The sequence below is a fragment of the Perognathus longimembris genome, chromosome 11 (assembly GCF_023159225.1).
Source record: "Perognathus longimembris pacificus isolate PPM17 chromosome 11, ASM2315922v1, whole genome shotgun sequence".
In the NCBI taxonomy this organism is placed as follows: Eukaryota; Metazoa; Chordata; class Mammalia; order Rodentia; family Heteromyidae; genus Perognathus; species Perognathus longimembris.
Window position 1 is genome coordinate 61,195,447 of NC_063171.1, and position 69,188 is coordinate 61,264,634.

General features: G+C 54.6%; 2 protein-coding genes across 3 annotated transcripts; one reads left to right on the top strand and one right to left on the bottom strand.

Annotated features, from left to right (window-relative positions):
* Positions 1 to 978: 978 nt before the first annotated feature.
* Positions 979 to 30,905, bottom strand: Igfn1 (immunoglobulin like and fibronectin type III domain containing 1). The gene is made up of 24 exons (XM_048357658.1): positions 30,829 to 30,905; positions 28,757 to 28,808; positions 28,129 to 28,251; positions 26,648 to 26,787; positions 25,250 to 25,349; positions 23,901 to 23,945; positions 23,644 to 23,689; positions 22,769 to 22,946; positions 21,547 to 21,660; positions 19,515 to 19,683; positions 17,908 to 18,180; positions 13,078 to 17,343; positions 12,468 to 12,592; positions 11,469 to 11,610; positions 10,834 to 11,133; positions 10,218 to 10,517; positions 9,546 to 9,719; positions 8,203 to 8,331; positions 7,731 to 8,033; positions 6,874 to 6,962; positions 5,319 to 5,514; positions 3,312 to 3,614; positions 2,123 to 2,449; positions 979 to 1,329 (listed from the first exon to the last, which is right to left on the bottom strand). Exons 2-24 carry the CDS (start codon positions 28,761 to 28,763, stop codon positions 1,316 to 1,318), a joined length of 7,863 nt encoding a protein of 2,620 aa, XP_048213615.1. The 5' UTR covers positions 28,764 to 28,808; positions 30,829 to 30,905; the 3' UTR covers positions 979 to 1,315.
* Positions 30,906 to 51,755: 20,850 nt separating this feature from the next.
* Positions 51,756 to 66,502, top strand: Tmem9 (transmembrane protein 9). Of its 2 annotated transcripts, none has more exons than XM_048357410.1 (6): positions 51,756 to 51,797; positions 52,260 to 52,362; positions 53,396 to 53,487; positions 57,406 to 57,514; positions 58,881 to 59,012; positions 66,163 to 66,502. In XM_048357410.1, exons 2-6 carry the CDS (start codon positions 52,297 to 52,299, stop codon positions 66,313 to 66,315), a joined length of 552 nt encoding a protein of 183 aa, XP_048213367.1. In that variant the 5' UTR covers positions 51,756 to 51,797; positions 52,260 to 52,296; the 3' UTR covers positions 66,316 to 66,502. The 2 variants fall into 2 exon arrangements, with proteins under 2 accessions (XP_048213367.1, XP_048213369.1); XM_048357412.1 differs by lacking the exon at positions 51,756 to 51,797 and adding an exon at positions 51,861 to 51,950.
* The last annotated feature ends 2,686 nt before the right edge of the window (positions 66,503 to 69,188 follow it).

Sequence of the window (69,188 nt, forward strand, 5' to 3'; positions counted from 1 at the left end):
CCACAGCCACGGGGTCCAAAGCCACCCTCCAGTGTGTTGGAGAGCTGGACCACCCTGGCCCCCGCCTGCCAAACAGCAGTGAGGGGGAAGGGGAAAGCGGCGGGAGGGCTTGAGGCATGGCTTAGGTTGCAGGGCACCAGCTCATGAGTGAAAATGTCGGACACCGAGCTCAAGACCTGGTCTGGGACCGAAACAAAACAAAATAAAAAGAAAGAGCCAGCAGTGCCACGACACGGAGGGATGCTCGGTCCTCCGAAGTGGAGGTGCGGCTCGAGCAGTAGAGGGCCAGCCTTGAGCAGAAAAGCCAAGCGAGAGCGCAATGCTCCAGTGCTAGCACACCCGCGTAAAGAGGAAGAAAGGACAAAGGAAACAGGCGGTGCTGGGTCCTCACAGCCGCTTTTTCTAGAGGAAGTCCAAGTTAGGGGCTGAAGGAGGCGGAAGGTGCGGGGTGGAGGCTAGTGGGTCCCACAGAGGTGCTGTTAGGAAAGAGGCCTCCGTCCCCCTGTGATGTGGGGTGTGGGCTCCGATGAATCCGGGCCCTGGGGAGGGACAGATGCAGGGCAGTCCTAAGCAACCACCCCTGTCTGTTGTGGTCCCCCCCTTATCTAACATGGGGGGGGGAAGCAGGTGATACAGCCATGGGCTTTTGCAGGCCACAGGCATGTGGGGTCATGGGCTGGGAGGCAAAGGTCCTCTCTGCCACACAGACATTCTGACTGTTCCCTCCTTGCAATCAGCTTTACGAACCTGGCCTACAGGAATGCCCTGCTCTGACCCTAGTCCTTCCTGAGCCATCCCCACACCAGGAGCCCCGTGGTATAAAGCTTTGGCTTTGGGGGTTTTCCTCCGACGTGGCAACACTCCGACTCATCTGCACAGCTTTTGCTTCCTTAGTCTGATTATTTTAATGAAGACGTTCAATGAGCATCCCCTCCCCCCTCCCACACTCCATGCCTTCAGTGACCCCCTCCTCCCCCAGGTCCTCCGATCTCCCTTCCTCTCCTTCCTGCGGCCACAGCAGGCCCAGCTGCTCCCACCAAGGGCCTGGCCTAGGAAAAACAGGAGCTGGCTTCCGTCTTCAGAGCTGGAGAAGCCCTGTCCACTGGGGCCCAGCCATCCTGTTGAGTGACTCCGCTCAGAACCGATTGTTCCACCTCTGCGGCCCTCCTGGTCATTCCTCCCCGGAAGCCCCCCTTCTCCCGAGGGAGCGTGGCCTCCATCCTTCAGAACCGGCTCCCCGGGCCAGCGTGGCTTCCAAGTAAAGCTTCAGAGATGCATCCAGTGGCCAGACAGGGCCATCCCAGGGAAGGCAGGGCTAGGAGCTGGATTCTGCAACAGTAGGATATTCCGGTTGGTCTGGAAGGGGCCGCTGCCCCTCCCACACCTGGCCCACGGTCAAGGTAATGCTGCGCGGGGCTGAGCAGGTCTGGGGGCTCTGCAGCCGCGGGCAGGACAACCTTCCCGAGCCACCGACTATTCTGTGAAGTTGGGTGACGTCCTTCGCTGGCCCCTTGGGCAGCCACACATCCTAGCCCAGTGCTGAAGGGCACAGAGGTCAAATCGGAGGAACTCAAACGGTTTAGGGGCTACTTTTTATTTCTAACGATTCAAAAGGTAAGGTGTTCCAAGTATAACTAGGGTAACATGTTTTCTTATGAACATATCTTATTTGCCTTCCTGAAAGGAAGATGGCCAGTGAGAGTCAGCCCCTGGAAGGAGGTAAGCCATGAAGACCAGCCTCTGGAAGGAGGCGGCCAAGGCGAGCTGGCTTCTCCGGCACTCGGCCTCCATCTGGGCGGATACCCAGGCGCGTTCGTAGCAGACGCAGAGAGGAAGCCCGTCATCGCTCATGCCAAGGAATGCTCAAGGCCACGCGTGGGCACTTAGTGGGCAGGGCTCCTGTCATTCTAGTCCCGATGCCTCATTTTCCAAACAGGTAAAGCGCAAAGTCCCGGGAGGGGCTGCGATGGCCGGGTTAAACCGCAGCGTTCACACAGAATCCGGGAGAGGAGCTTGGTCTCCCGGGCCCCTAGGCCGTTCACGCCGGGAAGGCTTCCCCGGGGCAGGCCGGCGGCTGCCCCTCGGGCCCTCCCTCCCTTCCCCCGCCCCCGGCCGGCCTCACCTGTGACGATGAGGGTGGCGGTGCTGACGGCCCGGCCCAACGGGTTCTCGGCCACCGCCTTGTACCTGCCGCTGTCCTCGGGGGAGACGCTGGGGATGACCAGCGAGCACACGCCCAGCAGGTCCATGCTGTACAGGGCGGGGCTGCCGGCCAGGCTCTGGTCGTCCTTGAACCAGGTGACGCGAGGCCGGGGCGACCCCCGCACGGCGCAGGTCATGCGGCACTCGCAGCCCGGAGGCAGCAGGTGGGGCCGCAGGCCCACCAGGAACTGGGGCTTCTGCTTCAAGTCGGGCTCACGGTAGCTCGGCGCCTTCGCTGCGAACCTGTCTGTGGTGGAAATCGGAGGAAGAGGGGAGGGTGCGAAAGTAAGAGAAAAAGATCTAGAAAGTTCAGAGTGTGGATGGGAGGCTGGGTGCTGTTGTTGTTTTCTGATTCGTTGGAGGTAAGGGTCTTAAAGAGTTTTCTCCCCCCGGCTGGCTTCAAGCCAAGATCCTCAGATCTCAGCATCCTGAGGAGCGAGGGTTATGGGTATGAGCCCTGGGCGCCCGACTTGCCATTTCCATCCATTATCTGCACGTTTGGATTCATCGTTCTATCCCTTTCCTATCTTTAGTTTGACAACAAGCTAACGTGCGTTGGCCGTGGACAAACACACCGAGAATCCGGAAGAGCACGAATGGAAACCAGCCGCCATCTTGCCTTCCTTGAGATGACGGCGGCTCACCTTCTGCTAGAGGGCCTTGCGGCTATGAAATCACTCCCGCTGACGTTATAATCTGCCTCTTCCCCCCCCCCCACCCCACCCCCCGGGTATTTCTTTCGTGGTTCGCATCTTCTTGATTATAAAATATACTTCGCTTATTTCAGAGACACTTCGATTCGCCTTATGCCCACCCCTCCCTGCTCATGAGAATCCACCCGAAGGTGTTTCAGGCACCCGGACGCCCACAATTTGATTCGTTCTCCCCATGGAGGCCAGCGCGCCGAGGACATCGTCAGTACAGGTGGGTATCAGGCGGGAGAGGGTAGATCCGCTTTGCCTCTGGCTGAGCCTGAAGGTGCTTATCACCATCTCTGCCTCCCTCAGATCCTGATTGACTCCCCCCACTCCACACCTCCCACCAGAGTAGAGCTTCAGAGTAGAGCACAGCCCGCTCAGCCCTTCCCTTCGACCTAGGGAGACCTTTACCTCGCTGCTGCCGGGAGATGCACCAGGGCTGGCTGGTGTCTGAGGGTAGGCTGGCCCCCAGGTCATTCTTGGCTATCACTCGGAAGTGGTACTCGTGACCCGGAAGGACTCCCAGGAGGGTGAAGTGGTTGGTGTGGACCCGGTCAGCCACCTCTCGCCAGGCCCCGTGGCTGGAGGAGCGCACCAGCACTGTGTAGTGCAAGGGGATGTCCCGGGCCTCATCCGGAGAGGGCTCCCACTGGACGGTCACCGTCCCAGGCACGTTCTCCTGCAGGTAGATGGGCCCGGGGGCCTGAGGACATGCTGGAAGAGAGAGGACTGTTGGACCCACACTGCAGGGACCCCAAGATGGTTGCTGTGGTGGTCTTCCACCAAGCCCCTGAGTCTTCTGGGGGTCCTGGGGAATATCGCCTTGCCCAACAGGTAAACAGAGGTAGAAGGGGCTCTGTCAGGTCCACAGTTATCTCTAGAACATGGAAAACCTCTCCTCTCCCCCAACCTACCCTCTTCTTTTTGAGACAAGGCCTCACTATGTATTCTAGGCCGGCCTAGACTGGGAGATCCTCCTGCCTTGGTTTCCTGTGTGCTGAGATTACAGGCAGGTGCCACAAGACTGGTTCCAAAAGAATACTTTCAAATTCAGTTTAATGTTTAGATAAAATGACCCAGGACATAGACAAAGGTAGAAGCATTCACAAAATCAGGACACGGGGAGACAGACACACACACACACACACACACACACACACACACACACACACACAGCCCCCCTGTTCTGCTTCATTATTTCTGAAAATCTAGGGACTCTTCCTGGGCAGGAGTCCCAGCAGGAATCTCCTTAGAGATAGAACAGGGGTCACCTGGAGCTGCAATGTGGCTGCTTTTAGTTATTAACTCCAAATGAGCAATAACTGGGGTCTGGGAGGCAGTACAGCAATCTCTAGATCCCTTGGGTCAAAAGAACAAAGAAGGGGCTGGGAATATGGCCTAGTGGCAAGAGTGCTTGCCTCGTATACATGAGGCCCTGGGTTTGATTCCTCAGCACCACATATACAGAAAATGGCCAGAAGGGGCGCTGTGGCTCAAGTGGCAGAGTGCTAGCCTTGAGCAAAAAAGAAGCCAGGGACAGTGCTCAGGCCCTGAGTTCACGACCTAGGACTGGCCAAAAAAATAAATAAATAAAAAGAACAAAGAAAACCCTTCTCCTTCCTTTTGCCTTCTTCCCATTTGTCAAGTACAAAGGAAGGGGTTCAGTGTGGTCACCTTATACAAGGCTATAGAACAGCAGGCAGCCTGGGGGGGGAATTGAGGCCCAGACGACTAAAGGGGGGTGGCAGGGTAAGCTGATAAACCAAGACCTATGTGCTCGACAACAAAACGGGGCAGGGGGCTTCAAAAGGATTAGCCAGGCACCCATGGCTCCCATCTGTCATCCTCACTACTCAGGAGGCTGAGATCTGAGGATCAAAACCAGTTCAAAGCCAGCCTGGGAAGGAAGGAAAGTGCATGAGACTTTTATCTCCAATTAGCCACCCCTCAAAAGCTGGAATTGGAGCTGTGGCTTAAGTGGTAGAGCACTAGCCTTGAGCAAAACAAGCTCCAGGAGCGAAAAAGAATGGATGAAAAGGTAAGACAAAAGAACGAGGAAACAGGAGTGAGGCACTAAAGGTCTGGTGCTCTAACCTTATCAGACACAGAAAGCAGCCTTGCCCATCACAAAGCCATCTTAGGCCGAATACTCTCTTTCTCCGCCATCTTTTTTTCCCCCCCTAATAAACATTCATCTTTGCTATGTTTGCCTGGATTCTTCTCTGGCTGGACACAAAGACTCAGGTCAGTTTAGCTGCCCTCAAGGTCTAGTCATGGATTCAGGGCCTGGGTTTGGAAGTCGGGGGTGAAGCATCGAGAGGTATGGTCGCAGAGACTCAGACCCGGTAGCACGACCTGCGTCCAGGCCAGACGCGCCCTGCGTGCCGCGGCGTGAGCCCCGAGCCACGCCCGCCTCACCTGCCACCCGGATGAGGACGCTATACACAGCCTCCTTCCCCTGAAGGCCCCGCAGCACCACGGTGTATCGGCCGCCGTCGGAGGGGCTGGCTGCGGGGATCAGAAGCCGGGTGAGGCCGTCCTCGCTCGTGGTCACGCTTCTTTTGGGTAAGGGCAGGCCGTCCTTCAGCCAGGTCACCTCCGGCATGGGGGAAGCCTGGGAAACAAGAAGGACGAGTTGAGGGAAGGACGTCTTGTGGGAGTCGTGGCATTTAGGCGGGACCCGAGGGAGACATGATGAGAAGGAACATTCTAGAGGGGGAGTTCTCCGAGCAGAAACACAGATGTGTGCTTGCAGCTCCACAGACCCGGAAAGGGACACTCAACGTCACACCCATGCAGACATCTGGATTGTGTTCTGTGAGCAAGGAGCTGCTGCTGTACAGCGTGGAGCAGGCCCACACAGTCAGGTGTGCGTTCACCCGGAGCTGCTCGTGGGAGTGAGAAGGGATCTGTAGGGAGGGAGCCACTCCTCATCTTAGTACCCAAGGCTAGGAAGGAGGTGACTTGGGAAACCCTGAAGCAGATACATGGGTGGGGGGGGCGGGGGGACTGGCCTAGGACTGGAGCAAACCAGATGGGTCTGGAGAGGCCGGTCTCTCTGCTAGGTGACCACGCGTCCTGCTCCCTGTGGGACCCTCAATACTGGACAATCTGGGTAAGGTAGCCTATGGGGATGTTCTGAGGACTAAAGAGTTCGCTATACACGGAAAGCAGAGGGACTCCACCATCCTAAACAGTTCAATGTCATTATCATTGTCGGTCGATGGGCTAAGAACTAAGATCATATAATGTAGAGTAAGACAGGCGTGGGTCTGCCCCTGTTCCTGCCACTATGATCTTTCACCCAGGTAATAATAATAATGACGATAATAATAATAACAACAGCAATATATCGAGTGCTTTCCACATGCCAGGCTCTTTGTATATTTATGCTCTCCGTGAGTTAAAGCCTCAGATCGTCAGGACGGCATTTTGAGATAAGTTACTATCCGTATCCTCATGTGAGAGATGAGGAAGTTGAAGCACAGAGAGGTTAAGGCATTTGTTTAAATTCCAACAGCTGGTGAATGACGACATCAGAATTTTAACCCAGACCGTTTGTGCTTTTAACGGCCATGCGACTGTTACACCCTGTGCAGAGTTAGGTGGTACTGATGTTCACTGAAGATTAAATTCACGTCGTGTACTTGCACAAAAGTGCATTCCGAAGTAAAAAAGAATGACGGGTACTGAAGGCCTCCTGAATTCCCAGACGAAGGAATGCAGATAGAAAAACCGTCCCAAGTTGAAGGTGTCGTATCCAGACCCACCACTAGAGGGATCTGTAGACCCTGTACTGGGAACAAAATGGCTGGCCACTCGGGGGAGGCCCTGGGCCTCACTCGCCTCAGGCCTGATTTCCAACACAAACCAGGCCAATGGGCTAGGGAGGATGGACAGAGAACCCCTAGGGCTGTCTTACTCCCTCGTCTCCTTGGGGTTCCCCTCCCCACCCCCACTCAGGTATACTCACTTCGAAAGAAACAGGAACTCGAATGGTGTCCCCGACTCTGACGGTCAGTGAGTCCTTTGTGCCAGCATCCATGAGGAACCTGGGGCAGGCTGGAACACACAAGGTGGCTTGCCACCTGCCTTCATAGTTGGGCACAAGCCCTGGGGTGACCCACGGGGCAGAGAAAGCCTGGGTGTGTGGAACTGACACTCCACGGGAAGACCAGGAGCTGGTAGGGACGGAAGAGCAGAAGGCCGGGAGAGGAGAGGAGGACACCGCAGGGGAAGGCTAGGGGGACAGACAGCTCGGCTCTTCTGCTCTGCAGACGGCATGACCGGAAGTCTGAGACAGGAAGTGACTTGGCCTGGACACACACCAAATTATGGACAGAGCCAGGGCAAGATTCTAAGATTCTGGATTTGTGCTTTCTCATACTAGTCTCATATTTTTCACTCTGACCACTGGAATCAGTGGGATTGACACAGGCATCTTAGGTCAAAGACAGATCCGCTGCATTAAGAGATGAAGGCCCAAAGGTCAGCACAACCGACCTTTTGATAATAGGGTAGCACCTGAACAAGAACCATGGAGTGGAGCAACACCTAGGCTTTCTAGTCTCCTGCTTTACCCTGGTTCTGCCTCATACCAACACTGCCTTGAGTAAAGTGCCTTTGGATCTCAGTTTTCCTTCTACATGAATTGGGGATAAAATGTTTAATCTTGTGGGATTGTTTTAAGTTTCGTGAGAGAAGAGTTCTAGCTCAGTGCCCGGCCCCACAGGAGAGACTCTGTTACACAAGAGAAGGGGATTCTAACTACAGGCGGCCGCTCAGAGACCGCGCTCAGGAAGGCGCTGGGAAACAGCAGTAGTCACTCACCCGTAACGAGCGTGGTGTGCACCGATGCGTCCAGGCCCGCGGGCTGGCTGCGGCCCCCCTCATTCACTGCCGTCACCCGCACAAAGTAGCTCTCTTGGGGGCGGAGCCCCTTGGCCGTGAAGGTGGGGCCCGGCACGGTGCCCTCGTGGCACGGGCTCCACTGGAGACTGTCGGAGACACACAGCTCCACCTCGTAGCCCTGAGCTCGGTCTCCGTCCGCAGTGTCCGGCCCCACCCAGCTCAGGGTGACGCTGGTGCTGGACGTGTCTGTGACCTGGAGAGCCCGCACGGGCCCTGGTGGCCCTGAACGAGCACAAGGAGAACGTCAGAAATGGCGGCCGCCTCTCCGGAGACGGTCCAACCCTTCCTTGTCTCCCATCTTCTGACCGGTTCCTCCAGAACTGACCCTAACCCGCATGCCCACTACCCATCCCACCGCACCCCGATCCCTGGTGGGGGGGGCCCCACTCACGCATGGGGTCCCGAGCAAACACAGCATCCGACGGGGGCCCAGGCTCTCCCCGGCCCGAGGGAGCCACGGCTGTGACCCGGAACTCATACTGGCAGCCCTGCCGCAGCTCGGTCACTGTGCACTTCCTTTCTGGGAAGGGGATACCCCATATTAGGGACCAGGGATGGGGAGATGGCTCAGTGCCTCTGAGGTCAGGAGAAGACCAATCCTGGCGTCCTAGGACATGCTTCCTACATCTAACCAGCCAGGTGACGGTTCTCTCTCCAAGGTAAGGCGAGCACTGTTTTCAGGGCTGTGTAGCTCTGCCACTAAAGGGCTGGGGGAGGTCTTAGGTTACGTATAATGTCTTACTCTCTCTGCAGACTCTCTAAATGCCAGAGTTTGAAGGATATCCTTCGTTCCTCTCCTCACAGCCGAGGCCAGGAGCCGGGTCTCCGCCTGCTCTGAGCCCTCCTCTGGCTGCGTGGCTCACACAGAGCACAGAATGGAAAGGGTTATACTCGGGGCTCCTCAGCACCCACTCAATCCTTTGGCTTTTCCAAGTTCTTCTTTATCTTAGAAAGCAGCTAGTTTTTAGGGGTCTGGGGACCCCTCCTTTTTACTTTATGGATAAGGAAACTGAGATCTAGAATAGAAGTACACAGCCCAAAGCCAAGGCCAGGATAGAGCTTAATGACCTCTTCCTGGGCCCATGACTTCTAAGCCAATGTTCCTTAGCCTCTGCTCTACTGATGTTTTTGCCAGATCATTCCTTGTTGTTGTTGTCATTGGGTTTGGCAGGATCTAGTGCATAGTAGGATGTTCAATGGCCTCCCTGGTCCCTTTGCACTACATTCCAGGGGCCTCTAATTAATTAAAAATGGCTCTGGCTGGGTGCTGGTGGCTCACACCTGTAATCCTAGCTACTCAGGAGGGTGAGCGCTGAGGATCATGATTTGAAGCCAACCTAGGAAGAAAAGTCTGTGAGACTCTTTTGTTTTCCTTTGGCCAGTCCTGGGGCTTGAACTCAGGGCCTGGGCACTGTCCCTGAGCTTCTTTTGCTTAAGGCTAGCTAGGCAATTACTCTACCACTAAGCCACATCCCCAGCCTATGTGAGAGTCTTATCTCTAATTAATCACCTGAAAAAAGTCAGACGCGGAGGTATGGCTCAAGTGATAGTGCATCAGGCAAAGCTAAGGACAGTGCCGTGGCCCCGAGTTCAAGTTCCAGAGCCAGTACCAAAAACAAAAATAGCTAAGCGTTGCTCAAGGCCCCTCTTGCTGAGCATCTGGGGCAGACACCCGAAACCCACTGCACTAAACCAATCAGGATTGAAAATGCGCCCCCCCCCAGGCCTGCTCACCGGGCGCCGGCTGGTCGTTCACGGCTGTCCAGGTGCTGCTTCCCTTCTTGCGCTTCTCAACCAGGTAGCCCAGGATGTGGGCGCTGCCAGGGCCCCGAGGAGCCGCCCACGAGAGAGTGACGCATTGGCTGGAGGCCGACAGGATGGCTGGGGTGGAGGGGGGCCCCGGCCGAGCTGGGAGGAGAGAAGGTGCCGGTCGGTCGGCCAGAGGCCGAGGCCGAGTTATGGGGAGGCCTCTGGGGACAGGGCCACTCCCCGTGCTTTCCTCGAGTGTCTGGACTGAGCTAGCCCTTCTCTGGGACACCATTCTGACTCTGTGGCGGGGGGGGGGGGGGGGGGGGAGGGGGGGCGGGACACAAAGAAGGCGCTTTAGCTTGTGAGTCTGAAGCCAGTCCCTGAGGCCCCTTAGCTGAACCCCGGGCATCCGGTATCTGCTGGGGAGATCCTGACTTCCACCACGGCCCGCAGAGAAGCCGCTGTGTGCCAGTGCGGCCCTGAGGCTCCAGGGCGCCAGCGCTCTCGGGTCTGGACCTGGATGCTGGCTTCCGTGTGGGGCTTAGGCAGAGTCTCGGCCTGGCTCAAGGAGGGGCTCAATCTCAGCCTCGGGGGCGGGGGGGTGGGGAGCCCACAGGTGTCCGCTACCCCCGGCCCTGCCCCTGCGGTGCTGCTCACCGTCGGGAGCCACCAGCACGTCCTCAGACTCCAGGGCCTCCCCGGGCCCCTCTGCGGTCACCGCCCGCACTCGGAACCTGTACTTCCCGCCCTGCTCCACGCGGGCGTCGGTGAAGGAGGTGCCGTCCCCGGGGAGCTCGGCCACCGTCAGCCAGGCGCTCCTCCCAGCCTGCCGCCTCTCCACCACGTAGCGATCCACCGCGCGGCCCCCGTCGTCGCGGGGCGGCCGCCAGCAGACGTGGACCCCGGCCCCCCGGTGATGCTGCACCTCCAGGGGCCCCTGTGGGGGCTGAGGCTTGTCTGGAACCCAGGGAGGAGAGAGAGGGGTCAGAGAAGTGAGGGGGAGCACGCACACGCACGCACGCACGCACGCACGCGCACACACACACACACGCCTGCCCGCCCGCCCCCTGGGGAATGGTCTAGCCCAGGCCTAGCCTCCCCCTCCCCGCCCCGGGCTGGAACCGGCGCCTGCTCCAGATGTGGGCAACCCTATCCTGCTCGGTCCCATGAAAGCCGGGTGAGGGGTACACCCTGCCACCCCAGGAACCTCCCCCGGGCCGGGTGCGTTAGGGCTCACGGAAGCACAACCGAGCCCTCTCCCCGGGGCTGGCACCTGTGACCCGCAGGATGAACTCCGCCTGCGCGGAGCCGCCCTGGCTGCTCAGCGTCACGCCGTACTGGCCGCCGTCCGTCCTGCCCGCGCTGGGGATGCACAGCCGGGCGAAGCCCTCCCCCAGGGCCACCCGGGCTCCCCGCCCGCCCACGCCCGGCAGCTCGGCCCCGTCCTTCCTCCACACCGCCTGGACGGGCAGGCGGCTCTGGAAAGGGATCTTGACAGCCACCGGCTTCCCAGCCTTGACGACCAGGGGCTCCCTCAGCTTCTCTGCCGCGTCCCGCGCAATGGTGGGAGGGTCTGGAAAAGAAGGGGCGCGGGAAGGTCAACACGGATGGGGCCCAAAGTGCAAAGAGGAGCCCAGAGAAAGAAGGTTGGGCAAAGGATGTGAAGTCCTCCCCCTCCCCCCCCCCCCCCACTGCCCACCTCCTGGTGCTAGAAAGAGGAATGGGCTTGTCTGCAGCAGGAGGGACCAGGGTTATACCTCACCCAAGACTTCCTGGCAAGGGAGGAAGGAAATAGCTGCTGGGGGTGGGGGCGGGGGGCAGCTGGGTTGCACCCTTAAATCATCTCAGGGCTGTAGAATTGGAGTCGGTCATCTGGTGCAGAGACTTGGGGACAGGACTGGGCCTCACCCTGGACAGTCAGGGTGGCCTCGCTCTGTTCACCACCGGCTACGAAGGTGTAGCTCCCGGCCTGGCTTCCCTGCACGTGGGCAAGGAGGAGTCTGTGCACGAGCCCATCTTGCTCAAAGATGACCCCATCCTGGGCAGTGAGCTGGAGACAAGGTCCACGGAAGACGAGGTCAGTCCCCCGCCAACCCCGCCGCCCTGCTCCCGCTGGCCAGCAACCCCTCCACTCGGCCAACAGCTGTCTGAACTGAATGTTCAGGTGTTGCCTGCGTTCATCTGTCCGTGCCCACCCCTCCTTCGGCGGTCACAACGCTGTAAGGGCGGGGCTCTTAGCAGGAACCACGATGCACCCAAGGACCTGGGGGGGGGGGGTCTGTAGCCAGAGCTGGCTGACGTCACAGGGTTGCCTGTCTCCTGAGGTGACAACTGTAACCGGATAGACGCCTGGGCAGACCTGAGTCAGCCCACTGAGTCACAGTGAGCTGCCTTTGCAGGAAGCAGGTATGGGCGTAGTAGGGGCATTTTGTATAGTAGAAGAACAGGGCTGTGTCATGGGAGACGTAAGCAGGATATACATTCATTTAAAAGTCTTCATTTTAAGCTGGGTGTCGGTGGCTCGTGCCTATAAATCCTAGCTACCCAGGAGCCTGAGATCTGAGGATCTCATTTTTAAGCCAGTCTGGGCAGGAAAGTCTGTTGGCACTCCAAATAACCACCAAAAAGCCAGAAGTGGAGTTGTGGCTAAATTGGTAGAACATCAGAAGTGGTACAAAATAATGCACTGCTGCTGCTGCTGCTGCTGCTGGTAATAGTGATGATAAAAAGCCTTCGTTTTAAACATACCGACATGGTAGCTATCTAAACCTCTTCCAGAGAGGTACACTAGTAAGATAACGAATAATCTGTCTTGCAAAGCCTCTGCCCAGGCCTTATTCTCTGCTCTGCCTCTGTCTTCCAACCCACACCCCACAATGGCTGGCAGAAGATGAGAGGGGCCAGTACCTGGACTCCGTCCTTAAACCAGGAGCCGGGTCCCAGATCACGGGTGAGGGTACAGGAGAGGGTGGCAGCCTCCCCCTGCCGTACCTCAGTGTCAGCCAGGCCCTGAGAGAAGTGGCTCATGGGGCCTGCAGAGACACAGAAGAAATGCCCAGGGCCCAGCCTTCCAACCCCCCCCCCCCGAGCTGCAGTGCACCCTGGGAAGTCACCATGGTCGTCCTGGGCTCAGCCAGTGACGAAGCTCTCGTTTGTCTCAGCAGGTCCTAGGCTGAGGCAGAGATCTGGGCTGTACAGTAGATAGAGATCACACCCGAGCCCCACAGATGGGGATCTGGGTCGCCCACAGAGAGTCAAGCCAACACGATGGTACTTGGACCTGGGGTTTCAGGACCAAGTACCCAGCAGACCTCCGAGCCTCATGTAGCCTGAATCCCACCAGCACAAGGGGGAAGAGGTTCTGCCCGAACTTGGGAGAGATGCTTCCGGGGCACTGGCAGGGCCAAACGTCAGGACTGGAAGCGGAATTAGAATTGACCCAGGAAGTACTGCCCCCCACTCCCCGGCCCCACCCTGGCTCTACCCGTACAGAGCCAGCCCCAATAGGAATACCTACCTCGGGCCTGCATGGAGGAACTGCCAGTGCTGCTCTTGTATCTGGATCTGGGGCTCTGGGCGGCATCCTTCCCCTTGCCATAGACATCGTATCTGTCTTCTTCAGCACCTCTCCTGCTGTCAAGATGTCTGTGGGCTCCCCGGTTCCCATCTTCACCCCACGTGTGCCTCAGGTGACCTCCATCCTCACTGACTGTCGAGCACTCTGCCCCAGTCTTAGCCCTTGACTGTGCCTGGCACCACCTGTTCCTGTAGGGGCCAGGCCGCCTGCCCGACCTGCCAGGCTCTTCGGGCGCCAGCCCTCCAGACTCCTTCGGTGCCCTGGGACCTGTGCCGTCCTCAGCCTCCCAGGCGCCTTGCTCTCTGAGGGGCTTCTGTTCTCCTTCCTGTCCTTTGTTCATGCGAGAGCCTGAGCCTTGAATTCCTCCTGGTCGGCCTCCAGAGCCTTTCCTACCAAATGGACTGTCCCTGCCTTTCCAGGTGCCCTGTGATCCTGACTCCCTAGGCTCTGGGGTGAGGCCAGCCCCCCACTCACCGGAATTCCCCTTGCCCAGAACACCTGAAGCCTCAGAACCTCCAGTCCTCCCTCTGCCAGAGCCTGGGCCTTGACATCCATCAGCAGCCCCATGACCTGCATCTCCTCCACCCCCTGAGCCCCTGGGACCCTCACTGGCTCCCCTGAAGGTGGGAACATTCTTCTGCAGAGAACCAGAAGCCTGCGAGCCTGAGAGCTGGTTCTCAGCACCGGTGCTGCCTTGCCCAAAGCCCTGGTCCTCCCAGCCTGGGGCCCAAGCCTGGCTTAGCCCTTGTACCTCCGTGGGCCCCGGTATTGACTTGCTGCTACCTCCAGGAAGAGAGCCGCTGTCCACAATCTGACTTGCCCCGGATGCACTTGCAGGACCTGCCCCCATCCTCCTGTCTCCCAGCAGTGAGTCCCCAGCGTCCCGAGGTGCCGCTCCCCGCTGGCTAGCAACACTACCCCTGCGTGTCGGCCCTGCTTCCTTCAAGTTCCATTCATGTCCAGACTCGGGAGCAGCTCCCCCTGCCCATGCCTCACCCTGTGCTGTGCCCCTACTGTCAAGAAGGCTGGATGACCCCAGAGTTCCTGCCCGACCTCCAGAGCTGCCCTCTCCCCTGCTTATCCTACTGTCTGTAGGAGCCCCTGGGATCCCAGGACCCATGGAACTCACAGCCCCCAAAGCTTCACGGATCTCTGAGGCTCCATAGCCCTCGCGGCCGCTCTTAGAGCCCCACGCCGGGCCCCCGGGGCTGTCCCTGTGTGCTGGGCCGTCTGTGACACTCAGCATCCCAGCTGCCCCAGAGCCCAGCCCAGCTCCACTCCCTGCTGCAAGCCCCGTTCCCCTGCTCTTCTCTGGACCACCTTGGGGGCTCGTGGTGCCCACCGAGGCTGCCCAGTATCCAGACCCGGGCTCCAGGGTCTTGCGGTCTCTGGGTTCAGCCTCAGGCTTCATTCTGGCCAGTGGGCTGGGTCCTCCGATCTTCCCTGAGCCATCTCCGTGGTGTGTTTCACCTTCTGTTCCCCAACGTCGTCCGGATCCTCCTTCATGACCAAACTCACTCTCTGACCCTCTTCCCCCAGTTTCACCGATGATGCCATCCTTAACACCTCCCTCATCCCATGACAAAATTCCCCCAGAATGCCCCAAGCTACCCCTAGAGCCCGCCTCACTCCCAACTGGAACTGCCCCGGAAGTCCCAATACCGTTCCTCTGACCTGCCTCACCCGTCAACGCCATTCCTCCCAGGCCTTCGGGGCCGTTGCTAATGCCCGCCTCACCCTCTGGACCTGTTCTCCCAGGCCCCAGATTCCTGGGCCCTCCTCCATAAAGCCTTCTGTCCCCAGGCCCCTTGGGCTCTGGGACTTCAGCTCCATCCCGATAACACATCCCTTCACCAGCCCCGTGAGCCCACTTGCTTTCCGATCCAGCCCCAGCATAAGGAGCTGGCGTGCCAGGGGGTCTGGAATTATCCCCATACACAGTTCCAGCCTCAGAAGCCCGGGCGCCGCGGAGCTCAGACTCGCGCCCCTCACTCCCCTGGCCCCTTCCCCTCGGAGAACCTGCCTCCGTGGCTCCTGGGCTTCCGGTGCCATCTTCACCGCCCCCTTCGCCAAAGGCCTCCAGAGCCCCACAACCTCTGGTTTGAGCCGAAGGCTTTATTCTTCCAGAGGCCCCTGGTTCTGTCTCCACCTGTCCCTGCCCAGCCATTTCCGCCATTCCTGAGGCCTTGAGACCCTCTCTACCTACAGACCCCCCTGTCCCAGGGCTCCCCAAGTTAGCACCAGGATGGAGCCCTGTCCCGGGACCTGCTTGTCTCTGGCCTCTGGATGCATCCCATGTCTGGGCTACTTCCACGGGCCTTCCCTCAGGGCCCCCCTCAACCCCTGCAACTCTCCCAGACCCCCTTGCTACAGAACTATAGAGACTTTTGCCTCTGGACCACCTTTCCCCAGGAACCCCTGAATCATGCCTATAAGCACTCCCCTCCTCAGACCCTCCTGCTCCTGCAGGTGCCCCAGAGGAGACTCTACAACCTGTGCCATGACCAGGCTCTGCTTCTCCCAGCAGCACGGCGCTGTCACCGTAAGTGGCCCCATTGCCAGGACCTGTTCCCCTAGAAGAGCCTGAGCCATCTCCATGTGTAGATTCCACTCCACCCAGCCCTCCTAAACCATGCTGATAGCCGATCTCATCGCTGAACCCTTCTCCTCTGGAGCTCCCCGCCCCGTTCCCGAAACCCAGTCCAGACCCATCTGCCCCTGGAGCTCTTATTCCTTCCGTGTCTCCTAGTGTCCCTTCAGATCTCTGAGTACCCAGGCCTGAAGACCTGACTAGCCCACAGCCTCTGGCTTCCCGTTCCTGACCGGAGTCCATAACAGCACCCACCTGGGCCCCGTCGATACTCTCTTCCTCACCAGAGGATCCCAACATTCTGGTCCCAGTGTGGGTCCCGGTCTTCCTGAGGCTGGACCACGCGTCATCCTGAGAACCTGTGCCTTCAGACTCTACTCTGCTGGGCTCCCCTTGTCCCTTCTGCTCTGCTGCCCAGCCCTGGGGAGACCGGAGGCTTTGGGAGCCATCCCCTGTCCTGCCCAAGGCCCCAGCTATGTCCTGGCCATCTTTCCCCTGGACCCCTTGCCGGCCATCTTCCCATTCCCTGGGATCTCCTGGGCCTCCGGTGCCAGTTTTATAACTCCCTTCTCTGCCTACAGTCTCAGGGCCATGCTGATCTGCCCCCCGCAGGGAGCCCTGACCCGTGACCTCAGGACCTCTGCTCCCCCAAAGTTTTCTGTTTCCAAATGTCTGTCCTGGATGCTCCCCTAACTCCCAGTAGCCCCTGGCTTTTCCATGACTGGCACCTCTACCTCCTTGAGAGCCCCAGGACTCAGGGCTCATGCCTGCCCGGGAGCTGGAATCTCCTCCAAGAAGCTCGGGAGTGTAAGGAGGCCCTAACCCACTGCCATCTCCAGCTCCCCCCAAGCCGGTCATACTCCCACACCCTTCCCTCGCGGTTCCTCTGCCCCTTGCCATTCTCAGACCATCCTCTCCTTCCATCTCCTTCGCGTGGTTGTCCTGGAACATCTCCTTCCCCTCCCCTTTCAGCCAGCTCCCCTCAGGATCAGACTGGGATTCCCACAGAGCCCTCTTTCCTATTCCAGGTTGTTCCTGGCCACGTCTGCCCAGTTGGCTGACATTGCCCTTTCGGGGTTCCTTCCCTTCCATGCTGTTCCCCAGTTCTCCGGCCTGAGAGTGATCGGAGCCAGCTTCCCAGCCTCCTGCTGCCATTCCCTGGCTTCTGTCCCCATTTCTGTCTCTGCCATGACCTTGAAGTTGCCCTTCCATGAAGCCCGATTCTCTCTCTGATTCTAAGCCTTCTTCCTGTCGATGGGGCCTCTCTGGAAGGCTTCTACCCCAGTCCCTCTCTCCATGAGGGGGATTGTTCCCCCTGCCTCCTGCTTCTAGAAAGCCCTTTCCCTCCAGCCCAAGTCCCCAGGTTGTGTCAGTTCCCCTTTCGTTCCCCATCAAGGGGCGGCCATGCCTGTCAAAGCCATCTCTGTCTGGGTTCACTGTGAGCTGGAGTCCAGAGGCCAGGCCAGTCCCCTCAAGGGAGTCCTCCATGGAACCCTGCTCTCTGAGTTTTCTTTCCATGCCACTAATATCCCCAGAGGCTTCTGCTGGTGTCTGAGCAGCTTGTGTCTGGAGCTGGTGGTCAGCACGTGGGGTCTGAGGGTCTTTATCTGTCCCAGCTTCAGTGAGGTGTTATCCATGTCCACATGGGAGAGCATCACCCCCAGAGAGAAACAAGAGAAAGACCACAACCTTTGTTCAGTCATGTCAAAGCACCAGCCTGACCCGCTGTCCCCTCAGAAGAGAAGCAAGCTGATCGACTGGGAAGGGCACCGGCATGTCCCACCAGATTAATGGAAGAATCTCACACAGACATGCCACAGGAGACTGAACAGACATGGACAGAGAATAGCTAGCTAGCTACTCAGAAGGCTGAGATCTGAGGATCGCAGTTCAAAGCCAGCCCAAGCCAGAAAGCCCGTGAGATTCATATGTCCAACTAAACAACAACAAAAAGCCAGAAACAGAGTTGTGGCTCAAGTGGTAGAGTGCTAGCCTTGAGTAAAAAAAGGTAGGGGATAGTGCTCAGGCCCCGAGTTCAAGTTCCACCTCCACCCCTCACAAAAGAAGCAACCCCAGGAGCCTTCCTCATCCTTCCTGAGTGAAGAGAATCATTCAAAAACAAGCCACTGGCCAAAGGAAACCCATTTCCCCAGTCCTGAGGCAGAGCTGTGGTAACTCACCTTCCACCACCAGCCAGGCACTGGAGGTGTGGAGCCCAGTACCCAGTGAATAGAGGCCCCTGTCTGAGAAACGCACGCCTCTCACCACCAGCCGGTGGGTCAGCCCGTCGGGGGACACAGACACTTCGTAGTTGTCACTGAGTTTCAACGGCCGATGCTGGAAATGCCAGGTAGCGTTGGGGCAGGGGTTGGAGAGAGTACACTCAAAAACGGCATCTCCCCGCTCCTCACAGCGGGCCTCGGCCAGCGGGACCACCACTCTGGGGGGAATGGCTGCCGGGGAAGCAAGAATGGGGGCGTCAGCCTAGAAGCACCAGAGACACCTGCTATAATAGTTCTAGAGTTGGGACACCCAGGTGTGGACCCGCATGCTACAAACTGCCCGTATCTCCTCCCCAGGGGTTCAGTGACGCCACCTATAAAATGGGGGGATACAGCTAGGTTGTGATCACCGAGGTTTTCGGCGGTATACTGTGATAATCCTGAACCCCAAAGTCGTGTCTGGGGCTAGGGTGGGCATGGAAAGGAACCGGTACGCTGACAGTGTTTTATGTATGCGACCTACGGATCCCTATAACCGCCTCCTAATGACTTCTTATGAGTAAGGAAACTGAGGCTTAAAAATTAAATGACTTGTCCCAGTCTGGTACCCACCTGGCAGTCCAGGCACCTAATGGAGGGATCAAAGCCCAGGTGTCCTGCCCAGGATTCACACCTGGCTCTTGCTGATCACAGAGCTGCTACTCCTCGGCCCACTTCATGCTGTTTCCAGGCTTCCTGGGTATGCCAGGCCTGCCAGATATCTATCCTCACGTTTTGGGTTTTTTTCCCCCTAGTTTCACACTTGCTAGGCGGGCATTCTGCTGCCGAGTCATGCCTCCAGCCTTTTCTGTGTGCTGGTTATGTTTGAGATAGGGTCTCACTTCCTGCCTGGGCTTTGATTGTCTGTTCCATTTCCTGTTGTAGGTGGGATGGCAGGTGTACCATCCCAGGCTGGTCTGGAATGCAATTCTACTGAGGCCAGGTGGCGAGGATGGCAGGTGCATGCCATTGTGTCCACTTAGGGCTTCAGAGGGGGTCTTGAGAGCTTTCCTCTTCAGGCTGATCTTAGTTCTCCTGATCTCAATAGCTAGCATTGCATGCACGAGCCACTGATGCCCAGGTCAGCCGTGACCTTTACCATCGGAGTATGTGAACCTTCCTCCCCCAGGCCTCTCCCTGTCCTTCCTCCCCTCGAGCTGTCAGGTGCTCTGTGGGGGATGTGCACACAGGTCTCCTTGGACTATGAGGCAGAGTACCATAGGGAGAAAGGGCGGCTTCCGGGGTGGGGGTGGGGCCTCACCCAGGTGGGGAATGTCACTCGGGACGTGTGGGGTGAGAACATGTGTCAGACACCAATACTGGGTCCCATCTGAAAATCATTTGCTGTGGCCAAAGGGCTGGGTGTGGGGATGTGACGCATGTCCGTATCTAGGGCTTTACGTAGCAGTGGAAACGAATAAAAGACAGAACCCGGGGCGCGTCCCTCTCCCCAGTTCTCTCTATCGCCCCCACTGCAGCACAGGGACGGGCCCCATTCCTAACTTCCCCCCAACTTTGGCACTCACCGTGGGCCTCGAGCTCAGTGGAGAAGACCACGGCTTCCTCCACCAGGACCTGGTACAGCCCGGCATCCTCGGGCCGCAGGTCCTGGATCTGGAATTGGTAGCGTTTCCCCAGCCGCCGCAGACAGTGCCTGGTCTGATTGTCAAAGCCGTAGGGGATCATCTCGCCATCCTGAGGCCGGGAAACGAAGCGATCTGCTTCACCTGGTTCCCCTGCGTCCCCAGACCTTCCTGCCCCAGCCCTATTCTGATTACAACCAGTAACCATCCCCAGAAAGGGCGTGGGGGAGACAGGATGGAGATCGGGGCCTGAAGGATGTGAGTGGGAACACGTGCTCAGAAATAGCCATGCAACTTAGCCACGGGGAGGAAGAGCTGTGTGAAGCAGAGGTATCCAGCTCCAGCGGGGAAAAGAGGTGCATACAGTGCAACCCTAAAAGCTGCGTGAGGAAGCAGGGGTGACAACTATGTTCAGGAGACTTGTCCATTCACCGAGTGAGACATTCAGCCAATCGCTTTACGACTCCATACCCAGTACTTTAACCATGCACTTGCTCTGACTAAGTCCTACATTGCTTTGCTACTGACTGGATATTAATAACAATTGCTACTAGTTAGCAGATGTTCTCTAGGTGCCAGACACTGCTTATAGGAGCTTAAGACAGTATCAGTAAATACAACACAGATTCCTGCCCTCAGGGAGCTAAGACTGTTATGCCAAGTCGCGAAACGACCACCAAGACGGCCACCGACACTCAGACGTTCCAAAATGCAAAAGCAAGGCAAGACTTTATTCAGGCGAGCGGCAACTCGGGCCTTGTCCTACCCACCGACACAGCGGAGGTTAGGAGGGAGCCCCGAGCTGCGATTGCACAGGGCTTATAAAGGCAAAACACAAAGTTACAGCTATCAGGTGTTGAAGCAAGACGAAAAACAAAGTTATAGCAATCAGGTGTTCAAGCAAGCAAGATTAGGACACGGGTACAAATCTGATTGGCTCAGGGCTCGAGGCATTCTGGGGGCAGTTAGAGTTAAGCATTCCCAGCGGTTAGAGTTCTAGACCGGCTGGGCCCTAATAAGCTTGCCCTGGGTTTGCTCATAGTTTAAACAGACAACAAAACAGGGGCTGCCTGAAAATGGGGTTTACTTTAACTCTTCTTTCCCTCCTTCAAGACCCTACTGGGGAGACAGAAGAATAATGAGCATCATAGGCAAGTGAATAACTTATGTTATTTGCTCACAGTAGAACTAGGCAAAACAGGGGGGAAGAGTGTAATGGCTCAGGGTGGAGTTGGGGAACACACCCACACCACACAGGATGCCCAGGAGAAGCATTAATGCAGGTGAGACAAGTACCCAGGGTCTTGGGGAAACACTTGCCAGGCACAGGGAAGAGCTGCTATGATAGGAGGAGGCCGGGCGGGAGGAACAGAGGAACAGTAGTGAGGACAGGGGAAGGAGGAGCGGGAGGGAGGAGCGGGAGGGAGGACAAAGATCCGGAGAAAGGCAGAATGTCCCATCTGGGACTTCAGCATGCTGAGACAGCACTTCTGTTAACACCCCCCTTCCCCCCCACTTTCAAGTGAGGAAACCGAGACTAGGTGTCTTTTCTCAGGTTTGACAGCAGAGATGGAGAAAGGAGGAGTGTGGCCACAGGTCTAGTGGTGTTCTCTGCTTTGCGGTCCACAACCCCACCCATCTGTCTGATCCCCTATGGTCCACGGGTAATTGCTCCTGAAGCCCATGTGGATACAGACTATCTCCATCTGGGAGCCCCGACGGGAAGGGCTGTGCTTTCTCTGAACTTCCTGCCTCCCCCATGCGCTGGTAGTGTATCCAGTCGACAGAGTCACAGGCCTGGCTGGAGAGCCCGGGGGCTCCATGAGCGGCAACGGCTCCAGCCGGGAACTCCTCAGAGCTCACCACCTGTGTGCTCCAGCTGCCCTCTCCGGTGACCCCACGGACCCCATCAGCGCCCCTCTAGAGTCCCCGGCCTCCCTGCTCTACCTCCTGCCCATGGCTCTCGCAGCCTCACCTTGTACAAATAAATCTTGCTCTGAAGATCCTTGAGATCCAGCTCCAGGTCGAATGTGGCAACTCCCTCCTTGGTGACCCTGATGTGCCTTAAGTTGGAGACAGCACTGACGTACTGGAGGGCAGACAAACCATCGGAAGGGCTCTCAGAGGTCTCTCTTTGGCACATTACAAATCTGTACCCATCCACATTACCCCGGCCCAGAAAATATTTGTCTCTTTCACAGAAGGAAGAGGTAAGCCCTTCAAGGAAGGAAATTCTCCAAGATAAGAGATCAGGTCAGGAAGGCAGCCAAAAGGATCCTGGGTGAGCAGGTGCTCTGAGAACACACTGGGGCTTTCCTGAATTCATCTCTTCTTCCAGTCAACGGGTCTTCATTAAATCCCTACAGGCAAAGCTCTGTGCTACAGCCTACGTCAAAGCAGCCTACGTCAAAGAAACTGGGGGGAGAAAAGACCTTAGATGGATGAAATGCTACTTTCAAGATAATGAAATGAACTATCTTCCCATTTCCAGAAGAAAAATTAGGCTTATCATTAAGCTAGACATAGGAAAGGACTTCCCCCATGTAGTTTATCAGATGCTGGAATCACAGCGCTAATGGCCACTGAAAATTCCCTCCCTTGAAATCCTTTGGGTACGGGCTGGGGATATGGCCTAGTGGCAAGAGAGCTTGCCTCGTATACATGAGGACCTGGGTTCAATTCCCCAGCACCACATATACGGAAAAGGGCCAGAAGTGGTGCTGTGGCTCAAGTGGCAGAGTGCTAGCCTTGAGCAAAAGGAAGCCAGGGACCGTGCTCAGGCCCTGAGTTCAAGGCCCAGGACTGGCAAAAAAAAAAAAAAAAAAAAAAAGAAATCCTTTGGGTAAAGGCAGGTCCTTCACATCTGGTGATGAACAAGGAGGTCCTTGCTGTGCGTCTATATATAATTGGCTAAGTGCTATACGTATACCCTATCATTCATCTTCTCAATAACCATCTAAGGTAGATGTGACTATACTTCCCATTTTACAGATGAGGGAACCATACAGCAGAGGCCCTAACTGTGTCCAGTCCTAAAGTCTGGTTAAGTATCAGACTCAGGTTTCTCAGCCCAGTGCCGGCTCAGAAGCCTGGGTCCTCACTAAGGACCACATAGAGAAAAGCTCTGCATAATATGGGGTTTCCCAAGGCCCAGCTCCTGTGCCTGAGGTACACGGGGCAAGGGCAGAGTGAGGTACCTGCGCCATCTTGTCCTCTTGTTCCTTCTTCATCTCCTGGAGCTTACGCAGCATGCCCCGGAAGTCAACAATGCCGTACTTCATGCAGATCTTCTCATAGTCCTTCCGGTCTGCAGTCATCAGAAGCTGCCATACCTGAGCTGACTCCATCTTTTTCTCGGGGGCTGGAGGTGGGGCCCTTAAGAGCACAGCTAACAGGTCAAAGGCCAGAGGAGCCCCAGGTATTGACTTCCTGGCCTTGGTACTCTGAGTGGTCCAGGGAAGCTGCATCCAGAGGACGCAGGGACTGAGATCTTTGGAACTGACTACTGTCTGGGCCCAGAGATGGGAGACCTATCCCTTACCGCTTCATTGCAGCTTTCAGGGATACTCTGTCCCTAATGACCTATTGTTAGTTTCTGATGGTTTTGGGTAGTGTTGGAATTGGGGTTTGAATTGTTCTATTGCTTTAAATCATTTTCCTTTTCTTAAAATCACTCTCCAGCTGGGCACGGGTGGCTCACGCCTATAATCTTAGCTATTCAGGAGGCTGAGATCTGAGGATTATGCAGGAAAGTCCATGAGACTCTTATCTCCAACTCACCACCAAAAAAGCCGAAGTGGAGCTGTGGCTCAAGTAGTATAGCCAGCTCATTTTGCAAATGAAATCCGGACCCAGGGTAGAGAGAAGACTAACACAGCTTTTGAGTGGCTGTGTTGGGCCCAGAATTCCCAGGTACGTACCCTTTCCCATCCTCCTCTCTGCTTTCGGCCATCTAGCTCCCTGCTTAAGTTAGAGGTGGAAGTAGAGGCTGAGCCCAGCAGCTGTAGGAGTTGGGGTTAGGGAGTGAGACCATGATGCTTTCAAAATCTCCTGTGGGCAGGTCCAGACTCACCTCTTTTTCAGCATCTTCCGGAAGTCCACCAACTCCTTTCTGAGATCTAGAAAAGAAGGATTGAAGCCCCAGTCCCCGGAGGGATGGCTAAGGCATAGATAGCTCCATTGCATGGTCCAAAGTGGACAACCAAGCTTTTGAAAGCAACTCTTGCAGTCTGGTGATGCCCACCAAGATGTGTGGCCGATTGGCAAGCACCAGGTGAAGAAGACCCTATCCCACAAGGGCCCACGGGGATTTCTGACAAACCCACCTACCTTCCTGGGGTTCCTTTTGCCTCTTCCGGTTCTTCCGAAAACCAACTGGACCATCCGGGGAAGAAAAGTATAAGTTGATGTGGACAGACAGGGAAAAAGGCGACACGTTGGTAGTCTTCCTGAGAAGTCTACTGAATTCCAAAGCCCTCACCTTCCCCCATGGCTCCTCTAAGGTAAGGCAACAGCCCAGCAAGGAGCAAAGAACAGGGTAGAGGTCTGGCTATCAGGAGATTTGGTACCCTGAGTGCCATTGCGTAAGTGGGAAGCCCATTCACAGGTACAACGGGCCCTGAAGTTGACATGAATCAGTTGAGCAGCCACCGAAAACTGAACAGCGTCTCAAGAGAAGCTGTTCTTCCCATGCACCTGAGAACTGCCATTTCAGTGCCAAATATGTCAGGCATGGCTGTTTGACTACTGCTTCTGCAGTAGTTCCTAATCCTCTTCAGTATCTGATTCTGCTGGAGAGGCTAGAAAGCCTGAACACTTGCCTTCACCGTTTCCCTTGCAACGAGTGGGGGACATGTCCCAAAGTTCTGGCCAATGAGATATAAGCAAAAGCTTTCCTAGGAGTTTCTGGGAAAACTTTCACGACCCTGAAAGAGGGACAAATATCCTTGGGGCCAACTTCTTTCCCCTTCTTTCTTCCTTGAACACGGGTTAAATTTGGACCTACAGCAGGCATCTATGACCATGAAGTGACCAGCCAGGGAGACAGAGAGAATCCAGCTCTCCAAGACAGCCCTGAGCCCAGAACTCCAATCTCAGGACCTCTTACTATGTAAAGTAAATACCTTTATTTTGGGGGCTACTCTTAGTAGGACCTTTTCTTTTCTTTTAGGTCCAAGACTGGGACTCGAACTTGGTACTTGATTGTTTTATTCATTGGCTGGCGCTCTACCAACTAAACCATGCTTCCAGCCTCTTAGTAAGATGTGTTTTCTGTTACTTATAAGCAAACAATTGTAAGCCTAACCGAGAGATAAGATTTGCTTCTTTCAAGTGGTATCTGTCTACTTTCTGATCATTACCAGCTAACAATGAACTCTGTGCAAATCAATCAAAATATGTCTGGAGATCAAATCTGGTCTTCATGCTGCCTATTTGTTACCTCTGATGTATATTAGTGGAGAAACTAAGACCCAGAGAGAAGAGGAAGCTAGTCAGCAGAAGATCCAGGACTGAAACCCAGCTTCTAGCTTCTGGCCTTGTCCAGAGTATCTGCCAAAGGTGGGCTTTTATAATCACATGCAGATTGCATAGGTGAGTGGATGGTCCTCCACCCCTCTGGAGTCAGAGGTCTCTGCTCCCTCCCCTGTGCCATGCAGAGACGCAGGGGACGCACGCACCTTCGATGACGGTGAGCCTGACTGAGCACACGGCTTCTCCATACATGTTCAGCGCGGTGCAGCGGTACAGGTCTGTGTCCTCTCCGGTCAGCTTGTTGATCTGCGGGGAGAACAAGGGCAGGGGGCAGGGCTAGCACCTCCTTGTCCTCCATGGACTGGACATGGCTGTGTGTTGGGAGTAGGGGGGTGACGAGGGCTAGCACACTGTCCTTGTTCTCATGGAGCTCCTTACCAGGTAACACAGACACCCAAACAAAAATCTGGATCTGGACAGAAAGCAGATGTCCGTCCCTTCAGAGGCAATGCGGATTGGCAGAAAGGGCTCCTTTGGGGAATCAGCTCGATCCGGGACTGAAAACAATCTGCAGTGCATTACTAGCTGGGGGGCCTTGAGCGAGTTATCTAGCCTCTCTGAACTTCAGTGTGTTCACTTGTAAGATGGGGATAATAATATCTCAAAGAGTAGTGAATGGTCAGGATTAAACCATATGATCCTTATTAATTAATTAGATCATATTAATTAACCCATATGAATTAGGCAATAGTACATATTTCCTGGTTCCATGGTTCCTGGTTCCTATGAACATTAACCAAGATTGGTTTGAAGAGCGGATGCCCTTGACTTTCAATAGGGATGTGTCCCAGTAAACCTACTCTAAGTTGGAAACACCCAGCCAACCTACTGAACACCATAGCTTAGCTTTCATTGTGCTCAGAACACATCAGCCTAAGGGCTGGGCAAATCTTCTAACACAGAACTCATTCTGTAATGCAGCGCTGGGTAGCTCTTGTAAGACTCTCCTCTGCATACTGATTGGGGCTCGCATGGCCGAGGGAGGTTCAGCTTGCTGCCCCTTCCCAGCAGGAGAGGATCACGCTGCACAGCGCTCATCCAGGGGGAAAAAAAAAGTCCAAATGGGAAATTCAAAACTCGAAGTACAGTTTCTACCACGTGCACATTGCTTTCATGTCAACATAGAGCCAAACATCCCGAGTCCAATCATTGCCAGCTGACCACTGCCTCTGTCCACTAGCAGGCTGATGGCCCGCTAAATGCCTTGCATTAACCTTTAATCCTTACAATAACTTCTCCACGTAGGCACTTTGGTACTAATGAACCCCTTTCCCGGGTGAAAAAACAGAGGCAGAGAGAAGGAAGTTATCTTTCCAAAGTGGTGGTCTAAGACTATAACCCAGGCAATCTGACTCCGTGGCGTTGGCTCTTCTCTGTTCTGAGCCACCTCCCGAGCTGTCGACCGAGGTCCCTGTCACCTTCCTAGCTCTGGCTAAGAATGGGTCCTCTTCATCTGGGGATTGGAGGCCACCAAGGAGGCCTTCCAGGGCTGGTCCTCTCCTCGGGAGGTGGACTCCGGAGCCGAGGAGAGCCGCTCCGCTCACCTGCAGCACGTGCTCCTTGCCGCCAGGGGTAGATGAGATCTGGTACTTGCTGGAGTGGTGGAGATCTCCTCTGGCGCTCTGCCAGCGTACCTCGGGTCTGGGCTCCCCACGCACCACTGCCCGAAAGATGGCATTTTTCCCTGGGACAAGAAGAGGCAGCTGAAAAGTCCAACAAGCGGAGGGTGAAGGGACAGGATGCTTCACTGAGATTTTAATTCGCGTCAGCCTCCCCGCTCTAAGTATTTCAGCTCCCTGTTCCAAGGAAGGCACCAGGCCTTGTTGGTCCCCTTGACTCAGGAATCCTAATGCCGGATGGAAAGTAGGGGTTTCCAGGGGGCCCAGAAAGCAGTACTGCCCTGGCTTTTGTAATCCATGAGCCTAGGCGCATGAAGGAAAACGCTGGCTGGACTATCCAGGCAGCAAGGGAGGCAAGCGAGACTGGGTGAGAAAGTGGCGTTTGGTTGGGAGTAGGTCTATGTGAAATCTAAAGGACTTTCCCACACTGGGGATGTCTTATTGTGAGTGCCGCTTCTATTCTCTAGAGAAAAAGGAAACGACAATCTTGGAAAGGCTGGCTGTTTGGTGCTGAGGGGAGCTGGTCGCGAGATACGGGACTCATCCCCAGAAAAGACCCAGAGATCCATGCCAGGCAAAAACGTGTGGGGGCTCCATTCCCTCGGGGAGCCCTCCTTGGTCTGCCATCAGAAACAGCTCAGTGGAAAGCAAGAAACGGAGGGAAGTCCCCAAGGTTCTTCCCCAGGTCTAGAATCTCGTTTCAGATTTAGACAGATCATACACAGTACCACTATGAGTCTTATGCCAGAATGTTGTGAACTAAAATATATGGCAGGGACCTGTGATGGGAAAGGAGATTGAACCCCTCTCTATTCCCCTAACAAGCCTAGCTTTCTACCACTTCCTCCGGTGGAAAGCGGCTAGTGCTCCTTGGCTAGTGCTCTACCAACTGAGCCCTCCCTCCCTCCCTCCCTCCCTCCCTCCCTCCCTCCCTCCCTCCCTTCCTCCCTTCCTGATCCTTCCTTCCTCTCCAGTATTAGACCTTGAACTCAGGACCTTGTGCTCTGGCTTGGCTTGCTCACTCAGGGCTGGTACTCTACACTTAAACTAAATGACTCCAGAACTGATTTTTACTTAATTGGAGATGGAATCTTGCAGGCTTTACTGCCTGCCCTGGTTTTGAACCATGATCCTCTTAAGTCTCAGCCCCCCTGAGTCGTGGTCAGCTCTCCTGATAGTTCTCAGGCTAGCATAGCATTTCCTATCCCCATTCTTTCCCTTGTCTCCACTAGAGATCCAGGTAAGCAAATATGACTTGAGTGTAGGAAGGAGACACAGCCTGATAATGGATGCAGGGACTGGGCAAACCCTCCCTCCCTCCCTCGCTCCCTCCTCCCCCCAGTGCATGCCGGGAGATGGGAGAACAAGAACCACGCCTCGCTGAGCAATGCCCTCTGGGGGCTCACCCTCCTGCAGAGCCAAGGTGACAGGCTTCTGCTCAAAGTCCGGTGTGCTGCAGCCTTCGGGGATCTCCTCCACCAGCTGCAGGATGCTCACCCCGGGGATGGAGGACTTCTTGAAGGCTTTTCCTGGAAAAAGCGGGATAGAGGGAGCCGGGCCTTCCTCCTCCTTCCTCTTCTTCTAGAGTGCCCCTCAGCAGACTGGATTATCTGCCCCCACATGGGGGAGCCAGGCCCCTCACTCTCCCATTGCCAGGGTGGGGTCTTCCTGCCCGCCTCTGGCCTGTGAAGGGTGTAACTTTCTGATGGTGTGGGGGGGGGGGGGCTGCTCTTTGGCTGTGTGAAGGGCGGGCACCCTTAGGAATTAGCACAGGGCTTGTGGGAAGACCCTGAGGGTGTCCCTCGGGAAGAGCTGGGGGGAGGGGAGAGGGCTCCTTTTCAGGAAATGAAAATTCACCCTGCACCCCTGACTCAGGAAAAACCAATCAGAGCCAAAGCTGAAAAGAGCAAAGAAATAGGTGAGTTCTCAAAAAATAAAAATAAAAAATATGACTTCTCCAGAGTTCCCTATCTCCACCTTGATGAGGCGTTCTAGCAGGGAGGGAGGGGGTGGACATGGGTGTTCCTTTCTCACCTGCCATGCTTCCGGCTTCTCCTTGGATCCTTGGAAGGTCGAACGTGAGCACCTGAAGAAGGAAGACCAAGTATGGAGGAGAGGGCCAGGGTAGTCTCAGCCCACTCTGTCCGCACCGTCGGTGTACCAGCCAGAATCTGCGGTGGATATGGAGAAAAGCTACTGCCTCCCAGAGCTTGTCTAACTCCAAGGAATTACACTGCCTGGTTGCTGCAAACCAATTTCCCGAAGGCCAGAAAGAAGGTGGGTTGCTGCCCAGCTGTCTTTCCCAGGTAAGGGAAACCAGGGTACTGAATCTGAACATTTTGCCCATGGCTTGGTGTCTTGGCAGACCCAAACCCAAGGCCACCGAGGGTAAGACCCAGTTCTCCCAAACCTGAACAACCCAAACTCATTCAGGAATCCTTAGGCTGCGTAATGGCCTTGCCCTCCTTAGCTTGAATGTGACTTTCCAGCCTCTTGGCTCCTCCCCTGGCCCTGAGATTTTCTAGCAGAGCCCAGCAGCCCATTGGCCTCCCAACCTCAACCAGTCTGGAATCCTTCAGATCTCAAGGACTGCAGAGTCGAGTCCCTGACTTGGCTGCCCTTAAGCTCTTCTCTACCCAGGCCAATGGAATCACCATAAATCCGTCTGCTCTCCCTCCCAGCCTGTGAATTATAGTGTCAGGGATGCAGAGTGTTTCCCAGCCTTTCCCTAGCACCACCACCACTGTCTCTTCTGGGCTCAACTCAATTCCATCCATCTATGATGGCCATGGCATGTCACAGCGGAAAGGCAGGGCATCCCATCTGGGATGAGATGAGAACCATGAATGAGTTGGGGGGAGTTTTGAAAGAATTCTCCAGCAATTCCACCTCAAGTGCAGTTGGCCCGTGGCCAAGTGGTTCTATTTGGGGGTCTCTAATTCCTGCCCCCAAAGCCTGACCATCAATATAGAATCACACAGGACAGAGCAAATCCCTCCCTCCAACGGATACATTTCCACTTCACAACTGCCCACCCACTGGTTCCGCCAACCCCAGGGTGTCCCCTGAACCATCCAGCCACTGCCCCCCAGAGTGCTGGAATGCCACAGTGTGCCAACGGTGCTCTGGAAAGGTCAGCACGCCACAGGCGCCACAGTTGCTGTGGCTAAGGGAGTCACAAGGGAAAGGGGGGGGTGTTGTCCCAATGAGGAGAACCCAGACTGCCATGCTGGAGAATGGGGTGCCAACATCTTTTTCACACCGTCTCTGCAGTACGGTCATCAGGTAGGGGTGAACACATCGGCACCCGGGCCACACATCCCTGCCCGTATAGTTTGAGTCTAACATAGTAATCTTAGTCACCATCTTCATCGTCATCACAACCTGCTATCAGTGGATTACTCGGCTGCTCATCACGCATCTTAGTATCATGCAGACACCAGCCCCTTCCTTCGCCTCCTGCTTACTGGTCCAGTTGGGATGCAAGAGCAGAGAACCTTGGGGAGGGAGCTTAGGGGTCTGATGTTAAGCTGCCTTACCATCTTTAAGAATCAGCTAGATTGGGTACATGGTCCGTGACAAACGGCATGTAGCTCAGCTGGAGAGGAAGGAGAAGGAAATGAATTCCTTCCTCCATGATGCATGCCCATGTTCCAGAAGATCACGAGTTCTCAGCTTGAGCAGCAACTTGGTGCCCTTGCAGCCATCTACCCCAGCCAGCCGCTGGCATCTGACCCCCAGGCCGTGTCTCCCTGAACTCTGTCTACGCCTCTCCACCCTCCGCTTGCCACCTCCAACTTCTCAACTGTAGGAAAAGCCAGCGGGCCTCCTCTCCGTTGCTTTGACCATACCATTAGCGAGATGTACCAAGTCCCATCCCTGAGATTTTTGTAGTTAGTTGTCTATCACACTCTATCCCAAGCAGAAAAAATGAATGCCAGGGCAGGACTACGCAGAGAGGACTCACTGAAACCCTCTCCTTCAAATATGCATCTCGTTAGATGGCCAGCCAGCCGTCGGGTATGGGACAGGCCGGTGTCTCTATCTCGATCCTCCCTAGCTTGAGGGTGGGGGTGGGGGTCACAATTTCTGCTGTGCCCACTTACCTGGGTGCACCACTGGCCTCCAGCTCCCGTCCCCTCCTCCTCCTCCCCGTTTCCAGCTGCTGTCTGCAATGAGAAGCTCCGAGTCCGCTGGTACTGGACAGGCGACACTGGAGCAGATGTAGGTCACTGCTCACTCCCTCTGCCCCTCCCACTCGCCCCGCCTCCCTCCTCCTCTTCTGGCCCAGGCTTGGCAGAGCAGGGGGCCCCACCCAGCACAAATGCCCTAAGCGTGCAGGAAAACAGAGTTGGAAGGGTCCTGAGACCTCCAGCTCCTTGTTTTGTAGTGTCTTAAACTCAGACCAGCTGAATGTACATTTGTTCCAGGATGCCTCGTTTATCCGGTTCCATTTAGCAAGCACATTTTCATCACTCAGTGCCTGAAATTCTCAGCTAAGATCATCCCTTGGGACCACTGACACCACCAGTTACACAGATACAGAAAGTCATTGTCCTCTTGAGAACTGAACCCCCAAAGTGGGACCTGCTCACAAGTGTTGGAAGCTCATCATGGATACGCAGAGAGAAGGGTAGGATCCCAAAAGCTGTGCCTGAGGGGGGCGGAGAGGGAGGAGACCCTGAGAACTGGAGACGGTGAGTTTTAGGGTGCTCAGGTGCTCTTTAGGGGTGGCAGGGTGGCCTGGCCAGCCAAGTTGGGGCAGAAGTTAGCAGAAAAGATGGCTGCGATCTTGAGGTTGTGCGGACGGAAGGTAGAAATAGGAAACAAGGTAGCTGGCAACAGATCTCAAATACAGAGGAGGGTTGGCGATGCCCAGAAGAAGGTGATAAGGCCATGTTTGGAAGAGACACACACTCCTTTAAATAACAACAGCTAGACAACTCCTTTCTTACTCCAACAAGCCAGACTTCCTCAAGACTTCTGGTAGAAATGGGGAGGAAGATGGAGTTCAGTTCTGGTACAGCAGGCACCTGGTGTCCCAGCTACCCAGGAAGCACAGGCAGGAGTATCAACTGAGCTCAAGAGTTTGAGACCTGCTTGGGCAATATAGCAAGAGCTCCATCTTAAAACAAAAGGTAGAGGGGCCAGGAATGGTAATTTAGGGGTGGAGCACTTGCCTAGCATGCCTGCAGCACTGGATTCTATCCCGGGCACTCAAAACCCAACTAACCAGGGCTGGGAATATGGCCTAGTGGCAAGAGTGCTTGCTTCATATACATGAAGCCCTGGGTTCGATTCCCCAGCACCACATATATAAAAAATGGCCAGAAGTGGCGCTGTGGTTCAAGTGGCAGAGTGCTAGCCTTGAGCAAAAAGAAGCCAGGAACAGTGCTCAGGCCCTGAGTCCAAGGCCCAGGACTGGCAAAAAGAAAAAAAAAAGAAAAATCTTACAGTCTAGCTCTGAAGGAACCAATAGAAATCTGGCAGAGCTGAAGCATGGAGAGCAAGGGAAAGAAAGCCACCTGAGGGAGGTTTGGACAGGTAGACTCTGGAAGCCACTAGGCAATTGTGATCTCTCTGGAAAGGGTTATTGGAGTGGGGACAGGATCCAATTGACATTTTTTTCAAAGCTCATTCTGGCTGTAGGGAGAAAAGGGCTTGGGAAAAGGTAGGAGTATGAGGCAAGAACCTGGTTCTTAAGGCAATCCAGTAACCCAAAGGTATTCTTGCATAAAGGGGGCCCTGAGCTCCAAGAGCTCCCAGCACCTCAGGTGCCTTTACCGACTCTCCGAGAGCTAGTGAGCTTGTCACTGAAGCCTGGAACTACCAACAGACCTGTGCGTCACCCTGGGCTCTTTGGCCTGGCCTCTATTTCTCATGCTCTATGAGCAGTCACAATAGGGACTGCAGGTCTCTGTTCTCCATCATGTTTGGATCAGATGAAAGCTTTAGATCTCCAAGAAACAGAAATGAGCCAAATAGTTTTCATCCATTCTTAATCCTCTATCAAATGTAATGCCCACCAATAATACGTAGCTATGTCTGGGCATTGTCTAGTGTTTCTGTGAAGATGAGACTCCTCAGTGGTGCCAAAGGTCCCATTCCAGACACTTGTGACTCCCTGTGATTGGCAGCCAGTAGGAAGGGGTTGAAGTACAGCTGTGCTCCAAGGGGTAGAGTCCTACTGGCCTTGAGTGCAAAAGTCAAGAGAGAATTCAGGCCTTAGCTTCAAACTCCACTACCAGCAGGAAGGGAGAAGGAAGGAAGGGAGGGAGGGAGGGAGAGAGGAAGGGAGGGAAAGAGAAAGAAAGAAGGATGGAAGGAAAGTAAGAAAGAGAAGAGAAGAGAGAAGGAAAAGAAAGGAATAAAAGAGAGAAGGGGTTAAAGGAGGTGCCCAGTCCCTTCTGGAAATTTCCTGGTTACCACTCAAGCCAACAGACCCGGTGATCTTCCCATGGCCCAGATTCCAGCCAGAGAGCACCTGTCCTGGTCACGACTGCAGGTGGCACAGCCGTATCACGTCTTCCGTTAGATTTTCCTTTGGGAGACAAAACCTGAGGTCTTGCCTTCCTGTCAGCAAAGTATGACAGGTCTGGGTGTATGTCCTATGTCTTCACTCTTCCCTGGTGCCTGACAGAAAGGGATCCAAGGGACACGGTTACAATCTATTCAAGCTCACCTGTCCTCACAAGCAGGAATTCATGGCGTGTCTGATAGGGTCTTGGGGCTCCTGGCCCGTATTAACATCCCGTGATCCTGTGATCCTGTGACTTGCTAAGTGGGCCCCGTAACTTGAGAAGCAAAGAACTCCACATGACTGAGGAGGGTCTGAATCGATTAGCAAGCGATCATTGCCTCTATGTCATAGTGCAAAAATGGTGATACCCCACTGGGTGAGCCGGCGAAGATGCTCTCCAGGGGACAGTGTTGGGTAGGGACAGCACAGGACTCCATTCAGACACAATTCTCTCTCAGGGAGACAGAGCTATGATGGCTGGTCGGAACCCTCCCCGCCCGCCCCCCCCCCCCACCCGCCTGTCTCTAGTCCAGTCCCTGGGTTATTAATTCATCTTTCTCATTCCACCTGCAGTGTAATGGATCCCATTTGGCCTCATTGGAATGAAGGCCTTGGAGACCCCAAGAGCAATTTCACGCTCGCATAACTGCTTTGAGTCACAGAGAAACCCGAGTCAGGAGTCAATCCGCTAATCTGAAAAGGCCTTGTCCAGAGGGCACCCCCGGGCTTGAGGTTGTACAAAGTGACTCTTGAAATTGGCCCCAGTGGGCGGGGGGGGGGGGCTGGTGAAGGTCCCCTTCTCTAGTGTTCTGGAAGGGGATGTGGCATCTTTTATTGGAACAGGGTAGATCCTTATAGACCAGAGCTCAACTACAACTCTGAGGACATCTAACAATAATGAAATAATAATAGTACTTGATCTTCATGGAGCTCCTGGTACATGACAGACCTTCTTCTAAGTCTTTAGATGTATTAGCTCATTCAGTCCTTTACAACAAAGCCTTCCAGGTAGAATGGATGATTAATTCCATTTTATAGAAGGGGAAACACTAGCAGGGTTAGACAGCAAGTGAGTGGCAGAGCCAGAATGTGGACCAAATTGAGGCAGCCCCTCATTAGCTGTCTTAATGATGAGCGCAGTTGCTTTTAGGAAATGGACATGGTGCTGGCAGGGAGCAAGGAGACTTGCAGACAGCACAGAGAGTAGTAAGTAACTTGGTTCATGGTTCACTTCCCTTGTCAGGGAGAAACACTGATGCTACATCATTCCAGAAGACTGTTCCCTCAAGACCCCATTGGGGGTAAAAAGGTAAATGGTCTATTTCTGCTACACAGGCATAGCCGACTCAGCTTGCTAAGGTTTCATTTTCATATAGTTGGTCATTTAATTTTTTGGTATGCTGGTACTAGAGATTGAACTCAGGGCCTGGGCACTGTCCTTCAATTTTTTTTGCTCAATGCTGCTGCTCTATCACTTGAGCCACACCTCTATTCCAGGTTTTTGGTAGTTAGTTGGATATAAGAATCTCATGGACTTTCCTGCTCAGGATAACTTTGAACTGGGATCCTCAGATCTCAGCCTCCTGAGTAGGTAGGATTACAGGCATGAGCCACCATGTAGGTATTCAGAATCTTAAAAAATAGATAGGGGTGGGGGCTGGGGATATGGCCTAGTGGCAAGAGTGCCTGCCTCATATACATGAGGCCCTGGGTTCGATTCCCCAGCACCACATATACAGAAAATGGCCAGAAGTGGCGCTGTGGCTCAAGTGGCAGAGTGCTAGCCTTGAGCAAAAAAGAAGCCAGGGACAGTACTCAGGCCCTGAGTCCAAGCCCTAGGACTGGCAAAAAAAAAAAAAAAAAAAAAAATAGACAGGGGGTACCATATTGTGGGCTTCTTGGTTGTACTTACTTTTTTGGCAATGAGATTTATCCTCAAAAAATATCCTAGGAGGGCTGGGGATATAGCCTAGTGGCAAGAGTGCCTGCCTCGGATACACGAGGCCCTAGGTTCAATTCCCCAGCACCACATATACAGAAAACAGCCAGAAGCGGCGCTGTGGCTCAAGTGGCAGAGTGCTAGCCTTGAGCGGGAAGAAGCCAGGGACAGTGCTCAGGCCCTGAGGCCAAGGCCCAGGACTGGCCAAAAAAAAAAAAAAAAATATCCTAGGAAAGGTTAAGGGGGTATGGATCAAGTAGCAGAGTGTTTGTCTAGCAAACGTGAAGTATAGTGCTGTCATAAACGAACACAACACCTATAATGAACAATCAGCAATTTAGAGGGACTTAGCCAGTTGCACTATTAGAGACTTCTGTTTCGCTTTTTTTTTTAATTTGGTTTTGGTTTCTTGGAAGAAATTATAAAGCTATCCATTGATGGTTCATGCCTGTAATTCTAGATACTCAAGAAGCTGAGATCTGAGGATCACAGTTCAAAGCCAGCTTGGGAGACAAATCTCCAAGACTCTTATCTCCAATTTGCCATCGAGAAGCTGGAAGTAGAGGTGTGACTCAAATGGTAGAGCACCTTCCTTAAGTGGAAAAAGCTAAAGGAAAGTACAAGGCCCTGAGAGGCCTAGAGTTCAAGCCCCAATAGCAACACACACGCACACACACACACACGCACACACACACACACACACCAATAAGACAGGGCTAAAAATAGATGTGTTTTAAAAATTTATATTTAACCACTTACCATGTTATACTCATAGACACAGTGTGATTGCGCTAGCTGTGGATTGCTGTAGGACTGACAAAGTGGTTGATGGCTGGCCTGCGTCTGTGCCTGACATGGGAATGGAGGCAGAGCTGGTGATGGGTAGAGTTCAAGTAGCCTCTCCTCTCCTCCTCTCTCCCATTACTGATTTTCCTGTGCCCATTCGGAGGACTCACTCATAGATGATGCTAAGTCTCTTCGAGGACCAAGCCCTCCTCCCCACCCCCACCCCCCAAAAAAAGAGGTTCTTCTGGGCTCCAACAGGAAGGGTGGAAGGGCTCTCACCTCTCTAGCCCCAGAGTCTCAGCACAGTGGCTACAGCTCCCCAAGCCTGGCATGCAGAAAGGAGAAGGCAGCTGACTGGGGAGAAAATGCCCCTTGCCTGTCTCCTCCAGGGCAGTGTAGGAGAGTGCGGATCCCACCTCACCTCATGGCAGCCGGGCCCCGTGGCCCGATCACCGTGCTGCCGCCGCTTGTCCTGGGGGCTTCTGGGCCACCCAGCAAGAGGCTGTGTGCTGGCAGGAGTCAGGGCAGGGTCCCCCTAGAGATGCCAGCTGGATGGTCCCAAGAACCGTCCTCAAGCTCTCGGCTAACTTGAGCACCTAACCGACTCCCAGAACCCGAGTCCGAAAGCCACTTCCTCAGGTGGCGAAGCCAAGTCCAGCTGGGGCCGGGGATGCTGGGTAAGCAGCAGGGAGGCCCTCTGGAGGAACTGGTTCCTAAAGGACTCCCTGAGACCAACAAGGGTGAGGAAGCCGGAGCCCCAAGTCGTGGTACTGGCTAGCCTGTGGAAGCCCCACAGAGCAGCCTGACTCAGACACCTTAGGTCAGAAGCAGACTCCATCCACTGGGGCTGGGTGTGGAGTGGAATCCTTCGTCTGCTCTCTCCTTGCAAGGAGCCGGAGTACAACGCATCTAAACCCTTCATGGCATCTGCAGCCTTTCCAACCAACTGACACCCTCCCCGCCTGACCCCCTGCTGGCCTGTTCTCACTCAGCAGACTGGCCCCGTTCTGCAATGCTGTCATCCTGTGATCCCCATATTAAGTGGCATCTCCATGTGACCGCATTCATTCCCTCCAGTTTCATACCTCAAGAGGCATGCCCTGTCTCCCTCTCCTTTCTGGAAATTTCCCAAGGGCCCGATCCTACCTCTCCTTCCCTGATACCACCCTCCAGGACTGTTTCTGTGCCCAAGACAGTCCTCTCTCATAGGACTGTGTTTCCCACCTCAGACCTGGGGAGCTCTGAAGAACAGGGACGGGGACGCTGTCACCCCCGGGTGAAGGCCTAGAGGGCTGTGGCCTGTCCCCGGGAGCCGTCACTCCCGCTGGCCAGCTGAAGCCAGGCTCCCCGGGGATGAGACCCTGTACCGGATCCCTCTGCCCCCGGCATGGCTCCTTCCTGGGGGTCAGCTGTGCTCTCTCTGGCACCAACGTCCTCAGTTCCCGGCAGCCTAACCGCCTGCAGCTGGTGGTAAAGATCAGGCCGAAACCTCATCCCTGACAATAGGCTTGGCCCGGGGGGCCCTGGGCCGGTGCAGGGTGCCACAGATAGCGCCTCGCTGAGGGGTGACTGGGCAGGGAGCTGCTGTCTCAGCACAGGACCCTTCCCCGAGGACCAGGGAGGAGACAGCATCTACCCCTAGGAGGCCCTCTTCTCGGATGGGGGGGGGGGGGGACACAGCCCCTAGTCCTGTGGGTGATGGTGGAGGCAGAGCCCAGTCAGACAGCTGATGGCTGACTAGGGAGACGCCATCCCCTCCCCCACACTATCAGGTCACCAGGGAACAGTATCCATTTTATTGCTGCGGTGGCTCTGACAACCACTCAATGACAGAGATGGAAAGTAGCCTGCGGGTGATTATGCAGGGCACTTGGAATTCTCATCTCATGAAATTATCTCCTCGAGTTGTGCTATCTCAGTGGAGGAGAGTGGGGCCGCGCTTGTACTTGACGTGAACTCTGCCTAGCTGATTCATCTTCAGATGGGTACGCGGTAACCTTTGCTTATCCAAGGCAAAGCAACTTTGTGTCATTGAAATTATCTTATCCATGTAAGGTAATCACCACACAAGGGCATTTATTTGTTGATTTACTCCCTCTCACGTTTAGCTCCTAATTGAAAGGAGGCCTGGCTTGTTCTGTGAGTTTGGAATCATACTTGGTGTTTGTGTGTTCAATGAATAGAGTGTGAGAGGATCTACAAGCAGAGCGTGCTCGAGTCTAATCTCAAGGGAGGGGAGGGGGGAGGAGAGCAGTCGCTCTGCTACTGACACTTGATTTTATGTCTGGAGACTTGACTGTGGCCAGGAGGCCCAGAAGGGAGGGGTGAAGATACCGACGATGGCACTGTGTGATGGGACTGTAGGAGGATGGAGGGATGAGGACCCCCTGAGAACTGCACCGTCAGAGCGAAGCCAGCTTGTTACAAGCGGAGTTGGTCCTAGCCTCAAAGTTAGGGGATGAGAATGAGGATTCGGGATCAACAGAGAAACTCGTTCCTGCCTCAGCCCTAAGGATGGCATCAGCAAGTGGTTTACCAGAAACCCTCTCTCCTAATTCCTGAATGGAGATGAGCGTTGGTTAACAACTGAAGACTCAAGGGAGCCATGGTGGGTAGTCAGTTCACATCACCATTGACTGTGATTCAGAAAGAACAGTAAGCCAAATGACCCAATCAGAAGTTGAGGCTCCAAAGCATGGAAACTCCATCAAACACTAAAATAGTCTCAAAAACAATCTTTTGGACTCCCAAAGACTAGAAAAACTTTATGTAAAAATATGTCCATTTTAGCTTCTGCACTGTTCTCTTCATGCATACACGTACACACACACACACAAATAAAAACATGGGTTTTGTTGTTGCTAAACCTGCACACAATCGCATAACCCCAGTGGTAGCCAGGCTAATTCATTTGGCACATTGTGACATGGTACCTCTGTCTGTGAAGCAAACTCTATAAAATTTATACCTACATACACAGGGCACACTCATGAGCCCCAGTGACTTCTTTATGTAGGTTTGCAGTCAATATAGCTAATGTGCAAATATTAGTACAAGCCTATGGATCAGTGTTTGTAAATACGTTTTTAAATGTGGCTATCGCTGTTTATAATAAACATATTTATAAATACAAAGTCAATTGGTTCACAATTTCAATATGCTAGATATGTTGGATGATTCCAATAGTCAGGATAGCACCAGACTCAAATACTAGAGCAGCACAGAGAAACCCTTGAGTCCTAAAGGAACACTGGTCATCTAAAGTAAGGGCGAGAATCTGAGCTGTGCTGGTGATGGACAAAACATTTGCCCATCAGGAAAAGCCTTCTCTTTAAGGCCTTATTTTTTAAATTGCACATCTTTTCTTTGACCCCCTCCCCCTCTCAAATATCTTCATCATAACTGATCCCACTCATTTCATTTCTCAAGCATAGCGCCAGATAAATTTTGCATGTCTTTCCCAAAGATGAAATCTAATGTTCTGGAATATGTGTGCTGCTAGCAGAGTCCAGTGAATGATGGCGAGGTCGGGTACATATAAAGACTTCCACCAGGTCAGTAATAAGTGCCCTGGTCAAGGGGCAGTGCCACACTTGGATCTTCCTGTGTTTTTATCCCATGCCAGCCTATCAGGTGAGATCCCTACCCAAATTTTGTTGATGGGAAATCTGAAACCGTTGAGGGGAGGCAAATTTAGGGGACAGAGTGAATCCTGACTGATGGGATGTCCAAGTTGGGACTATAACGGGGCAGACACCCTCCTCCTCTCAAGATTTGGTCTTCTGTATTGATACAGAAAGATCCAGAACTATTTGCCTTTCTGCCCCGCTCAACCCCCTTATAGATGTTCTTCTCAGTGGGCCAGAAAAGATACAAGAAGAAAGATGGAAAGGGGAGGAAGGAAGAAAGGGAAGGGGAGCTAAAAACAAAATCCAAGCAAACAGGAAACAGAAAAAGAGGATTCCCACCCCTAGAAGAACACCCCCAACTCCAGCCCCGGGGAAAGGTGTCAAGCCCTCTGGTTTGTTTGGCTCCCTGACTCCCTTTGGTGCTGTTGGTCAAATGCTCAGCCCGCATTAAGTGATTTCAGGCACTCACATTAGTGTATCTCCCCCTTAAGTCCCCACCTTCCATTTCCTAAACCTCCATGCCTCCCTCGTCTCTGCAGTTTATTCTGGAAAAGACCCTGGTCTTAGAGCATGTCCCAACGGGGCCACCTGTCAGCCTAGTTCATTAGATGCTTGCTCCTGGGAGATTGACGGGAGCCGGCTGGATCTCATTAATGCCCATGGCGGAAAAGGGCTTTGCTGCCTGGTGACTGATGTGTGGCCCCTAGAGGAGCTCCATCAGGAACCACTTGACAGTCTACCAGCATGGCGGCTTCAGAGAACCAAGAACCTGAAGACCTGAGGTCCATTCTTGGTCCCATCTTGGGTCTCTCTTGGTAGAGTTTCTCTCGTGCTGGAGGAAGTTCTCTAAGACCCTCGGCCCCGTTTCTTCTCGGTGTATGCCTGGGATCTGATGCACGTGAAAGGAGATGGAGGCCCTGGGCCTGAGGTTCTTCCTTAGAGCCCTTTGATGGCCTTTGCTCTGTCCCCTCAGGAAGATCCTCAGTGATAGAATCAGGGTTTTCATTGGCTTCTCCAACTCCTGGCTCTCAGGGGGTGGGTCTCCCTGGGTGCCTCTTTCATCTTAATTTGTTGTGTGGATGAAAAGCTATCATCTCTGCATGGAGAGAGGAGGCGGGGGGTTGAAGCTGGATAATTGAGAGTATGGAGTCAGCCTGAACTATGAAAAGAACTGGGACTGTTTAGCAGTAGAATGATTGACGAGCAAGCTGGAGGCCCTGCCTGAGTTCAAATCCTTGTACCGTCGACAAAACATTACAAGTCTAGGTAGCGTGGGCATGTAAAGAAAGAGGAATTTTTGTGTCCTGTCTGGATTTGTGAGGTTGGTTTAAACCAGACACAAGCTCAGTCGAACTGAGAATGTCAGGGAACTTGGTATGGTGCCTTGGGTTGTGAGCAACCTCGTTTTCTCTCACACAGCTGTCATTGAGAATCCTCTACATAGGATTCACAATTATGCAGATCCAAACTCAAGTCTTGGCTATAACATTTCCTGGTCAGATGACTTTAGCTCAGCGGGGTGTGGAAAGGTCTAATAATGTTATCAGCAGAAGGCTGACTTTTGAGCCAGACAGATTTTTATTACCGCTCTGTTACCTGGGGCCTGTCAGCCTGGGGTGGGTGGAGCAGAGGAAGAATGAGATCAGACCTTATGGAAGAAGCAAAGGGACAATGATCCTCTCAGGCCACAAAGCCACAGTAATGACCTGGGTTTTTACTCGGAGTGATTTGACAAGCCATTGTCAAATGTTTTGAGTAGAGAGATCACAGGATGTGCCATGAGCTGCTACAGGAATATTCACTTTGGCTGCTGGCTGAAGGTATAGACTAAAAGAAAAGGAAGGGCAAAAGGAAATGGAGCAGACATGGTCGGTAGTAATCTAGTGAGCAAGGAGGAAACCTAGGGCCGTGGAATAATGGTGAAGATGGTGACCAGGCTAGAGATGGGTGCAGGCGGCACCACAGAATCTGGTAGTATGTCACAGCTTATTGTCATACTACTGAGTAGTTATCTTTTCCAGTAGACAAATTGCTCTCTGGGAAGGCATCATATTTATTGTACTTGTGGATAAATGTCCTTCTCTGAGCCTAGTTCAACATCGTAGTGAAGGAAGAAAGACACCTGGGCATCTTCTGGGTGACCTGTGTCTGTTGTCCTGCCCCGCAGGTCTCTGACTCCACAGAACACATGGAGTTGAGGTAGATCGGGGCTGCAGACTTGGGAAAAGGGGACTCAGAGACCGGTGGGGAAGTGGAGGTGGAGGCTGTAAGAAAGGAAATATGAAGAGAAAGGCCTGCTCAGCCAGTGGCCTGGAGAATCACAGACCAAAGACAGGAAGGATTGATGGGAAAGTGACAAGGAAATGACAACGGGGGCCTCGAGAGGAGGAAACTGGGCTCTTCCATATGGGCAGCCCAGTGTAGATGCTTCTCTGATGTGAACTGGAAGCTTAGTGGGGGTCGACTTCACACCAGAATCCTTGGAGGTGATGCTCAGCCTGGCACCAATGTTTGAAGGTCTGCAATTCACTTCTTGTCCCTTTTGTAGTTTGAACCAAGAAGAAATGGATAGAAAGGGTAGAGCTGCTAGGTGCAGGGGTGTAGCTGAGAAATCGAGGTGATGAAGGATGGACCAGGAGAGGTGTGTGTCAGGAGACTCACGGCAGGACGTGAAGGAAGAAGCAGAGAGCTGGGTGCCAGTGGCTTGCGCCTGTATTCATAGCTGCTCAGGATGTTGAGATCTAAGATCATAGTTCAAAGCCAGCCTGGCAGAAAGAGTACGAGACTCTTAACCAGCAAAAAATAAAAAAATAAAAAATAAAAAGAGCTAGAAGCAAAGACGTGGCTCAAGTGGTAGAGTACTAGCCTGGTCAGTGTCCAGACCATGAGTTCAAATCCCATTACCGGAATATACATGCACATGCACATACATGTGCACACACAGAGTTAAACTCTTTCCTGAAAGCCTTGCTCCGATATCTGATCTAGAGAGAACATTCTGGCCATGCTGGGCTTTCATTCTAGCCAACATCCCTACAAGGATTTTATTCTTGTCCTTCCAACTAAAGTTGTCCCCCACTCCCTCCCCTGCATACCATCTTTCAGCCCTGTTTCAGGGTCACTTAATCTCCCTGAACTGGATCTCTTTCTTCCTGTCAGGCACCATTGTTCAAAGCTTGTTGGAGAGCCATCTCTGCCAGAAACCTCGCCTAGTTAATTCCTCTTGATTCAATTCCCCTTCACCTCCCTTCTCTCCCTCTCCAGCTCCTGCCATCTTTGTATATCACACGTGTGCGTGTACACACACACACACACCCCACCCTGAAGTTGGCCAAGGACCAAGGGGCTGTGTGTTTAGCCACCCCTTCCTCTCACACTCATTCGCAATCCCTGTGAGTTCCCCAAGGAGAGGACGAGGCCTCCTTCTCCCCTCCCTAGCCCCAGGCACCTTGGCCAGGGTGCTGCCCAGGAATTACTCAGCCCCGGGGGTTTTGCCAAGAGATGGGATCCTTAAGGGCAGAGGCTGGAGCAAACGAAGCAAAACACATGTTTACCAAATGAGGCTTAAGGATAGGGATGGCTGGATACAGTGGTAAGAGCTGGCTCTGGACTCCAGGTGCTAGGCGACGCTCCTTGCCCAATAAAGCCAATTGCAGAACTTGAGAGAGACCTTCCCTGTTGATCCACCTACAGGCGGCTGACCTTGACTGCTTGGGAGAAGATTTAGCACCTCTTACTCTAGCAATGAATGAGCTGCCCAGGCTGCTGGTTGGTTACATTGTCAGCTTTCCTGCCAGGATACTCCAGTCAGGAGCAGAACCTGAAACTAGCAGGAATGAGGAAGTCAAGTCCTAAGGCGGGGAGCTGGGGAGACTCTAGAGTCTCTCTGGAACTTGGAAAAACCCAAAACTTCTGTCCCAAGTGACACTCAAGGAGGCAAGAGGATAGAGACAAAGGACCGGTAATGGATCACAATGTGTTTGTTTGTGGTCTATTTTTGATATTCCGTAAACATGCTTTGATTGTAACCAAGGCCTGGCTGGGTTGCCCAACAGGCTCATTCCGGTTGCCCCCAAGAATACTTCAAAGGTTATCCTCTCGAAGGCAGAAACTCACAGTGACTGACCACAGGCAGTGAACACTTATGGTGAGGGGTCCCCAAAGGGTGAAAAGTGGGCTTGGGAGCAAGGCTCAAGTAATAGAGCATCTTCCTAGCAAACATAAGGCCCTGAACTCAAACCCAAGTACAAGGAAGAAGGAGAAAAAGAGGAGGAAGAGGCAGCGGTGGCAGCAATGGTGGTGGTGGTGGTGGTAGTGGTAGAGTGGGAGGGGAAGGGGGGAAGAAGAAAAGGAAGAGAAGCAATGGTGTTGGGTTTTTCCAAAGAGGTGAGGACAGATAGGCATAGGGAAGAGAAAACAATCAGAAGAGCTAGAAATATCCCCCACCTTCTGTCTACCCACAAGGTGGTCACCAAGAAGCCTGGGACAATCAGGACACAACCGTTACAGGTAGAGTGACATCAACCAAGGCTTTAGGGAAGGGAACAATCATTGGGGGCTCCCTGGACAAGTTGGCAGGATGGGGGGAAGGTCTAAGGGAACAAGATGGAAACAAAATTACAATAAGCAGTGAACACAAGCAGCAAATATCTCCTCTGGTTTCCAACAATCTGGCAGGTCTTGATGACTCTGTGTTTAGGTCTCCTTGGTTCTTGGCTATCTAGGACTCTCTTGGAGACCTAAAAGACTATTCCACCAAAGTCCTGGTCTTGACCCTGACAGATCCAAGAGGACCTGGAACCTCCAGTTGGAGGGATTTTGGATGTCCAAGACTCAGAGCAATGTAGGTCCCATCAGAGGCCACCGAATGGGGAAGAAGCTCTCAGACACGAAGCTGCCATCTTGAACACAATGACCTGCCGGTTGCCTTCACTATTCGCTCCTGCTAGGGAAGAATCTGTCCTGAGTAGCCACTGGCAGCCTATTTTGCCTTCTGCTGGGCTTCCCTCCCTCCTGATGTTGGAAACAGGCTCTTCCAAATTCCAGGCTCATTCAAAAAGGATTCATTAAGCACCTCATGTATCCCAGGAATTATATTAGGCATTTTCTTCAGGTTAGGACATTTACAGGGAGATTTTTTTCTGAAGTGAATGAGACACAATTATGGGTGCCAGTGTCACCCTGTCACCTCCCATCTGCAGCTATTTTTCAGTTACCCAGTATAGCCATTTGGAGGACCTTCTCTCAGTATTCCTATCTGCCCCCCCCCGTAAAGATGGCAGGCCATCCCTGTCCCAGCTGCAGTTGGCTATGATTAATGGCCTCTATTAACAGCATGTTGTAAACTGATCAAGTACACAGTGCTCATGAAGATCTCACCTTGGCTAAATCCCATACCAGAGGATAAATACTCTTTAACTCTTTCCACCCTTGCCTCCACCAGCCTAAACAACATGGTCTCAGAGAGTGGCGTACTTAACCAGAAGAACTCAAAATGCTCTAGAAATCAAAATCAACCTCTCTGGGGAGGGCGGGTGGGGAATCCTAAAACCTAGTAGTGTTTGGTGGAATCAGAACAAAGGTCCAGGTCAGAGAGGCCTCAAAGAAATTCCAGAGCTGCCTCTAGCCACCAATTACCTGACCTTGCTTTCCTCCCTCCCCCCACCCCCCCGGGCCTCAGTTTCCTTAACTGGTAAAAGGTGACCTCAAAATGATTCCCACATTCCTACTCCGATTGGCTGATTTGATGATGGTTCAAATCCCAGGAATCCATGCAGAAATCACAGGCCAAGGCTCAGCCCCTACCATTCCTCCATTCGTTGAGAAATCGCTGTAAATAAGCTCCCCCACTTCCCCAATGTATTTGATACCCTCATGGGTCCAAACAATTGGGTACATTTCCTTCAAGTCAACTGTAAACTGTGTTGTGTGTGTGTGTGTGTGAATCCTGGGGCTTGAACTCAGGGCCTGAGCACTGTCCCTGAGCTTCTTTTGCTCAAGGCTATTGCTCTACCACTTGAGCCACAGCTCCACTTCCAGCCCAGGCTAGCTTTGAACCTCCATCCTCAGATCTCAGCCTCCTGAGAAGCTAGAATTACAAGGGTGAGCCACCAGCTCCTAGAGCATGGAGTTTATTTTAAAACAGGAATTAGGTGAACCATCTGAGGTCCAGACAGACGCCATGGTAGAGAGCTAGTAGCAAAGGAGAGATGAGAACCTGCAGCCCTGTGATCTAACTGCCTGCGGGTTGCTCCCTAGTGGGTTCTGTCCCTCAACGCCCCCTGAGAAAGCAAGCCGAAAGCCTTTAAAGCCATCAGATGGCTTCAGCTATGCATGCAATCTGAGGTAGGTAATCTCTCCAGTGTGAAACGATTAGGAGTAAAAACAGCGGATTAGTGTCTCCGTGCCGCTGAGCATCTGGGGAACAGCAGACTCGGCCTGGCGCACGCCCCGGGGCGCAGCAGCGCCTGGCCTGGGGCACAGTGGTCTGTGCTCCGTAGCCACCCTAGCCTTAGCCTGCCGCTAGGAAGGGGGCACCAGGAGGCGTGGGATGTGGGGGCTTCCCACTTCCACCCCAGGGAAAGACAAGAGACCCTCGCCACCAGGTTCCCTGGAATCCTCACAGCTCAGCCAGGGCGGGGGAAGGACGGCAGCCAGGGGGCGGTGGCTGCAGGGCAGGTGTCCCCGGGGGGCGGGGGGGGGGGAGATTTGTCACATTTTTCCCCCCAGGGTTAATTGCCTCGGGGAGGGAATCTGAGCTGTGTCTGTCTCGGGCACAACAAGCCATGTCGCCTAGTGGGAGAATCTTAATCTTTCTTAGGTGACAGCTGTTGGCTCGGGACACACGTGTCCTCACTCTGAGGGGCACCACCTGCCCCCAACAGGGCTGAGAAGGGCTCCGGCCCCCCCGGGCGCCAGGTGTGCGGGGATTGGACAGCTGGCGTGCTGCGTCACTCGTGGAGGCGGGGCCGGGGGCGGGGCTTGGGCCTGGAAGGCCGCCCTCCTTGGCCAGCCCCGCCCCATGCGGCCCCCCGGGACTGCGCGCTTTGCCCTTTGCGTCTCCTCCAGCAAATATGTAACCTTTCCATTTTTGCACTGGCTTAATGAGTGTCGGTGTCGAGCTCGGAGCTTGACACTTCGTAGGCATCTGATACCTGTTTGTTGAATGCACAAGTCCATCAGCTTGTCTGTCTCCTAGGGGAGTCGTGTTTTCAGACTGGCGGGTGGTGTTTCATCACGGTAATAACAAATCCCATGTGCTACTACTGGTGAAGTTAAGCAACAACAGAGAGGCACACTTTTAAAGCTAAGTTAGAACACTTTGAAAATTATTTCCAACTAGACACTACTGGAACTAGTGGGGTGGCAGAGCCTGTAGTCCCGGCTACTTAGTTGTCAGAGGTAGGAAGATCTCTTGCAAAGAGTTTGGGACCAGACATGGCCACAACATAGCCAGACCCCATAGGTTAAACATTACAAACAAGGAAACAAAAAACAAAATGCAGCTTGTTTCCTGAGTAGGACAGAGAAAAGATTAAAGACTGGTATGTGGCCCTTCTGCTAGAAATAGCTTCTGATTTTTATCATGAGAGATGACCTTGGACCTACCAAGATGTCCTGAACTTTCTAAGGAACAGGCATGAAACCAAGGTTATAAGCTGCCTCTCCTCTGGCCTTAGCATACTTACCCAAGGTTAAGTGTGGCATGTCCTGAAAAGGTGCACTAGTTTTTGCCCTCTTCAGGCCCAGTTCTTCAGCTGTTTCTTAGACTGTGTTGTCAAGGAGCCTGGCCTGGTTGGCATCAGGCCTAGAAACCTGAAATAAGCTATGAGGGCCCCCAATGCTGAGCTGTGAGACTTGAAATGGTTAAAAAGCTTGGAGTGTCAGCCCAAGTAAGGTCAAGCCATCGAGGCCAACAGGTAAAAGTTACTACTCTAAGTGTATTTAAATTAGAGCTGTTTGGATACTAAAAGCTTGGACATAAGATCTTGGACATAAGATAGATGTCTGTCTTATGGATAGAATATTTTATTGCTCCCTAATAAGGAAGTCAATTATTTCTATGTATACAAATTATACCACATATTAATGGTTGTAACCACAAGGTAGACTGATACCCTAGTCTCTGCACTTATCTGTAATTGCTCTTCCCCCTGTACCGAACTCAGTAACAACCTTTGTAAACAAGGCCACAGGAATCAGAAACCTAATGAGCTTTTTTTTTTTATTTCCCTGGTTCCCCAAAACATCAATTCTTTGGCCCAGGCTCTCGTTATTATCTTGTCCCTAGTCACAGTGGTCAGTGACAAAAAGCCAGGACCACCTCCTCTTCACAGAACATTCCCAGGAAAGCAAATCAAGCCACTGCTGTAACCCATTTGATCAGAAGGAGTTTGGCCATTAGCTTCTGTAATCACACTGGCTTTCTGTGCTAGTTCCTACCTCCCCCTTTCCAACCTAAACTTGCTTACTAATACTCTGTACAAACCTATAGTCAAGGGCTCAGGCTTTAGAGGGGACTCCTCTGGGCGGATGAGCCTAAAATAAACCTGAGTTACTCTAGCCTCTCTGAGTGTTTTGCTTGGTCTCTCAATGGTCTATTCATCTTTCCACGACAACATGAATTACACAGCAAACTCTCATTTCCCATAGGGTTAACCAGTCAGTTTCTGTTGCTTACAACTGAAGCACTCTTAACTGTGGGAGTCACACTGGTGTTCAAACACATCCCTGCTTTAAAATATTCTTGTTACTAAACTGAAAGATTGCTCTGCTACCATCTACCTTTTGGGGTCATGCACTACAAATCCTATTCTTCTACATGATATCTCTTTAGAAGGTAAACAGGATCCCCCCCACCCCCATTTCTCTTTCCCCAGAAAATGAACCAACAGCTGTTTCTCAGCATGGGGTTTGCAGTCTTTACCTCACTGGCCACTGTCACCTAAATGTACTCCTGTCTATGTTCTCTGTGTCGTGTGACCCTAAATGGGACAGGGAACCCACTCTGCTATGGGCTGCTTGCATAGAATGGACTAGATTAGCACACCCTTCATTCTAGCCACTGTCATTGGCTTCGTCATATCATGGTGGATGGCATGAAGGAGATCACTTGGTGAGATAGAAAGCCAAAGGACAGAGGCAATCTAGACCTGGTCTTTAACTGTAACCTCCTTATAAGCACTAACAAGGGCCTAGAAGAACTCTGTTAATTCCTCCCAAGAGCAATGTCTCCAATGATCTCCCACTGGGTCTACCTCCTAAAAGTTCCACTCTTCTCTTAATATCATCGTGCTAGGGAACAAGCTTCTAGGAAGTGAGGCCTTGGAAAAGATTCTCAAACCATGTCTAAACCCTAGCCCTGGGCTAGAGGTGTGACTAGAGATCGAGGATGGCCTAAACCCTAGCGTTCTGTCTGTCTGTCTACCTAAGTCATACTGGAGAACTTTGTTGCTTGGCTTACTTAACATCCCATTGGTGCTGATTTTCATGATGTTCCCAACAGAGGCTGGCCAATGATAATTATTCACCACTGTGGCTATGATAATTGGTTGATGGGTCACCTTATGACCTAAACAAAGTCAATTAGAGTCCTAACACTAGTCACATTAACGCTTATCTACTATAGGATTACTTTCCTTTAGTGTCCACAAGTCACAACAGTACAGTCATTTTTCCAACTAAGTGAAATGATCTTGTCTGAGAATAAAGTTAGTTCATAGAGAAAAGCAAAGCCACAAAGGAAAAAGCAACAGAACCCTGAGGGTACTACTTGATCCACTGGATACAACTACATGAATTTCCCAGTTATGTAAGCTAATATATTCCCCTCGTGTTTCAGGTTGAACCCTATGAAACCATCATTTTTGTAAGTAAAAAAGATGTCGATTAGCAATTGCATAGAATTCAGCGTAATAATAAAAGCTAACTTGAGTTAGATTTCAAGTCACCATATTCAGATAGACCTTTAAAAATTAAATTCATTATTTTGAGATAATTATGGATTCTTGAATAATTGTAAAATAATATACTTGGTTGAATGGCTTGATTTTCTTTGAGATGAGATTTCACTATGGAGATCAGGCTGACCTTGAACTCCTAATCTTCCTACTTCAACCTCACAAGTTCTGGGATTACTGGCCTAAAAATTCTCACCCAGTAAAACCTCATTATATCTTATAAAACAATATTATACATTGCAAAAAGAATTTTTGTCAGTCCTGGTGCTTGAATAGCCTGGGTGCTATCCCTGAGCTCTTTTGCTAAAGGCTAGCGCTCTATCACTTTGCAGCCCGGCACCACTTCTGGTTTTCTGCTGGTTTAATTGGAAATAAGAGTCTCATGGACTTTCCTGACTGGGCTGGTTTTGAATCACAATCCTCAGATCTCAGCCTCCTGAGTAGCTAGTATTACAAGTGTGAGCCACCAGCATCTGGCTAAAATGTCAAATCTTAAACAACAGCAACAAATCTTGTGGGTCTTCTAAACAAGCATTCTTTGACCTATGGTCTGAGGGTCCTCATGAGTATCTTAGGCTCTTGAGGGAAATCACAAGGTCAGACTATTTTCCAGGAAGTACTAGGAAGCTATTTGTCCTTTTCATTCATTCTCCCATAGCATAAAGTGGAGATTTTCAAAGGTTAGCTGACATGTGATAACATAATTGATTAGACACAGAAGCAGATGAGAGAATCTAGCTGTCTTCTGCTCAAACAGACATTAGGAGATTTACTGAAAAATGTGTTTGAGTGAGGGGGTAAGAGTGGGAGGGATGAAGTACTGGGCCTTGAACTCAGGGCCTCATGCACGTATTCAGTTTGTTCACCCAAGGCTGGTACTCTACCACTTGTGATTTTTTTTTTTTTTTTTTGCCAGTCCTGGGCCTTGGACTCAGGGCCTGAGCACTGTCCCTGGCTTCTTTTTGCTCAAGGCTAGCACTCTGCCACTTGAGTCACAGCGCCACTTCTGGTCATTTTCTGTATATGTGGTGCTGGGGAATCGAACCCAGGGCTTCAAGTATACGAGGCAAGCGCTCTTGCCACTAGGCCATATCCCCAGCCCCGGTACTCTACCACTTGAACCACAGCTCCACTTCTGGCTTTTTGCTGGTTCACTGAAGATAAGAATCCCATGGATAATCTTTCTCAGGCTGGAACAGCCTTCTGAGTAGCTAGGATTAGAGACATGAACCAACAGCACCCAGTAGTTGTTTTTTCCCTAGCAATAAACTTCCAGTTCCCTGAGCGCGGGGACAGGGTTTGCTTTGTTTACTGAGGTATTTCCAGTATCTGGCTATCTGGCACAGTGCCTGGCAAGATAATGCTCACAAGTATTTTGAGTTTTCTACTACACATTACTTTCTAGACTACACCGCACTCTTGTGATATGATTGTTCCTCAAATTTAGATCATGCCTGGTCCACACTCCAGGAGTCCTGGCCTGTCAAAACTGAAGGGGCTCTTGGGATCCAACCAACTCATTTTCACAGCCTTGGGAGCTGATGCTGGGAGAGAAGGGGAGGTGCCCTGTTCCAGGGTAACTAACCCAGCAACTTAGTGGCCATTGGCAGGGCGATGGACCAAAGCCCAAGGGTCCTCAATCCTGGCCTGGTGTCCCAGCCCCAGATGCACAAACTAGGGCACGGGGCAGGGGACCAGGCTGTTGTGTTTGTCCTGCACACTCTGCAGGCCCAGCCCCCTAATAGTGGGTCCCTGCCCCCATGGCTAATTCTGATTTGTGTGTCCGTGTGTCCGTGAGGATAGAGGAAGTGCCGGGAAGGTCTGTCTGTGAAACCTGGATTTCCAGACTGGAGGAGACAAAAGCCCCTTTTATCTCTTAGCACAATGGCTGCTACTAGTCCGCCGTGTATAGAGTGCTTCCTCCTTACCACAAGACAGCGATGACCCCCAGGAAGGGGGCAAAGCACTCGCGGCTTGTGAGGTGTGCGAGCCTCAGAAAGGCAGGACCCTCCCTTCCAGCTAGCTTCCCCACTCGGAAAGGTCAACTTTGCCTTCTCCTGCTCCGCCGGGCTGGAGAAAGGCTGGCCTCTCCCCACGGCGGGAGAGCTCCGAGCAGGACGGAAGGCGGGCCTTGTTGCCTCGGTGACGGCGAGGTGGCGCCGAGAGACAGTCCCGGTAGCCAATCGCAGCCGGGCGGGGGTGGGGCCAGCCGGGTCGGGCGCTGCGGCGGCGGGGCTCGCAGGTTTGTGGACGCCGCGTTGGGGGAGGGGAACGGGGGGCCTCGGCTGGGGGGTGGGTAGGGGAGACCCCTTCCCCCTCAGATCCCGGGGTGCGGTGCCTGCCCTTTCGCCATCGCGCAAGGGCTCCCGCACTCCAGGCCCGGAGTTCCCGTCCGGTGCGAGCTCGCGGCGGTGGCGGGGATGGCGGAGGGCGCGGGGACGGTGCGCGGGCCCGGCCAGGCCTGGGGCCGGGGGGGAGGGAGGGGGGCGGGGATCGGCGGGTTCCCGGCGGCCGTGACCCCCCCCACCCCCCCGAGACCCCGCCGCCGGCGCCCCGGGAGCCCGGGGACGTTTGCTGGCGAGGGTTTAGAGGCCCGGGGACCTGGGGCGCAGCCGCCGCCCCAGTTCAGGGCCCGGCGTGCTGGGCCCGGCGTCTCCCGCCTCACGTCCCCTTTGCATTCTTATTCTTCTCCTTCTCCTGGTAGGGTGTCCAGGCTTGCTGGTCCAGCACGCCTGGCAAGCATGAAGCTCCTGTCCCTGGTGGCCGTGGTCGGGTGTCTCCTGGCGCCCCCAGCTCAAGCCAACAAGGTGAGGGTGTCTGTGGTGTAAGCCCCGGGGGGACCTCGCTTTCCGAGAGCCCGGCCTGCCTGCAGGGCTTCCCGCGGGCTGCTGCTCTCCTGGGGCCCCTGCCCCGCACTCACCCGTCCGTGTCCATTCTTGGGGGTGTCCATTCAGGGTCAAGCCGCTGGCCTCCCCAAGGCCGTAAGGAGGGGAGAGGGAGAGAGGGGAGGGGACCCGGGCACCGAGAACCTGGCACTGATTCTGCTAGATCAGACTGGCTCTTGGAGTTCTGATCCACCCGGCAGAAAGTTTGGTTGAGGAAGTTCTCTTCAGTTCTCGCTGCTACCTTCCTTTGTCTTGGTAAAACAGTGGTAGCCGCTGCTCCGCTTAGGAGGAATATAGCAGTGCCCTCAGTACAGTCCTGTACAGGGGGAAGTTCTGCCAAGAGGAGTGGACTCCTGAGATGACTCCCATCCCTTGGTGTAGAGCACCTGGAGTTGGGTTTGAGTAGAATCAGGCTCTGGAGACCCATTCCAGCTTTGAAGTAAGGTTAAGCCCCTGGGTCTGCTGCTTACTTTTCTGGAATTCCTAACTGGAATAACAATGTGGGTGGTGCAGTCCTTTAATCTTTCCTGGGGAGAACTTTCCCAGGGTTGCTTGAATATTCCCATGGCAACAGTACATTATTCCTTGTCCCTCCCTCACCCTTTCCCCCTCCCTCTACCTCCATTCCTACCCTAGAACACTAAAGATGGGATCAGAGGAAGATGGCCACCAAGTGCACACACAAGTGTGGGACTTGCAGTGAATCCCCTGAAAGCACCCCACTTCAAGAATGGCAGCCCTAGGCAGCTTTCTGTGACTGTCGTTTGCCACCTAGACAGATTCTGTCTGACCCTGGGCCCGAGCCTGAAGCAGTCTTCACCACACATCTGACAATGAGGAAAGTTCTAGTGCATAGAAGCGGCCACCGTGCAGAACACCTTGCTAAAACTTGGCAGCCTTACTAGAACTGAACCCAGACAAGGGGCTGTCTAACTGAGTGTGCTTTCTCTTCCAGAGTTCTGAGGATATCCGGTGCAAGTGTATCTGCCCACCTTACAGAAACATCAGTGGGCACATTTACAACCAGAATGTGACTCAGAAGGACTGGTAAGGCATTGTATATGGCTGGCCTTTGGCGGCTAGACCCAATTAAGATTTTGGGTGGTCACTAGAGTTCTTGAACCTCTTTTTTTTTTCCAGTCCTGGGGCTTGCACTCGGGGCCTGAGCACTGTCCCTGGCTTCTTTTTGCTCAAGGATAGCACTCTACCGCCACAGTGCCACTTCCAGCCCTTTCTGTTTCTGTGATGCTGAGGAATCAAACCCAGGGCTTCATACATGCTAGGCAAGCACTCTACTGCTAAGCCACATTCCCAGCCCGTTCTTGGACCTCTTGAGGGATAATTTTTTCTCTCCCATTTCTTCAGAGAGCTTTATAAGGAAATACTTGAGGACCAGGCATGATGGCACACACCTATAATCTCGGCTATTGAGGAAGTAGAGATAGGAGGATTGTAGTTCAAGGCCAGCCCAAGAAAAGTGTAGCAAGACCCTATCTTTAAAACAAGCCAGGCATGACGGCACATTCCTGTGATCCTAGCTAATCAAGAGGCATAGATAGGAGAATGGTGGTCCAAGGTTGGTAGGACACAAGCATGAGACCCTATGGAAAAAAAGAAACTAAAAGCCAGAGGACTGGAGTAGGGCTCAAGTAGTGAGAGTACTTGACTAAGGTGACCATCCCATGTGGGTATTCATTGTCACAAGATCTTCTGCCTAAGGATTAATGAAAGGCTGCTTTCGAGGTCATGGCGGGTCAAGGGAAAGTTTCTGAAACAGCAGTAGAGGTCAAATGTAAGCCAGCAAGCCTCCTCCAGCCTTGGGACAGCGACTGTCTGATCAGAGAGAGAGGATTCGGAGCTCTCAAGCTCTCACGATTCTTCAATACAAACTTGTGTCAGAGTAAAAATCCTGTTCATGCTTACCCTAGAGATGACCCTAGAGACTTGCAGCCTGCTGACAAATACATAGGTGGATGGTACCCTTTCAGTCTCGCCCTCATACTGGGCCTTGAACTCAGGGCCTCACACTCTTGCTCAGCTTTTTTACCCATAGCTGGGACTCTACCACTTGAGCCACAGCTCCACTTTCAGCTGTTTTTTTGCTGGTTAATTGGAGATAAGAGTCTCTTGCGTGTGTCTGCTTGTGTTGGGCTGGCTCCAAACCACATCCTCAGCCTCCTGAGAAGCTAGGATTATAGGTGTGCACCACTGGTGCCTGGCTACATGGTAACCTTTTCTTACAGTTCCTCAAACGCTCCTGGTACAGTGCATCTAGAACAACCCTGGAGAGTCTTCAGACTTGTTAGATTCCTGACTCTGGAAGAATCAATGCCTGCCTTTCTGAGAGACAGTCATGGTCACATATACTGAATACCACCAGCCCTCCCGGCTTCCAGTTTGGCTTGGCCGCTGGCTAATTGTGTGACCAGTTACTTTGTCTCCACTGTGCTTGGGTTTCCTTATCTGCAACATGGTACGCTGTGACTTGTGTGTGCATGTATGCACGCGTGCGGTACAGAACCTGGCACCAGGAGGGTGGTGTAGAACACACTGGCTACTGTCATGAATATCGTGTCATACCTTCCTAGCGGACGCACAGGGAGACGTCAGCTTCACACGGTAGCCTGGGAGGCCTGGGCTCCCCCTGCAGAGCTGGCGGATTTCCTGTGCTGCTGCCATCCTCAAGAAGTAAAAGAAAAAAGCCCCTCAGGCCTGCAAGGGACCCCAGGACCTCCTGAGAGCTGTGGTTATGGTTGAAATATCATCAGTGAAGACACTGATGATTTTAGCCGTGCCGTCTTTGTCCTGGGATTCTACTAGGGATTGAAAACCCAAGCGTGGATGCCCACAAACAACAGAGTCCTGTCTGCACCTCTCAGCTTATACTTTTTCCTCTCTCTTCCCGCTTACAAGTCAAATTTAGAAGGCTGCCTAATGAATAATCTTACATCAGGATGGATCCTCAAGGCAGTGCTATTCCACGGTGTTGGCTAGAAACAGGCTGGGAGGTAGACCCCAGGATTCCAGAGCCATCGACCTTGGCCCTGGGATTCATATGCTGGCCTGGGGCCTCTCTGATGGAAAGAGGCCTTGACTTTGATCCTAAAACCCCAGGGTATGGGCCAGGATTGAAGATCATGTTGAGCGGGTCTTCAGGCTTCCTGCTCACAGCACACTTGCTCCATTCCCCTTGGCTATGCCAAGTGAAGTCAGAAACTGGTGGCTCAGTCCTGGTTCAGTGGCTCAGCCCACAGTGTTCCCGCGCTGCTGGTATTCTGCCACCTAGTGTCGAAAGTTTCTACTCCCTCTGGTTCCAGGATCCCGAGTGGGGTGTGCAGGTCGGCCCTCCCTGATGCTGGGCCTTGGCCTTGGCCCATGTGTGGGGGTAAAGGGTGGGGCACAGATCCACTCTCCACACTCAGGACCCTGTGTGGCTCTCATCCCCAGGAGGCTGGCTGGAGAAGGAGGACAGCACCAGAATGTGGTCTTGTTTGTTAGCTCCGCCCATAGGTGGCCGGTGCCACGGCCTGAGAGTGGCACCTTCAGTTACAGCAGGGAGACCTGGCCTGCCACACGTGCTGGTTGCAGCTGCCACCCAAAGCAGAAGTTTCAACTCGTGTGCCTCATGCTAGACTTTTAGGGGGACAGTCTTCACTACATGACCCCCATATCTCCCACCCTTATAGTTATGTCAGAAACCTTGCTCGGTGCTGGGAAGTCAGGCCTGTGCTTGACCCTTAAGAGGACAGAAATGGAAGAGCTAGTTAGTGAGTTAAGTTAATTGGCTGGCCAGTTGGTTTGTGCAAGTTCTCTGGGCCTTACACCCTAGCTTAGCTTCTTTCACTGTTAAGTTGGCCCTCTACCTCTTGAGCCACACCTCTACTTCTGACTTTTTGCTGGTTAACTGGAGATGAGAGTCCCTTGGATTTGCCTACCTGGCTTTCTTTGAACCTCAATCCTCAGATCTCAGCCTCCTGAATTGCTAGGATAAACGTGAGCCACCGGCACCTGGCTGGGAAGGGCCTTTTAAAGGTCACCTGGGTCTCCGCATATCAACCTCAGCATCTCACAGGAGAGGACTGAGTGTCAGCGTCAGGACAGAGCCCAGGCCCAGCCATTCACTACAGTACAACACCTCGTTCGCCTCTGTGAACCTCTGAGGGTTGTTGGATGTGTTTTCCAGTGGCAGTGTTTGTTCTGTGGAGCCTTTGCCTTGCTCAGTTGGAGGTCTGAAGATCTGAGGACAGCTGGGGACCTGGGATCTAAGGGCAGATCTGAACCACAGTGCCGGTCCCATGGAGGCGGAGTCAGCCACCAAGGTGGAGACTTGGCCTCACCACCACAATAGACCTACCACTGAGCCCCGTCTCTGTGATCTTTAGCCTGCCTTGCTGGAGTACTGCCTGGTGACAGTGGCTCCGGGGGCTGTTCTTAGGATGGTTAATCTTTGTGGTAGTCACTCCCCGATCCTTGTTCTGACAGCACCATACTAGACACAGGGAATGTGCCCTATAAGACTTTACATTCATTGGGCAAGATGGCGTCGGTGTGGTCAGGGCTGTGGGAGGGGGTGGTCTGGGGAGCTGGCTGGGCATGAGAAGGTCAAAGGTTGAGCTAGATCCCCAGAGGGTGGAGAGGGGAGGCCGGTACCGCATTCCTGTGGGTGGGATATGGCTCCTTCAGAGAACAATCCAGCCAGTCAGCCTGGCTGGGTGGGAGTTGGGTGGAGCATGGCAGGACGCAGGTCTGCCCTGGAGGTACTGAGGCGTTGGCTGGGTTTAAGCTGGTGATCGATCGCAGTGGCGACCGTCATGCTGCCGTGCAAAGGTGGTGTCAGGGGAAGCCGGTGCAGGAGAGCAGCCAGGGGCAGAGCTCTGGGACCATGAGTGACTTCCCCCTCCGGCCCCCGCCCCTCCGGTCCCCGCCCCTCTGCCTCTCCCACCGCCCCGTCTCTCTGTGTTGCAGCAACTGCCTGCACGTGGTGGAGCCCATGCCGGTGCCCGGCCACGACGTGGAGGCCTACTGCCTGCTGTGCGAGTGCAGGTACGAGGAGCGCAGCACCACCACCATCAAGGTACCGCATGTGCGCGCCCCTGCCCCGGCAGCCCCGGCAGCCCTCCAGCCACCGGAACGTTCCCAGGGCCCATTGGGCTGGCTTCCGGGCTCATCTAGTGTAGACACGAGGTCCCATCTCCCACCCCTGTGGGGCCAGCTCTCTCCTCCCGCACCTGCCCAGTGGCTCCCCCGTAGTGAGAGGCGGGAGTCTGGGGAGCACACCTCCACGCACCCCCCCTGTCCTCAGCACCTTGGGGTGTCTGCCATGTCTGGGTACCAGGCATGGCGCCGAGAGTAGAGGCGAGGCTGCCTCCCACAGCTTGCCATCTCCATGTCAGACTGGGGAGGGGTGCTGGGCGCTGGGCGCTGGGTGCTGGCGTCTGTTTGCTTTACCCCGAGTCTTTGCTCATTGGCCACTTGGTGGAGTGAAGCGCGAGCTGTGGCCGCCACGTAGGGAAGGAGGACGGACGCCACCAAGTCCCTGTCCCCTCCTGCGCGGCAGGGACCGTCCCCCAGAGCCCGCCACGCCTCCCTCTGCTTCTTGCTCCTGTGCTTGCTTTCCACAAGTCTGGAAACAGTTTCAGAAATAACTCTCGAGTGTAAAGACACCCCGCCGTCCTCTCTGAGGTTCCAGCCTGTGAGGGGAGGTGGCTCTCGGGCTGGCCCTCCGCTACACCCCACTCGCCCTCCCCCTCCCCTGAGCCGTCTCTGAACTTGTCCCCGTGGGATCTGCCCCCCTGGCACCGGATTCCTGAGACCTTCGGTTCCCAGCCAGGTGTCCCTCACTTCCCCTTGTGGCATGAGGAACTCCGTGAGACCTGACCCCTCACGGTTCCCTCTAGTCTTTCTCCCTAGAGGCTCCTGCTCCACCCCGCCCGACAGACCGGCCACTGCGCCCGCCTGGTCCTCGTACAGGCCGCAGGGATGGCTCTTCACCCCGTTTAGGGGCAGGAACACTGGTGGTGTCCCAGGCCAGAAGGAAATTGGTCCAGTTGGACTTGGCTGTTGACTAAGATGGACACCAAAGCTGAAATTCTTAAGATTCTCCTGTGTGTGTGTGTGTGTGTGTCGGTCATGGGGCTTGAACTCACAGCAATCAAGTAACAAAGCCCTTTTCACAGTCAAAGGTCAGGGCTGTGATTAGAAGGGAGTGATAAGCCGGGCATGTGGGAGTAGGAAAGCTGTGTCCGCCGGAGCGCCCCCTGCTGGGACGCAGGGAGTGGTGACTGCTCCTTCCCGGCCTGACTTCCGTGCAGCCTCGCTTCCCGGTCCCCAGCGCGGTGCTGGAGGGTCACTGGTAACGAAGCACACATGGCCCCAGGCTATAAATTCCCGTCCCGGGCTGGAGATGTAGGTTCACAGGACAAGCCTGGTCTCTTCCTCAGGTCATCATTGTCATCTATCTGTCCGTGGTGGGCGCCCTCTTGCTCTACATGGCCTTCCTGATGCTGGTGGACCCTCTCATTCGAAAGCCGGACGCCTACACCGAGCAGCTACACAATGAGGAGGAAAATGAGGTAACTGTGGGTCCTCGGGCTCCTGGGACGAGAGCCCCGGGGGGGGCGGGGCAGAACCCAGAGGCTGCCATTCGCCCTGCCTGACGGAGCAGGAAGAGCCCTGGTTTTCTCATACCTGACACTGGGCAGTCTCAGATAGAAGCCTGGGCAGTGTGTCTGCTGTTACCTAAATTTCCAGGCTGGGGGCAGGGAACTAGGGGAGCCAGCTAGAGCCAGTCCTGTCATGCTAGGATCTCTACGTCCTATTCTACTTGCTCAGACATTCGACCTGGACGTAGCAGGTTTATTCTTTGGTTCAGTGTTTCCACAAATGGCTGTTGAATGCTAGCTCGGTCCACAGCCCAGCAGCCCAGGGCCGGAGGCAAAGGGAGAGGGGTCCCGAGGCAGAGGGGTCAGGTGGGTGGTGGCACCCAGGCATTGCTACGCACAGGTCAGCTGAGCATCTGAGGTCGCATGGGCCCTGGGAGTGGTGGCAGGAGGATCTGGCTGGGACGCCGCAAAGGTTTGCCTTTGCATGATGAGGAAGATGGGGTACCACTGGCCCTCGGCAGCCTTGGGTGCTGTGTCTGAGGGACACCCAGTGTCTGTAGGGCCGGGTGGCAACTGGTGGAGGGAGTAATGCCGTGGGCTTGTGGGCATAGCCGGGAAGCACCTCAGCCCTGTCCCTGGGGACTTGGTTGAAGAAATCGAGAGATGTTTAGCTTCTATTAAAAAACAAACCAAAACACCTACCCGGTGCCAGTGGCTCCTGCCCATAATCCTAGCGACTCAGGAGGCTGAGGTCTAAGGATCACAGCCAGCCTGGGCAGGAAAGTCCATGCCTCTTCTCTCCAATTAACTATTAAAACGTTGGAAGTGGACTTGTGGCTCATGTGGTAGAGTGCTAGCCTTGAGCACAAAAGCTCAGGGACAGTGCTCAGGCTCTTGAGTCCAAGACCCAGGACTAGCACACACACAGACAAACACAACTCAAGGAGGTGCACCACGTCTGCTTCTAGTCCATCATCCTAATCACTCGGCCACAGTCTGCTTCTGATGTTCTAGTGGTGGGCCTCCCCTCACCTGAGGGACAGAAGGACTCCGGTGGGAGTTAGAAGTATAAGGAGCTGATGGGGTCGTGACACCTGGTAAATTAATGAGTCGTTGATCATAGGGAGTTCCTAGGCCTGCGCTGAATTACCCTGGACAGTCAAGAGTTGAGTCCGGGTGAACCGGTCCTTGGTTAGAGGCAGGAAAAGGTCAAGTTGCCCTCCAGAATGAGGGTCCTGAGCTCAGGACTAAGTGAAGCTATCCAGATGAGGTGGGCCTGGGCCAGCCTGGGCGGGAGGAGGGAGGCCCAGCGCCTCCCACCCACCGTGCCACTTCAGGGTACCTGCCGGGACGGTTCTGTCGCCAGCCTCCCGCTGGCATGAGTTTGGCCTAAGGTGGAACAGAGGTGACGAGCCTCGTCCCCGGGATGTGGGCTGGGGAGGTGGTGGCTCTAGCAGTTGGGTGGTCTGCGTTCGAGAGGAAAGCTTGTGCACCTACCCGGTTATTAATGTAGAGTAATAGCAGCTCTGATAGGGGAGGGGCATTGCTAATAAACACCAGGTGATTAGGGGAAAGGGAGTAATTGCAGACCTGGCCCAGGAGTAATTGAGAGATGCAGCCCATGATTACACAGCCCAAGCCACGGTTTCCCTGGAATGCATGGCTCTCGGGCACAGCCTTTCTGTGTCTCCTGCCTGCCACCCTAGATCACAGCCAGGGGACCAGCAGCCCGCCACCATTGAGTCTGATTCCGGGCCTCCTTTCCTGTAAGAGATCTAGGTGCTCCCCACTTGTAGTATGTTTGGGTTGGGTTTGGAGGGGAGAGAAAGGGGTAGATTTGGTGAGCCCAGTTCCAAGAGACAGAACCTAAGATGGATTGGAAAAGTCGCGCATGCAGGCCTGGCTTGGTGGGGGGGAGTCTTCTCTAAGGAGGGTTCTCTTCAGCCATATGTAAGTGGGTGGGGGGGCTACCTAATGATGGCTGGCTGTCGTGGGCAAACGGAAGCCAGGGCTGGCGAGCCCTGAATGAATGAGGTGACTCCCTTCATCTTCCACCCAAGACTCAAATGGGTCATAAGGTGACCCTGAGCCAGGCACGGGCGGCTCACGCCTGTAACCCTAACTACTCAGGAGGCTGAGCTCTGAGGCTGGCGGGAAGCCAGTGGGACAGGAAGGCTCGGTCCCTGAGGCCCTTACCGTGAACAGACTGCTCAAAAAAAGCCAGAGGTGGCCCCATGGTAGAGTGGCTCAAGTGGTAGAGTGCTAGTCCTGAGCACAAAGAAGCTCTGGGACAGCACCCAGGCCCAGAGTTCAGGCCCCAGGGGGCTGGGTAGATCTCATCAGGTGCCCTCAAGGGGGAGGAAGTGCTATCTGGTCCCATTGTCCCATGTCACTTTTCTGTCCCTTGTCCCCATGACTCTGTGTGGTCTCCCACTTACAAGGGGTCGTGGTCTAGCAGCCCCCATTCTCTCCAGCTGTGCTCAGGAATCCTGCAGGGGCCTTTATTGATTTACTCAGGCCTGTATCTGTCTTCTTCAGTCCCTCGGGCATTTGAGAAGGGGACGCCAAGGCCAGGGGAGGTGTGACACGGGTGAAGCAGGTAGATGAGATGTGACGCGGGAGGCAGGCGGGCAGGCGAGGAACTGGGAGTTTTGGCAAAGGTCGGGGGAGTTTACCTGCTCTTTGCCAGGCTTCCTGGCAGAGACAGACTTCTAGAAGCTCTGAGGGCCGTGAGCATGCAGGCACTACACTCCAGTAAGGAGCTAGAGAGAGCCAGGGTGTCTTCACAGGCACCTGATGGTGAGGGACAGCCTGCTGCCCCCCATCACTGAACCCAAGGAAAGAGAAGTGTGGGTTGGGAGAAAGATCCCAAGACCCTCCGCTGAGCGGCGGTAAAGCCAGGCCTTTGGCTCCAAGCTTCTGAGTGCTCTGGAGAGTGTGTCCTTACTACCTAGGTGACAAGAGGTGCGGGGCCTTCCCGAGGGTGGAGCACCTTAGCGTTCGCCCCAAGAGGAAGAAAGTTAGAACAGGCCCACTGGGCTTCCTTGCAAGGTCCCCTGCGTCTGTGCAATTGGTGGCCTCAGAAGGGGACTCGGGGGGCGAGGGGGGGGACTCCCTGCGCTCCAGCCCTCCCTCGGGAGACCAGGACCCAGGCCCAGGCGGATCTGGGGGTGGGAGCATGCCTCAAGATTGGGGACCCATCCCCAGTTGCTCCATCTCCACAATGCCTATAGCAGAAGTTCTCCCGCCGGGGGTAAGGCCTGGAAGAGGAAGAGGTGCCCCCCCCCCACTCCCCAACTCTGGTCAAGCTCATGGAGGGATGAAAGCATCGGGGTCCCTTTGAAAGCCCTGGCAGAGCCTCAGTGGACCTGGTTGCTGGGTGCTGTGTCCCCCCCCCCACCCCGGATTCCTGCAGCATTAGGCATAATCCCCGGGCTCAGACGCCCTTTGAAAGGAGGAAGCCGCTGTGTTTGCTGGGCCAGAAACGGCAACAGAGCTGTTTCAGATGTACAGAGCTGGCCCTCTTTGAAGAGCGAGAGAGACGGGGGGCCTCTCTGCGGCTCCGGCTGTCTCCCTTGCTCTCCGCGTGGGCCCCTGAGTGCTGGTGGGGTCTTCAAAGTTCTCCGTGCAGTGGGGCCCATTCTGGGCCCCCTGAGAGAGCATTGCGCAGGGCAGTCAGGCAGACGGGGGTGGGGGGGTCGGACCTGGGGAGCTGGCAGAAGAGAGGACTGGGGGGCCCTGAGCAGCCCTGGTCAGGGTGGGTGGGGAGCCATGGATCGAGGACCCCACTTGGGGCGAGGGGACGGACGTGCGGAAGACAGTTCAGACTGCCTCTACTCCCCGAGGACAGGATCAAAAGGCATGCCCTTCAGATGTTTCTAGAACATCTTAGGGGCAGTTCAGGGCAGGGCTGGGCAGGAGCGCTGCTGCACCTGCGGGCAGCCAGGGCCCCCCGCGGGGCTCCGAGAAGGCAGGGCGTCACTGAAGGTGACTGGCAGCAGGTACTGCGGTCAGGAGGGCCTCGTTTTCCCTTGCTGCGGCAGGAAGGACTTGCGTGAGCTTAGAAAAGTCGGGGAGTCAGCCGGACCATTCCCAGGGGCCTGGCACTGTTTGGCCGGGTAGACGATACAGCCGGATTCTGCTTCCCGGCTGGAACTAGAGTGGAGCGGGGAGGGAGAGAGAGAGGGTTCTGTCTGCTGTCTCCAGAGATCGGGGCCCAATCCCGTGCCGGCTGGAAGCCAGCACGTCCGGCTGAGTTGGGTTGGAACAGGGCGGCCAGGGGTGGTTCGGCAGCTCGGGCTCGCCCACGGCCCTTCCGGGCCTGACGCTCCTGACCCTCGGGTCCTTTACCGGTGCTCTGTCCTTGCCCGAGCGCTGGGGCTGCTCCTGACTGCTGCGCTGGTGGTTGGTATTGGGTCCCTTAGGAGAAGCTCGTCAAGGGAGGATAGCCTTGTCCCACGATAGGAGACACACAGACCTGGGCGTCTTGACTTGGTCCCAACCAGCAAGATGGTGCCACCTTCAGAGCCTCAGTCTCTTCCTCCTCAGGGTGGGAGCCATAGTACTTGAGTGTTTGCCAGTGGCGTGAGCCTGGGAGTCTCGTTCTCCTGCCCCCCCAGGCCCCCCCCCCCGTGAGGTACTCGGCACCGTGGCCCTTGTTGGGGCCACTCTGGTCCGTTGGCCTGGAGGGGAGAGGCCCTTCCCTCCCCCCCCCCCCCCACCATCTGTCATCTGTTCTCTGCCTCCCTGAGCTTCCCAGACACCTGTTCTGGAGAGGAGAGGGCTTGGTGGCTTGTCCCGTCTCCAGAGCAGGTAGGGGTGAGGCCACTCGGGGCCTTCTTGGGAACAGATGTGGAGTCCTTAATTCCCTTAATCAGCCTATTAGCAATGGAGCCCGGAGCCTCTTGGCGGCAGCTTTCCCCACTTAGCAGCTGTCTGCTAAGACTTTACATGAAGGGTAACAAGTGACGCTGTGGTAACGCGGGTGGACCTCAGCCCTCAGCGGGTTCCCTACAGCCCCGCTCCTGGCTCTTCCGGACGCTTTGAGAGCAGGGAACTAGGAGGGCGTTGCTGTCGCTGTGCCTCGGGGACTCTCACCCAGGCACCCCCCCCCCCCCGCCCGGAGTCGCAGCCCCGCCACAGTGCTGGCGTGTGGTGCTGTGCCCAGAAGCCCCCATAGCCCCCCAGGGCCAGGATGTCTAAATCCCCCTGGGCCGGGAGCTTCCCTGCCCACCTCACGCGGAACATATTCTTAGTGTGAGCCACAGCCGAGGGCCAAGGGGCAGAGTCAGAAGGTGTGACAGCCATGGTCTTGGCGGAGGTGACCCTGGCTGCAGGCTCTCTCCTCTCCATCCCCTTCCTCCCCACGGGGCCCCACATCCAGAGTCTGCTCCTGGTCTCGCGAATGGAGTGCTCCCTGCCTGCCAGGCACTGCTCGGGGCTCTGCTCTCGTGGAAGATTCCATCGTCCAGGGAGGGAGGTGGGTTTGGTTCTGACAGTGAGGCGGAAGGATCAGAGCCAAGACTCAAAGCCAAGTTTGGCCCCACAGACAAAATGGCCAGGGAAGAAGGACCCCCAGACATTTCTCAAGCTCCTGCTTCAGCCTGCCAGTCCACCGGGGGCGGGGCCTATGGGTTTAACTTCGCCCTACCCATCCAGTCGCTTTTGCAAGCTGGTGTTCAGACTGTGGTCACTGCCCTCCAAGTCATGAAGTGAATGTGGAAAGTCATGATCTGGATTTTGAAAACGTGAAATGGAACAGAGTGGAGAATGGCTGAATGTATCCTAATACGGAGGATGTCTTGATGTCCAATACTAAGTGCTGTTTAGGGGTGTGTGTGTGTGTGTGTGTGTGTGTGTGTGTGTGTGTGTGTGTGTGTACTAGATCATCAGCTAAATGTAACTTCCTGACAGTACAGTGGGAAAAGTCTCCAGACCAGGTTTATTGTGGCGAAGCTTGGAGAAGTAACTGACTTGCCTGGGGACACGGCTGCCGAGTGCCTAGGACTGTGCCTCCTCCTTGGAGCCTCTGCCGTGGTTCCCCCCACCCCCCGAGTTGGGCATAGGGGAGTCTGCGGCTGAGAGGGGCAGGGGGTCCCCTGACACAGGCACAGAAGCCAGGAGGCCTGACCTTGCTGCACACGCCCCTCTAGTGCTGCCTAAGCCTCCCCTGTCCGTGGAGAAAGCCTTCCTGAGGGTCCCCAGCGGGCAGTGTCCATCTCTCAGCCACCTTCAAGGCGAGGGCCCAGGATTCAGAGAACGACGCCCTCCCAGCCCCTTCTCCCGCCGGCCGCCTCCGTCCTGCCTTCCCTGGCGGGGCCGCCCCGCCCTTCTCCCCGGCCTGGCAGCTGTGTGGTGACAGAAGCCCTGCCAGCTCAGGGCATTAGAAGCAAAGTTGCATTTACTGGGCGGCTCTGGGCTTAGAGGGCTGCGCTAATCCCTTAAGAGATGTATGGCAGGAGATGAGAGGCGAGGAGAGCCGGAGAGGAAATCCCCACCAGGCTGGGGGCCTGGCCCTCGGCTCTAATTCCCCCCCAAAGATCAGGTTCGGGTCCCGCAGGAAATGCACGGGCTCCAGAGCTTCGGAGGCAGAGAAGTAGCAATTAGGGGAGGGCTGATGACAGGACAGGGCCGGGAGCAGAGGGGCGGGCAAGCCGGGAGGAAGCCCAGCCATCCTGGGCTGTCAGAGGAGACAGTGGCCAAGCCGGGGTCCACCCCTGCTAGAGCTCGTGTGATGTGCACCCCACTTCGCAGAGCAGGTCCCAAACAGACTCCCCAGCAGCCCCTTCCCGCGTCTAGATCAGCCGAGTGTCCCTCCTGGGAGGCCAGCCCCACGGTCGCACTTTCCCGGGCCATCCTGCTGCCTCCCAGCCGGTGGGGTGGGAAGGGGACTTTGCAGGCTGGTGCAGGCTAGCCCCGGCTCGTGGGTGCACGGTCCTGGGCCTGAGGGCAGGCTGGCAACCTGGCCCCGCCCTGCGTAGTGACCCTGCAGACCCCAGGACTCCAGAGGGCCAGTCGGGATCTGCAGCTGGCAAGGCAAGGTCCCGAGAGAGCCCAGAGCCCTTGGGGAGGCCGGGCTTCTGAGCCTCACGCAGATCCTCCCCCTTTCCTCCCGCCGCAGGACGCGCGCTCCGGGGCAGCGATGGCCGCGTCCCTCGGCGGCCCCCGCGCCAACACCATGCTGGAGCGCGTGGAGGGCGCGCAGCAGCGCTGGAAGCTGCAGGTGCAGGAGCAGCGCAAGACGGTCTTCGACAGGCACAAGATGCTCAGCTAGACGGGCCGGCGCAGTGGGGGCCGTGCCACCAGAGGCCGGACAGAGCCGCGGGGGGGGGGGGCTCCCCTTCCCCCAGTGCGTCTTCCTGTCCTCCCTTTGAAGGCCAGCGGCATTTCTCCTGCGTCTGCCTCTCTCTAGGAATGTCGTCCTCCACTGTGTGTTAAGGAGCGTGTGTGGTGGGGTCTCGGGGAAGTGGGGGGGGGGGAAGGGGGGAAGCAGGCCCCGGAGGACATGGAGGCCTTCAAGGTGGCTACGGGATGGGGGGGGGGGGCGGGGAGGATCTGCCCCTCCTTGCTCTGCGGTCGCCACCCCTTCCAGCTCCACATCTGGGGAGCAGCTCCGCACCTGGGGAGCACGTTAACCCTTGGCAGGTGGAGCTGGCTCCTGGCTGTCGAGCGAGGCTGGTCCCCACTCTTCCCGCCCCGCCCCCCGGCACAGGAGCAGTGCCGCCCCACGGAGCTCGCAGCGCTGCCCCGGGCCACCGGCATGCCGGGTTCCTTCTCCTCCGCTCCTCTCGGGAGGCCACGGGGCCCACGCGTCTCCCCAGTCCGCAGCCACTGAGCCAGGAAGTTGGTTGGACCACGCAACACAAGGCCGGGCCCGTGAACTCAACACGGCTCCCGCCCTCACTCGCCCCTCGTCCCCGAGTTTCCTGTTCCGCGCATGGAAAGAAACGCGTGTCCTTCTGTTGGCTGAGAGCGGCCCGTCAATCAAGGAAGCCATCATTAAATTGTTTTTATCTCTCTCACGTCCTGGAGTTGGAGGGGTTTGGGGAACAAAGCGTGTGACCCGGTAAGTGGTGGCCGGGAGAAAGGACGGAGCAGTCTTCCCGGCCAGTCCCTGCAGAGAGGCAAAGCCTCGGGAAGCCACAGTGGGGTCCAGGCAGAGACCGGGGCTCCCCCGCCACCCGCCGAGGAGAGCCCGCTGGGCCCGCGCCAGCCGTATGCCACCCCTCACCAAGTCACAGACGATCACTGATGCTCACTGTAAGCGTCCCCAAGTGGGGTGGGCGCCTGCTCAGGAGGCTGAGAGCTAAGGATCACTATTTGAAGACAGTCTGGGCAGGAAAGTCCATGAGATTCTTCCCTCTAATCAAAATGTCAGAAGTAGAGCTGTGGCTCAGGTGGTAAGGCACCAGCATTGAGCAACAAAAAAAAGCTCAGGTGCCAAGTTCAAGCCCCAGTACACACACACACACACACACACACACACACACACACACACACACACATCCCCAAGTTATAAGTGAGACAGCTCTAGGGACCACTCTGGTTGGATTGAGGTTTGTCCGGATGAACATGAGCCGAGGACCTTCGTGCGGAGCCATGCCGGGTTCTCAGGGGAGCAACTTGAGGTGCTAGTTTCCATCTGTAACGGCTTGTCCAAGTTCAGAGCCAAGTACAAGTACCGGAGGGGGACAGGAGGCGGGGGGGGGGGTCGGCGTCCACAGCCTCCAGGAAGAGCAAAGGCTCTGCGGTGACACTGAGAGCAAGTCATGCACACCACTGAGGCACGGAGCCCATTACAAGAATGCCCAGCACGGGTGTCGTTAGAGGTGGCGGGGGGGAGGGGGGGCTCACATTGTGAGTCCGCCCTGTTCCACGTTTCCTCGGTGCCTCCCCGCCATCTGTTAGTGTGTTAAAGCCACCTGCTAGAAAGGTCCTCGACGGGCTCCATGTCCAGCTCTGTCTACCCCGCAGCCTCCTCCCTGTCGCTCTGCCCGCTCTGCCCATTCCGACGTCACCCGGGCCCTCGGCAGGCTGACCTCCCGCTCTGCTCAGTTGAGCTGCTCCCCACGACACCCCAGGTAGCCCTCTGGGTCTCACCTTTACAGCCCTTTCTGCCACATTTGTCCTCATTGACCTCTCCCCCTTTCCTAAGATCCCTTGCCCCCTGGGTCTTTTCATTCTTTCTTCACCCCCTTCTGAGTATTGCTGTGTCCTGATCTCCGTTCGTAGCCAACTTGACACGATCTCAAATTTAACGTTGAAGTCTTTTCCCTGGCAGTCAATTCCAATAACTGTTGCCAATCCCTGACCTCCAGACTTGTTGCCCCCAAAGCTGCACCTTTTATGCTCTGTGTTGGTGTACGTGTGTGCGTGTGTGTGTGTGTGTGTGTGCTGGGGCTTGAACTCAGGGCCTTGCACTCTTCACTTAGCTTTTTCACTCACGTCATGGCTGGTGCTCTACCACTTGAGCCTAGCCTCCACTTCTGCTGGCATTTTGGCGATTACTTGGAGCTAAAAGTCTCAACTGGACTTTCTTGTCTGGGCTGGCTTCAAACCTTGGTCTTCAGATCTCAGCCCCCTGAGTAGTTAGGATTACAGAAGTAAGCCACTGGCACATGGTTATCTATTTTTCATTGATGATTCATCACTCACTAGGTTATCTGAGCCAGAAACCTGGAGATCATCAAGTCTTGATCCTTTTCCTTTCTGTAGCTCTAAGGTCCTATCAGTCACAAAATCCTGCCAACTTTACCTCCAAATGGTTCTAGACTCTTTCCCCTCCTCATAGTGCCTGCTGTCGGTGCCCCAGTTCAAGCCTTCATCGTTCCTAACTTGATATTGCAGCTCTGGCTGGGAACTGGCAGGGAGCTTACACTGACTCCAACCCCTTGGTTATCTCCCCCCTCCAAAGCTTCTAGGGTGCCTGCTTTCCTAAGGGGGGAGCCCTTCCTTGAGGCTTGGCCAACCTCCCCTTCTCGCCTTAGGCCAGAGCCAGCGGGCAGGAGTTCCTGGGCGAGCTTCCGGCAAGCCCTATATGGAGAAGGCATTGGGTGCACTCTGATGGGTGCAGGGTCTTGGGTCCCAGGCAGGCGGTTGGTCCTGGGCTGCCTCCTAGGGCTTTTGTTCTTGCCAAAAGGCCTAGCA

Bases quoted from the DNA above. Each gene is read 5' to 3' on its own strand.
- Igfn1 (XM_048357658.1), bottom strand. The intron at 23,946-25,249 runs GTGCGTGCGTCC...CGGATGGTCCAG, and splicing joins CAGGCTCACCGTCATCGAAG to TTGGTTTTCGGAAGAACCGG. The intron at 12,593-13,077 runs GTAGGTATTCCT...GTGTCTCTGCAG, and splicing joins TTCCTCCATGCAGGCCCGAG to GCCCCATGAGCCACTTCTCT.
- Tmem9 (XM_048357410.1), top strand. From the start codon at position 52,297: ATGAAGCTCCTGTCCCTGGTGGCCGTGGTCGGGTGTCTCCTGGCGCCC. The intron at 53,488-57,405 runs GTAAGGCATTGT...TCTGTGTTGCAG, and splicing joins AATGTGACTCAGAAGGACTG to CAACTGCCTGCACGTGGTGG. The intron at 59,013-66,162 runs GTAACTGTGGGT...CTCCCGCCGCAG, and splicing joins ACAATGAGGAGGAAAATGAG to GACGCGCGCTCCGGGGCAGC.